The sequence below is a fragment of the Pocillopora verrucosa genome, chromosome 1 (genome assembly GCF_036669915.1).
Source record: "Pocillopora verrucosa isolate sample1 chromosome 1, ASM3666991v2, whole genome shotgun sequence".
In the NCBI taxonomy this organism is placed as follows: Eukaryota; Metazoa; Cnidaria; class Anthozoa; order Scleractinia; family Pocilloporidae; genus Pocillopora; species Pocillopora verrucosa.
This window is the reverse complement of record NC_089312.1, coordinates 1,388,030-1,439,967: the sequence shown is the minus strand read 5'-3', so window position 1 is coordinate 1,439,967 and position 51,938 is coordinate 1,388,030. Positions and strand designations below refer to the sequence as shown.

The window sequence follows — 51,938 nt, the reverse complement described above, 5'->3', positions numbered from 1 at the left end:
TTTGAATGTTCTTGGCACAACAAGTCCGTTCTCCAGCCTTCTTTACCCTTCTTGTTACTTTAGCAGAAACCTCATTATCGTCGTAAGCTCTCAGAAACGTTTAGATGAGGTAGGATAGTTCCATTGGCACATGTCCTACCAGCTCGCTGCCGGTATAAGCTTCCAAATACGTCCCAATTGCATATTCGTCATGTTGTTTGGCTACCTTGCGATCATCCTCGCGGCAGTTAAGTTTCTCTCCCAAAGTTGGAGTCCACACAGATTTATAAATATGATGACCTCGTATAACTGATGTGAATTGCACTTCAAACACAAAGTTCCATTTCAGATAGTGACAACTTGAGCGAGCCATGGCTTTGAATTCAAATTGATTCCGGTGGTTGTATTAAGTATATCCAAGCCCCTGACGTGGCATGGAATAAGCCCTTCAAGGCCAAAGTAACTGAGAAGTACGATGCGTGGATGGCTGACGGAGCTCATTCATTTACAGCTGCAGGAAACATGCAAGGTCCACCTCGTCCTGAAATCGTCAAGTGGGTTCTTGAGGCCTGGGAAACTCTAGACAGAGAGTTAATTATCCGTTCTTTCAGAAGCTGCGCGCTTACTGTGGCTCCTGACGGATCTGAAGATAATCAGATTCATTGCCTAAAGGAGGGTCAATCTTGTCATACAGGACAAGATCGCCTGGCATCCATCCAGCGAAACCCTAACAGCTTCTTGCGCGACTGACCCATTTGCTGATGTTACGCTGTCGGATGTCGAGGAGGCAGCACCAGAAAGTCCACTTATTGAGCTGAGTGACGATGACATTGAAGTTGATTGAGAATTATGATAGCAAAAGAGACTTCTGCGAAGACCGAACAATGAGTTGTTATATGCTTTAATATTTTATCATGTTTTGTTCTCATTTATTGTTTTGTTACAAAATAAACTTTTTACTTACTGAAATTGGTGAAAATGTAATAAGCGCCCAGCCTCGAATAAGCGCTCACCTCGAATATGCGCCCACCTTGAAAGTCCAAAAATTAAATAAGCGCCCTGGTCGCTTAATCGAATAAATACGGTATTCACGCTATTGTTTGTCAGCCTCGTTTTCATATATCACGTTCGAGTCGATATATCGTGGGAGCCTCTGTTCTGTTTTCTTCGCGTCTTTAGACTTAATCCGACGCCGTAGGCTACGGTGGCGACGAGGTAAACTGGAGAAAGAACAGCCAACCTCGACGAACGGAGCATTACGTGAAAATCCGGTCTTAAATCTATGATATCAGCTCAACCTTAACGCAAACCACTTGGCGGGAAGACCTCCTTTTGATGTCTTCAATGCTGAGTCTGAAGATATCGAGAGCTATATCGATATATATCCCGGAAGCGCCGAATACGAAGACTTTTGACCAGCTTGTAACGCTGTTGCGTGGTCATTACACGCCCATTCGCTTGTAATTCGCAGAAAGATACCGATTTTATTCTGCAAACCAGAAACCGAGGCAAAGCATCGTGGAGTTTGGAGGAAAACTTTACGGTGAAAGTTCTTCGTCGGGCGTAAATCAGGTTAAGCGTGACAACGTGTGGTCACGCGGTCGCTCAGTGGGTCGACGTCACCAAAGGAAACGCTGTTTTCGCTGCGGGCTAGCCAACCACACCCCAGAAAAATGCAAATACAAGAATTCTGAATGTTTAACTGCCATGTAACGGATCATAGTCTGAGTGTGGCAATGCAAAACCACCACCAAAAGAGATGGCGAGCAAACAACATCTACATCGCACGGAACAGGATTCAGAAGCTGGACTGCAGGAGAACATGGGAGATGAATTCTTAGGTCCATTTTCACTCTGGAAGAGAGTTAAAAATAAGAGCTGCGTAAGTCAGGACTTTCAGCACCTGCTATGAAGGTCTCTGTGCAGATTGAAGGCGTAGAATTCCGGATGGAGGTCGAAACGGGAGCGGCAGCTTCAATCTTATACTACACAGATTATGAGCGGTATTTCAAGTACCTTGCAGTGCGACCCAGTGGAAATATCATTCCCTTCTTATGCTGGTGCACCGCTGGACATTTCAGGACAGATTGTATGCGCCGAACAATGGCTGCAATGCCTATTTATGCTCGTTATTTTCCTGTCATATTTCTGGCACTTTTTATGTCAACATCTATTTAAGTCGACTTTTCTCGTTTGTACAAAGTTTCTCACTTGGAAGAAGCGACTTTAAGAGTTCACCAGAGCAGTTTCTTTCGCTTGAAGCGAAAGCTATTTGTATTGCAGCTGGTGTGCTTATGGACTAAGCATGAATATCTTTGTTTTTTCTCTCCCTGTTAAATTGAAATAACCGTCCATATGGATGTTGAACTAAATCCTGGACCAACTTCTTCATCTTCAAGATCCAAATAGAAGCGGCCGCATCGTGGATGCCGGAGTGGAAGAATGGTCAGGGCGTGTGAAGTAACGAAGGTTTTTAATATTCAACCTGCCATGACACCTCGTCGTCACCAATTTTCATTTCACTCAGGACGGAATGACAACAATCTTGTTCGTATTCCGCTGATATCAAATCGGCCATGCTGTAGTCCACTACTATGTTTCGGTGTTTGGAAAGCTCTCTCGCTGAAAACCAAAGTATCGTCGCTACGTGATCTTATGTTGTCTTGTAGTCTTGATCTTCTATCCGTGACTGAATCGTGGCTTACCTCAAACGATAGTATTATCATTGCCGACCTCACGAATTCACTTGAGGATTACGCTCTTCATCACTTGCCAAGATCCACTCGCAGAGGAGGTGGACTTGCTGTTATCGCACGCAAAGGGCTTCATGTTTCCCGAAATTAGGCTGTATTTTTTCTTTGTTCGAACATTTTGATTCAGCTCTCACCTCTGGTTCAAAGTTTTTCGCCTTGTGACAGTATATCGACCTCCACCGTCCAAGAAAAATGGCTTTGCAGTAGAAACGGTTTTTCTCAGAATTCTCTGCGTCATCAGAGGAGTTGACTGTTACATGCTGTCAATTCCTTCTTGGTGGTGATTTCAACTCTCACGTCGATGTCGACTCAAATGCAAACGCCAAACAATTCTGTGACCTTTTTTTTCGGCTGATATGTCATCCTCTATGCGAGCTCATCGGGACCACATCTTGGAACTGGTCACAGAGATATGAAAAAGCCGTTTGTGCTGTGAAATGCACCCTAACGTCGGTGGCAGCTGTATTGGCGCACTTTGACCCTGAGTTTCCTATGGAATTGTTGGTTGACGCCATTCCATATGGTTTGGGTGCCGTTATAATGCACGTTTATCCCAATGGAAACCATCGCTCCATTGCCTACGTGTCACAAACTCTGAACGAACACAACAAAGCATTCAGTTACAGCATCAGATTTGTTCCATAGAAGCGAAATGCAGTGGCTGATGCGTTATCACGACTGCCCTGCCCTCCGCGTTTAACGAAGAGGATGCTATATATAGAGTGGAAGAACGCCTGGTTCACTCGTCAGCCATTACGCACGAGGAGATAAGGTACGCCACACGGGTTGACCCAGTACTATCCAGCGCGTTAGAGTTTGTCAAACAAGGATGGGCACAACATGTGGAGGATCTTCGGCTACAACCCTTTTTCAACCGCCGACTTAAGTTATCAGTAGGGCAAGATTGTCTTCTGTGGGGGTCACGAGTAATCAAACCTACACGGTTTTAGGAAGACTGGTTGGAAGAGTTGCACACAGGTCACCCAGGCATTGTACGGACGAAGGAAACGGCTCGTACTTACTTATGGTGGCCGATCACAAAATTGAATAAGCTGTGTTAATCTGCGGCAGCTGTCAACAAGTTAAAAAACCATCTGTAGTGGCTCTTCTAACACCTTGGTTATGGTCAAGAAATCCTTGGTACCGAGTTCACGTTGATTACGCTTACGACAACTATAGCCATTTTACGGGAACTATTCGCTAAATATGGATTGCCAGTGCATTGTACAATGGTCCTCAATTTCGAAGCGAGGAATTTGCGCATTTTATGAAATTCAATGACGTCAAACACATTCGTGTTGCTCCTTATAACGTAGCTAGTAATGGCATGGGAGAACGGATGGTTCAGTCAATCAAGAACCATATGAAGGCCTGCAAAGGTAGTAAACTATCGATTCAGCAACAAACTACCAACTACCTGTTGACTTACCGGTCAACAAGGTATCCTACCACCGGCAGAACACCTGCTGGCCTATTCCTGGGATGAGAGTTACGCATCAGTTAAACCTTTCTTCGCCCAAGTGTTTGAGAAAAGCTGATGGATTCACAAGTAAAGCAGAAAGGAACACTTGACGCCTAAACTGAGTTTTGAGAGTTCTACACAGGTGACAGATTCCTGGTTAAAGATCTTAGGGAAGAGTACGCTTAGTGGCCCGACTCCATAGCTGAGGGGAGCGGACCCAAGTATTACAGGTTTCTACTAGTCATGTTGACATAAGGCAGTCGACCACGTGATGTTTTACCCCAGTTTTGCTAGAAGGTAGGTTTCAACTCGGTTTACAGGTTCAAGTCATGACGCTTTTATAGTTCTATGTGCCACGCAGATAATGAAGGGTTTTGAGGAGTCAAAGAGGGGTAAAGGGAGGGGGTGGACGAACTTTGGCCTTATCCGTTCTTGTATTGGGGAAGAGGGATTCCAGGAGCTAAATCTGATGTGTGACTGAGAAAGGAGTAGAGTTTTAAGTCTAAACAACATTCGAACAATGTTACTGAACAATTTTTTTGCAAATTACGTCTGTCGAGACGGAATTAGCATCAAACTTGTCCCCAGAGTCCTCCCCGTCTAGAGAATACCCTGGAAACTGCAGCGGATGCACTCAAAACTGTACTTCTTAATATCAAATTACTTTCGAATGTTTGAGTGTTTAGCTCCCCTTCGTTAATTAAAAATTGCGTCCATCTGAACAAATTTTGCATTAAAAAGGATTGATAACAGTGAGAACTGAATATCTATTAAAATTTTGAACCGAGATTCGTTATATATGTTTGGATTTGGATCCTATCATCATGAACTTCGTCGTTCTACACGCATGGTTGGGTCTATGTTAGTTGCCTAAAAATGTTTGTCTTGAAGATGTTAGATGTTATTTACTTATAGCTGAGTCAAATTTATGTTGTTGTTGAAGACGCCCGGTGGTAACTCTGCTATTTAATTGTGATGTAAGAACCAACGTAAAGGATATACGTTTATCATCATTACGTGGAGTACTGGTGTGAAAAGAAATACAGAGTGCGAGGCCCGTTCTACTGAAAGGAAACACTTGCAAGTGCCTCCCTCTAAATACTGGCCACGCCTATGCAAACTAAAGGACTGAACTTAAAAACTTAGAGAACAACAATAAGCTAAATGTTTAAAGCAAAAGTTCACATTCTATCATGTACAATTAAATATACAAGTTAAGCTTATTATGAGGTTTCTTTAAGTCTCTCCAATGCATCCGCCATAACGTGAGGATAATTATGTTTTATTTACCTCATGGTTGAAGACGCTTATTGAATATTCACTCATAATCGACAAATACCGAGACTCTGAGCACATCACGATAGCCGGTTAGGATAAACGTAACGTCTATATTTTGTCATGAAATGGCTATGTTCATCCTCACATGCGCCTTCTATTAAATCGATTATGCCACTGTCAGTGCACCATGATGAAGGGTTGTACAAAGTTGTCATGAGAGTGAAGAGATTGAATAATGTAGAAGGATACATTCTTTTTAATCTGTAGTCTATTCTGGGCTATTAAGACCCAGATTTCCAGATTAAAACAGTGTTTATAATGATATATGCCTTAAGTTAAACATGAAACAGAAACCCAGCCAATAGTGTTGTTTATAAATGAAGATGTTCACGTCACCATAACTATTTTGATTCTTGCCTCTTGTTTGTGTTCAGTTGTAGCAGTTCCGCAGGTTCTTACCTGTCTTGCTAATTTGACGCAGTCGACCACGTGATGTTTTGCTTCCGGTTTTGCTAGAAGCTAGGTTTGAACTCGGCTTACAGGTTCAAGCCATGACGGTTTTATAGTTGCGTGCACCAGGCAGATAGTGAAAGGTTATGAAGGGTCAAAGAGGGGTAATGGGAGGGGGGTGGACGAACTTTGGACTTACCTACTTTTGATTACCTTTTTGTAGATAACGCACTTAAATTTTATGCGGCATCGAAAAATGAAGCTTTTAAGACTTAGTTGTTGACATCACCATTACTTTGCACTCGAATGGATTCAATACTTCTTTTGATGAGGTGATGGGATTAAAAACCTTCTCTTCGAATGCTGAGTTTTTTGAATTAATAAAGTTTGAATAATTTCTAATATAAACCTGTTATGGCCTACTTACAGGTGAGTCAACTTGGTATTCATGGCGAAGACTCCTGGTGGCAGCTCTTTGATTTGGTTATCATACAAGTACCTTCGAGAAGGATATACCCTTAATCTGATGTCTATTTTGAGTTAGTTTTAACCTATTTTTCCAGATTCAGTTAGTGTACGGGCTCAGTTTAATACGGGCCTGAAAAAAATTCAGGACCGTACGGGATTTGAACCCATGACCTCTGCGATACCGGTGCAGCGCTCTACCAATTGAGCTAACAAGCCAACTGGGAGCTGGTCAATGAATTGGGTCCAAATAAACATCCAAGTGAATGAAGAAGGCCTGAATTTTTTCAGGTCCTATTTACAACTACTCGTAAAGCACTCCACCACGTGATGTTGTTAACCCGTTCTGCATGCGGCTAGGTTTATACCCACTTTGCAAGTTGAAGTCATAATACTTTGTGATAGCTTTACAGTTTTTAAATTAAATTCAAATGCGCTGCGGAGATATTGAAAGGTCACAAAGAGAAAAAGATAGGTAGTGGAGAAGCGGGGATGAGGTATAATTTATCAATTTTTGAACTTGGAAGAGAGGATTCTTGGAGATAAGCTGATACGCGACTAAGTAAAGAATAGTGCTTTAAGTCTAAACATTATTCGAATAGAGATGTGAAGTCCCTTGTAGAACGAAAATGTAGTAAAACATCTCAATTTTTGAAAAACCCAAAATGTTTGCAAAATACGCCTATCGAAGGAAATTAACTTCAAACTTATTTCCAGAGTCCTCTCCTTTTATAGAAGACCCCTCAAACTGGAGCAAAGGCTCTCATAACTATACCTCTTAAATTCAAATTTGTTTTCGAAGCTTGCGCTCTGAGCTCTCCAGCGTTTATTCTCTCTAACCATGTTTTAGGTGGAGTGGAATTGATAAGAATGGGAATGGGATTTAAATTGTAAAATTTGGAACGGGGAAGTGGTAAATATGCGACCTAGGATATAGGATTTGGATCACTTTAAAGTTGATATCTTATAAGCTAATTCGGTAATTTTCAACTGAGTTGATAACGCGAATTGGCCACCGTTAAGAGTTTCAAATCTGACGTCTCGAGCGTTAGCCCTTCGTCAGAGCGAATGACCACAGTTTCTTTCTTTCGAAACATACCCCCTCCATAGATCCTCCATCGATATTCTTTACTTGTGATGGGTCTGTATAAGTCTGTAATGTTCCTACAAATATTGCTGATGCACAAGCTTCGACATTCGGAGAATTTGAACATGTGAACAATCCGTGCACATGTCTATTACTACGTGTTTGTGGGTCCTTGTACTGTAATCGGTTTGTATTTTACACTATTATCGACAATTTTATTCGTCGTGACACGATCACGCAATAGTTAATGCCGTAAAACAACCACTCTTCACTTACAGCCATTGCAGGTTTAGCAATTCAGCAAATAAATTACCAGGCAACTTTTTGATCTTGTTTCGGTCCAAAAATCTGTAATTGTTAATAAAACTGCGTCATACGATTACATAAGAATGCATAACGTGTTTAAATATCTATAGTGCGCGAGGGAATTTAAGTGGACGTAACCTAACCCCTCTCAAGAAAGGTATGCCGACTACTGAACTTGTTTGGCTGAGCACATCACGATAGCCGGTTAGGATAAACGAAGCTTTTGTCTGGAAAAAGCTATGCTCATCCTTCCCTTGCTCGTTTTTCTTAAATGGACTATGCCACTGTCAGTGAACCATGTTAAAGGGTTTTACAAACTGGTCGTGAGAGTAAAGTTTTGCTCCTACAGCTGTTGCGTCTTGACCAAGGACTTAAATAAGTCAACTGGCTTTAAAAACCACCAACGAACATCTGTTATTCACCATGCATTGAACTTGAAGAAACTTTGCCGATATTTGATAAATGAGGCAAATGTATCGATAATCGATGCAATCGTAAAGGTTCTAATTTATTACTCACAGGTGAGTCAACTCTGAGTTGTTATTGAAGACTTCGAAATTAGTTAGCCAATCAGAGTAAACTTGTGTTGAAAATGGTAGCCCACATGTAACCGTACCCTCCCCTCCCCCAAAGGTGAACCGGGAGATAGGAAACGTCAACAAAAACCTGACACTAATTTGTGTTCTGTGACGTCACTCTTTTGCAAGAAATGACTGACCATACGTGATATTGAGTTAGCGGGAAGTAGTGTTGTTGACTGAGTTCAACGGCTAGTTACCAAGCCGCTTTCTGAACTACGAGTGTCTAACCATAAGACAGGTCAATATGCACACAATATTATAATATCTATGTGTCAGAAATGAAATCACTGATCGGTTACTTACAACACTAGTGATTAAGGATACTCTGAGCATATTACGATGGCAGATCAAAACAAACGTAACCTATCCAATATTTTATACGACTGAAAGTGATTCATTAGATTCATTAGTTTGGTCCATTTATTTGCCACTGTGCCACTGTGCCAGTTTGATTTTCGCCACCCATAAGTTTTTTTATTCGTTATCTCTTGGAGATGACGATGAGTCTTATGTTAACTATCGATTGACTGAAATGAGTCTTGTGACACTTCAAATAGTTTATATATAGGGAAAAATTTTTTACTTAGAGCGACTGCAGCTTGACTAATTGGGAAAATAAGTCGCCTGGCAAATTCTTCAACCTGTTGCCGTTTAACCACCTGTGAGTTTTGGAAACTTTGCATCACCAATACGTGAAAATGTAGAAATCCTATTCGCGTTCGACCGCAGTACTGGTGCAGACCGATAGAACATCATTAGCAAGGGAATAGGAAACGAGATTTACAAAACGAGGACCACCAACATATGCTAGGAAGTGATCATTGATTAAACTGTACAAATACAAACCTTCCTACCCTCTTTCATTCTCCTCATGGTCGACTACACCCACTCAGCTTGAGGAGCGCCTTGATCATATTAAGTAAACACTTACATTTCACTCTTATCACATCGAAATAAAATTAGAACAATAGGATATATAATCGTGAAAGCTAAGACCAACAACCTAACTTGGTGGTTTTGTTTGAAAATTGCAGTGTTTTGTCATTTATTAAACTAAAAGATGGTCCAAAGGGACGAGGTTACTTCTTGTAGTCCAACACTGCAAATCCACAAACCCTTTTCCACTGCCTTTATGGTTGGCTACTCACACTAAGAGTTAGGTATTTAATAATTCTTAACACATCAAGCACCAATAGAACAAAAGCATTAAGATTGGTTACTTACAGTTCGACCAATTGGGAGTTGTTATGAAAGACTTGAGGTGGTAGCTCCTCTATTTGGTTGTTGTCTAAGTCCCTAAAATGGGGATATGTCCTGGATTTAGGTCGAACAGTTGCTGACATCACCATTTGCAAGCACTCGTATGGTTTCAATAGAACCTGTTTTGAGGTTCCTACCAATATCGCTGATGTACGAGTGTCGATATTCGGAGAGTTTGAACATGTAAACAATCTGTGCACATGTCTATTACTACGTGTTGGTGGGTCCTTGTATAATAATCGCTTTGGGTTATACACTATTATCGTCATTATTATTCTGCGTCACACGATTACATAAGAACGCATGGCGTGTTTAAATACTTATAATATATATTTTATTTTGAATCTAGCGAATTACTGGATGTGTTTACTATCTCTTACGGCGCCGTAAAATAACCTCAGCATAACTTATAAGAGCGACGTTGAGTTCCAAATAGGAGCTTAAATAACTTGCCGTCGGGGTTTCCTTTTTCGGACCACGCAAATGTTAATGATTTCACGATGTTATTCTGCAGAGGACGGCTAAGAAATGTACACAGTTTTAAAACGCACGTTTTGAGCTATTGTTCTGCTCATTTGATCTTTTTTTTTGCCACGTCTTCGTTGCCATCGCAGTCGTGGTTTGCTAAAGGTTCCTTTTAAAGCGGTGAAACCTTCATCAGTCGCTAACAAATATATATTGTGGTACTCTAGAAAATGAACAAAAAAGGTAAGGTTCCTCTCTCAACACGATTGTGGCTGGACTCATTAGTCGTGTACGATAGTATTTGAGTATTTTAGAATTAACAAGAATTTGGAGAAGGATATGATAGTAAAAATATGTAGGTCGACCATGAACTGATAGGATATGATCATTTGTGAAACTAAAAGGATTGCTTTATGAGGGTAGGTTCCTCTTTTCTGTTTAACTCCGTCCACCTATGAACTGTCCCACTCTCTTTCACCCTCCCATGGCTGACTACACCCACTAAGCTACAGCACCTTCTTGATCACGTTTAGTTAATTATGAGATTAAACTCTTAGCACATCATAGGCTATTATCAGAAGAGACAGGTTACGTACAGTGAGATCAACCCAGTGTTGTTATTGAAGACTCCAGGTGGCAGCTCCTTTATCTGGTTGTTACCCAATTCCCTAAGAAAACATATTCCTTGATTTCAGTTGAAAGTGTTACTTTTTAGAAATTGTTGCTGTTACAGGTTTTTTAATTTTAAAAAAAATTCTGTCAGATTAACAGTTTATTTGTGTCGTGCTTGGATTACACACACGCTTTTGCTATAACCTTGCTATGTTTGTGACATCAACACTCTTAGTATAAGGCGCTTTTAAAACTCATCGATTAATAAACAAGTAGCTGAAAATATTACGTAAAACTATTTAATCCAACAATTCTTATCCTGTTAAGTTGATAATAAATATATTTTTTTTTAAAATAAACTAGTGAACAGCACTACGAACATTTGTTGTAAGACTTCTTTATTCTTCGACGCGTTTCGTTTAACTGTCGTAGACCTCTTAGGGAGTTTTACGGGTTATAACGCTAAACGCTTGTATTTATATAAGTCATACTATGGCTGTTACGGGGGCCAATGACCATATAGCCTCGGCTGGACTCACCGAACAAAATCAGACGAAGTTGTCGAAAAATTCTAAAATTTTTTAGGCAAGGTGAGAAAAATATTTTGGGGCTAACAGTTTGACGAAGCGGGTCGGATATAAACAAGTTTTAAAACTACTGTTCGCAGAGTGCTACTCACTAGTTTAGTTTCTAAAATATATTTTCAAAAACTTTTTGTAAATTTTAAAAAATGAAGTTGGGTTTGAACTTGATAGCTCGGCAGGTAAACAGATGGATATATCACCACGTAACTTCTCAAACTTATTGTCCTATTGTAAATTAGCAGGTAAATTTTGTTCTCCTGCAATATAGTGAGACATTAAAATTTAGCTATTAGAATATCTGGTAAAATTTAGGACCATGATTTGGCGATTAAAGATGAATTTTTTCCTTTTAAACAGTTTGTGAATGTAACAGGATTGATAACTTTGGAAATGATATTGAAACCAGGATTTTTTCAATTGCGAGCTGGACATTGGATTTGTATCGCACCAATATGTACTTCGATGTTTTATTCGTGCGCTGGGATCTCTATTAATCGTTTAAAAATGTGTGGTGGAACATGCATTGGATGTTATTTACAACACTGCCCGTAAAGACGTTTTTGCGGACGGTTACTGGTTTGATAATAAATTTTTGAATGTCTACTTCAAGAGAGTCAGCTTCGCGTTTGAGTTTAACTACCATATGGTTGACAACAATCACTGAACTTAAATAATGTATGCCCATATTTCTGACCACATTTGCGTAAACATAAGCAGAACCAAATCGATAAATTAAGGGTTTTGTATTAGTCACTTTAAAATGGGTGTCATTGAACATGCAATTGAGTTTATTTATGAAGCTGCCTGTAATAAGGTTTTTGCTGAAGATAATTGGATCGGAAAAGGGAGACGAAGATCACTGCGTGAAAACAGGTATTTGGAGCTATATAATATACTTAATTAGAAATGACTGAACATATGTGTGATTCAAGGGGGTGCACTTCATGCTTGAGTTAGCGGGAAGTGGTGTTGTTGACTGGGTTCAAGAGCTAGTTACCAAGGCGCTCTCTGAACTACGAATGTCTAAGCATAAGACTGGTCAATATGCACACAATATAATAATATCCATGTATCAGAAAGGAACTCACGAATCGGTTACTTACCAAATTTAACACTATAGTAATTCACGAAACTCTGAGCACGTTACTATGGCGTGTCAAAATAAACGTAACCTGTTCAATCTTTTTATGAAACTGAAAATGATTTATTAGAGAGGAACGCGGAGATTGCTCCATTTATTTGCCAATGTGCTGCTATGCAAATTTGATTCACGCAACCCGTACACTTCAGCCATCGCAACTTAGCTAATTGGGAAAATATTAAGTTGCCTGGCAGATTCTTCAATTCGTTGCCGTTTAACCACCTGTAACTTTTGGAAACTTTGCATCACCAGTACCTGGAAATATGGATTGCCAGTGCTGTTACGTACCTTTTTCGGTCGGAGTACTGTTTATTTGTGCTGTGCTCGGGTCAAACAAACGCTTTTACTATAATCTTTAATGTGATTGAACAAATTGATATATGTATACCAACACTTAAAGTATGGCACGATCTCAGTCTTCAAGGATTTAACTTGAAAAAAAAACAATAAGCCAGCGTGGAAATGTTTAAAGCAAAATATCACATCATGTATCATGTACAATTAAATATACAAGTTAGGTTTATGTTGAGGTTATGTTTTTTTTAATGACCTATGCCACTGTCAGTGCACCATGTTGAAGGGTTGAACGCTTGAACGTTTAATTTAAAGTTAATGTTTGATCCAAGTAGTAATTTCGGACATAATCGTAGACTGCAGAAAGACGTGGAGAGAGTGATTTAACCTGAGAATGTTGTAAACAAAGATGCCTCGTAGATTTAGCCTCGCACGAGTTGGACAGCTTAAGTCATCGTTTTTCAGTACTGTTTTCGTTTTCCATCTCCATCTGTTCGTAAGTATTTACGCTGTGGCTAGTCAGCCTCGCTTCATGTTTCACGTTCAAGTCGATATATCGTGGGAAAATAAGCCTCTGTCTAGCTTTCTTCGTGTCTTTAAGACTTAATTCGACGCTATACACTACAGTGGCGAAGAGGTAAACTGGAGTACGAACAGCCAACATCGACGAACGAGAAAATCCGGTTTTAAATCTACGATATCAGTTCAACATAACGTAAACCACATAGTGGGAAGACCTCCTTTTGATGTCTTCAATGCTGAGTCTGAAGATATCGAGTTCTATCTCGAACGGTTGCAAGAATATTTCACCGCCTACGATATTAGGAACGACACGGACAGTCCCGCTAAACGAAGAGCAATACTCTTAACATCTCTTGGAAGTGGTGCTTATCGAGTCTTAAAGGATTTGTTGTTACTGGACAAATACAAAGACTTTTGACCAGCTTGCAACGCTGCTGAGTGGTTATTACTTGCCCATTGGCTTGTAAGTCATAGAGAGAGACCGATTTTATTCTGCAAATCAGAAACCGGGGCAAAGCATCGTGGAGTTTGTGAGCGGGTTAAAAAGTCTCACGGGAAAATGTGAATTCACCAACTTGCTTTTAAATGATATTCTACGCGATCGTTTCATCTGCGGGCTACGCGCGGAGCAGATTAAGCGGAAAATGATTATCGGCCAACTTCATTTTTCAAGAAGCAGGGGACGCTGCAATCGACCAAAAAATAGCGTAGAAGGATGTACGACACTTTGGAGGAAATCCTCATGGTGAAAGTTCTGCGTCGGGCGTAAATCAGGTTAAGCGTGACAACGTGTGTTCACGCGGCCGCTCAGTGGGTCGACGTCACCAAAGGAAACGCTGTTTTCGCTGTGGGTTAGCCAACCACACCCCAGAAAAATGCAATTACAAGGATTTTGAGTTTTTTTTTTTTTTTTTTTTTTAACTGCCATTTAACGGGTCATAGTCAGATAGTCAGAGTGTCGCAATGCAAAACCACCACCAAAAGAGATGGCGTGCAAACAACATGTACATCACACGGAATAGGATTCAGAAGCTGGACTGCAGGAGAACATAGGAGATGAATTTTTCGGGTCCATTTTCACCCTGGAAGAGAGTTAGAAATTAGAGCTGCGTTAGTCAGGACTTGCAGCACCTGCTATGAAGGTCCCTGTGCAGATTGAAGAATTCCAGATGGAAGTCGACATGGGAGCGGTAGCATCAATCTTAAACTACACAGATTATGAGCGGTATTTCAAGTACCTTGCAGTGCGGCCAATAGAAATATCATTCCATGCTTATACTGGTACACTGCTGGACATTGCAGGACAGATTGTATGCGCCGAACAATGGCTGCAGTGCGTATTTATGCTCGTTATTTTCCTGTCTTATTTCCGACGCTTTTTATGTCTGCATTTATTTTAGTCGACTTTCCTCGTCTTTACAAAGTTTTTGACTTGAAAGTCGCGACTTTAAGAGTTCACCAGAGCAGTTTCTTTCGCTTGAAGCGAAAGCTGTTTGTATTGCGGCTTGTGTGCTTATGGACTAATATCTTTGTTTTTCTCTCCCTGTTAAATTGACATCAACGTCCATTTGGATGTTGAACTAAATCCTGGACTAACTTCTTCATCTTCAAGATCCAAATGGAAACGGCCCTATCGTGGATGCTGGAGTGAAACGGTCATGGCACGTGAAGCAACGAAGGTTTTTAATATTCAACCCGCCATGACACCTCGTCGTCACCAATTTGCATTTCACTCAGGACGGAGCGACAACAATCTTGTTCGTATTCCGCTGATATCAAATCAGCCATGCTGTAGTTCACCTCTACGTTTCGGTGTTTGGAATGCTCGCTTACTGAAAACCAAAGTATCGTCGCTATGAGATCTTATGTTATCTCGTCGACTTCACCTTCTATCTGTGACTGAATCGTGGCTTAATCATCATTAATAAATCATCATCACTGCAGGTTAAACATGGAGCAGTGGCCTAGGTAGTAGTACTTTTTAATAATGGATGTTGTTAAAGTGTTGTGATAAGTGCATTTCATTGAAATAATACAGTTTGAATAATTCCGAATATAAACCTTTTATGGCTTACTTACAGGTGAATCAACTTGGTATTCATGGCGAAGGCTCCTGGTGGCAGCTCTTTGATTTGGTTATCATACAAGTACCTTCGAAAAGGATATACCCTTGATCTAATGTCTATTTTGACTTAGTTGAACCCATTTTTTAGATTTAGTCAATGTTAAAAAAAATAATCTTCACTGCAGGTTAAACATGGAGCAGTAATCTAGGTGGTAGTACTTTTTAATTATGGATGTTGTTAAAGTGTTGTGATAAATGCATTTTATTGAAATAATACAGTTTGAATAATTTCTAATATAAACCTGTTATGGCTTACTTACAGGCGAGTCAACTTGGTATTCATGGCGAAGACTCCTGGTGGCAGCTCTTTGATTTGGTTACCAAACAAGTACCTTCGAAAAGGATATACCCTTAATCTAATGTCTATTTTTAGTCCGTTTAGCTCATTTTTCCAGATTTAGTCATCACCGCAGGTTAAACATGGAGTAGTAACCTAAGTAGTAGTACTTTTTAATAATGGATGATGTTAAAGTGTTGTAATATTAGCATTTTATTGAAATAATACAGTTTGAATAATTTCTAATATAAACCTGTTATGGCTTACTTACAAGCGTGTCAACTTGGTATTCATGGCGAAGACTCCTGGTGGCAGCTCTTTGATTTGGTTTCCAGACAGGTACCTTCGAAAAGGATATACCCTTAATCTAATGTCTATTTTTAGTCAGTTTAACCCATTTTTCCAGATTTAGTCATCACCGCAGGTTAAACTTGGAGTAGTAACCTAAGTAGTAGTACTTTTTAATAATGGATGTTGTTAAAGTGTTGTAATAAATGCATTTCATCGAAATAATACAGTTTGAATAATTTCTAATATAAACTTGGTATTCATGGCGAAGACTCCTGGTGACAGCTCTTTGATTTGGTTACCACGGAAGTACCTTCGAGAAGGATATACCCTAAATTCAATGTCTATTTTGAGTTAGTTTTAACCCATTTTTCCAGATTTAGTCGGTGTTAAAAAAAAATCATCACCGCAGGTTAAACATGGAGTAGTAACCTAAGTAGTAGTACTTTTTAATTATGGATGTTGTTAAAGTGTTGTGATAAATGCATTTTATTGAAATAATACAGTTTGAATAATTTCTAATATAAACCTGTTATGGCTTACTTACAGGCGAGTCAACTTGGTATTCGTGGCGAAGACTCCTGGTGGCAGCTCTTTGATTTGGTTACCAAACAAGTACCTTCGAAAAGGATATACCCTTAATCTAATGTCTATTTTGAGTTAGTTTTTAAGGGATTTAGTCATCACCGCAGGTTAAACATGGAGCAGTGACCCGGGCAGTAGTACTTTTTAATAATGGATGTTGTTTAGCAACGTGATGGTTCACATCGCCATAACTACTTTGATTCTTGCTGCTTGTTTGTTTGAAGTTCGAAATCTCCTTCCGGTCCCTACTGGTATCTTTCTGTTAACGTAAAGCACTCCGCCACGTAATGTTGTTAACCCGTTTTGCATGCGGCTAGGTTTATACCCACTTTGCAAGTTGAAGTCATAATACTTTGTGATGGCTTTACAGTTTAATGCGCTACGGAGATTGTGTTGGCTGTTTGCAAAGACGCGTTGTAATAGTTTAAAATATACTTGTAACCAACATTTTCAAGTGTGTTTATTACAGGCGAGCCAGCTCGGTGTTATAAGTGAAGACTCCAGGTGGTAGTGCTCCTATGTGATTGCCATCCAAGTCCCTACGACAAGAATACATTTTTTTTGGGTCTTAATAACCCAGATTTTCAGATTCAAACAGTGTTTGAAATGATAAATGGCTTAAGTTAAACATGAAACAGAAACCCAGCCAATAGTGTTGTTTATAAATGAAGATCTTCACGTCACCATAACTATTTTGATTCTTGCCTCTCCTTTTTTTTTTTTGTCAGTCGTACCAGTCCCACAGGTTCCCACCAGTCATGCTAACGTAAGGCAGTCGACCACGTGATGTTTTACCCCAGTTTTGCCAGAAGCTAGATTTTAACTCGGTTTACAGGTTCACGTCATGACGGTTTTATAGTTTTATGTGCCACGCAGATAGTGAAGGGTTATCAGGGGTGAAAGGGGGAAAGGAGAACGGGATGGACGAACTTTGACCTTATCCGTTCTTGTTCTCCAGGGGTTAAATCTGATGTGCGACGGAGAAAAGAGTAGAATTTATATCTGAACATCATTTAAACAATGTCACTAAACAATTTGTTCGCAAATTACGTCAGTCGAGACGGAATTAGGAACAAACTTGTCCCCAGAGTCCTCTCCTTCAAGAGAATACCTTGAAAACTGCAGCGGATGCTCTCAGAACTAGACCTCTTAATATCAAATTTCTCTCGAATGTCTGAGTTTTTAGCTCTCCTACGTTAAGCACAAACTACGTGCATCTGCATAACTTCTGCATTTAAAAGAACTGATAACAGTTGGAACTGAATATTTATTAAAATTTTGAACCGAGATGTGTTAAATATGTTTGGATTTGGATCCTACCATTATGAACTTCGGTGTTCTACACGCATGTTTGGGTCTGTGTTGGTTCCTTAAAAATATTTGTCTTAGAGATATTAGATGTTATTTACTTACAGCCGAGTCAAATTAATGTTGTTGTTGAAGACGCGTAGTGGTAACTCTGCTATGTGATTGTCATGTAAGAACCTACATAAAGGATATATAGTTGAACCTCTAATAAGCAGCACCGTATAAAGCTGTCCCCCTGTATTAAGCGGTCTTTTGTTAAATTTCCGAATTTGTTTTCCATCAATCACTGTAATATTCGCCCCTACTAAGCGGTCGCGGTCACTCTTTACTGAGTCTTAGTGTGTATTGTCATTCACCTGTATTGAACAGTCACTTAAGGGAAACCCCTCAAATAAAACTTAGAAAAATAGTTAATATATGAGGATGACTGTTCACTTCCAGCCACTGCCGCTTGACCAATTGGGAAAATACGTCGCCTGGCAAATTCTTCGACTTGTTACCGTGTAACCATTTGTAAGTTTTGAAGACTTTGCATCACCAATACGTGAGAATGAATAATTCCTATTCGTTTTCGATCGTAAAACTGAATAGAAAATAGGATTTTCAAAACGAGGACCAAAGACATATGCTAGGAAATGATCATTGATTTAACTGTCCAAATACAAACCGTTCTACTCTCTTTCATTTTCTTCATGGATGACTACACCCATTAAACTCGAGGAGCGTCTTGATCATATTAAGTAAACACTGACATTACACTCTTATCACATCGAAGGTTAATATCAAAAATGAGCGTGGATATCTGTTACTTACAGTTCGATCAACTCAGTGTTATTATTAAAGACTCTTGGTGGTAGTTCCATTATCCGGTTGTTATTCAAGGCCCTAAGATTAGATATTCCATAATTTTATTTAAAATTATATTACCTCTTGTGTGCTGCTGCTGTTGAATACTTTTTTCGTTCGGAATCCAATTTATTCGTGCCGTGCCCGAATCAAATGAACGCGTTTAATGTTATTTTGAATGTGATTGAACAAATTGATATATATCAACACTTTAAGTATCGTACAATCTCAGTCCTCAACAATTGAACTTAAAAAACAACAGTAAGCTTACTTGGAAATTTTTGAAGTAAAAGTTCACATTCTATCATGTACAAGTAAAAATACAAGTTAGGCTTATGTTGAGGTTTCTTCAAGTCTGCTCAATGCCCTAACGTGAGGATCACTTCACCATGCTACTTTACAAGCGACCCTAATTATATTTTATTTACCTTGTGGTTGAAGACGCTCTTTGAATGTTCGCTTATAATCAACAAATAGCGGGACTGAGCACATCACGATAGCCGGTTAGGATAAACGTAACCTTTGTCTTTCGTCTGGAAATAGCTATGTTCATCCTTGCTTTGCAACTTAATTAAATGATCTATTCCACTGTCAGTGCACCTTGTTGAAGGGTTGTACAAAGTGATCATGAGAATGAAGTTTTGCGCCCAAAGCAGCTTCGGCTTGACCAATGACTTTAATAAGTCAACTGGCTTTTAAAGCCACCAAAGACCGTCTGTTACTCACCATGAATTGAGCTTGAAGAAACCTTGCCGATGTCTAATAAATGAGGCGAATGTATGGATAATCGATGCAATCTAAGGATTTTAATTTATTACTCACAGGTGAGTCAATTCGGCGTTGTAAGTGAAGACTCCAGGTGGAAGTGCTCCTATTTGGTTGCCATCCAACTCCCTACGAGAAGTATATATTGTTTTTTATCTATTCTGGGCTATTACGACCCAGATTTCCAGGTTGAAATAGTGTTTAAAATGATATTTTGATATATGATAATAACTTGATATATGATGATTGCCACTTTTAAGTCTATATATATTCATATATTCGTAGGGAGTTAAAGGTCCCTCGTGTGTTGCTCTTGATTACTTTTCTGTAGTTTACCTATCTAAGTTTTGTGTGGCATCGGTAAATGTAAGATTTAAGGTTAAGTTGTTATCACCACCATTACTTTGCACTCGAATAGTTACAGTATGTCTTTTTATGAGGTTCATTTTAAAGCTTTATCCTTGTAGTTTAAATTCCTTTAATTCTCCATCTTGGCCCGCCATTCTTTTTCAAAATTCAAAACCGTTATTTGAAGTTAGAAGGTGTTTTTCTTTCGTTCAGTAAAGTGTTAGAGAAAGTGTTTAGATAAAATAACATTGGACAGACGATCCTTGATACTAAAATTATACTAGGCAAAAATATGACCTGAAATAATTAGATTTAGATCCCCGATTTTTGACTCTTTCCGTAGTATGGGTGCAAATATGTAAGCTGTTTGCAAATGAACGTGTAATAAACAAGTAGTCAAAATTTTCAAATGTGATTCTATAAATGTGTTTATTACAGGCGAGTCAACTCGATGTTGCAGGTGAAGACTCCAGCTGGTAGTGCTCCTATTTGGTTGCCATCCAAGTACTTGCGAGAAGAATACATTGATTTTTATCTTCAGTGAAGTCTATTCTGGGCTACTAAGACCCAGAATTCCAGGTTCAAACAGTTAATAGTGTGTTTTTTTTAAATGAAAATGTTCACATCACCATAACTGTTTTGATTCTTGCCTCTTGTTTGTGTTCAGTCGTACCAGTCCTACAGGTTCCTACCTTTCTTGCCAACCTAAGGCAGTCGACCATGTGATGTTTTACCCCAGTTTTGCCAGGATATAGGTTTCAACTCGGTTTACAGTTTCACGTCATGACGGTTTTATAGTTTTGTGTGCCACGCAGATAGTGAAGGGTTATCAGGGGTCAAAGAGGGGTAAGGGGAACGGTATGGAAGAACTTAAGACTTGTCTATTTTTGAACCTCGGAAGAGGGATTCCAGGAGCTAAATCTGTTATGCGACTGAGAAAAGAGTAGACTTAAGTCTGATTACTTTTGTGTAGTTAGCACATTTAGATTTTGTGTGGCATCGAAAAATGTAGGTTTTAAGACTCAGCTGTTGACACCATTACTTTGCACTGGAATGGTTTTAATAAGTCTTTTGAGGAGGTGATGGGATTGAAAACCTTCTCTACAAATGGTAGGGTTTTGTGCTCTCTAACGTTACTTTAATTGCGTCTCTTTGAACATTCAGTTTTTTGAGCTGCTTACAAGTGAGTGTTGTGATAAATGCAATACATTGAAATAATACAGTTTAAATAATTTCGAATATAAACCTGTTATGGCTTACTTACAGGCGAGTCAACTTGGTATTCATGGCGAAGACTCCTGGTGGCAGCTCTTTGATTTGGTTACCAAACAAGTACCTTCAAAAAGGATATACCCTGAATCTAATGTCTATTTTGAATTAGTTTAACCCATTTTCCAGATTTGGTCAGTGTTAAAAAAAATAATTATCACTGCAGGTTAAGCATGGAGCAGTGACTCGGGCAGTAGCACTTTTTAATAAAGGATTTTGTGATCGTTCACATAACTATAACTTTTTTTATTCCTGCCGCTCGTTTGTGTTCAGTTCGACATCTCCTATCGGTTTCTATTTGTGTCATGCTGCTAACGTAAAGCATTCCACCACGTGATGTTGTTAACCTGTTTTGCATGCGGCTAAGTTTATACCCACTTTGCATGTTGAAGTCATAATATTTTGTGACTGCTTTATAGTTTAATGCGCTACGGAGAAAAAGGTAGGTAGTGGAGGAGCGGGGATGAGGTATAATTTATCAATCTTTGTACCGAGGAGAGAGGATTCTTAGAGATAAGCTGATGAGCGACTGAGTTAAGAGTAGTGCATAAAGTATAAATATTATTCGAATAGAGAAGTGAAGTCCCTTGATTGAACAAAAATGTAGTAAAACGTCTCAATTTTTGAAAGACCCAAAATGTTCGCAAAATACGTCTATCGAAAAGAGTTCTTTCTTTTTGAGAAGACCGCTCAAACTTGAGAAAAAGCTCTCTCTCTCTGTCCAAATACGATCAGTATTATGTTAATCAGCGATTAATTGAAAGGGGGGCTTGTGACACTTGAAATAGTTTATATGTAAGGAAGACTTTTCACTTACAGCCACCGCAGCTTGACTAATTGGGAAAATAAGTCGCCTGGCAAATTCTTCAACTTGTTGCCGTTTAACCACCTGTAAGTTTTGGAAACTTAGCATCACCAATACATGAAAATGTATAAATCCTATTCACGTTCGATTGCAGTACTGATGTGAAAAGAAATGCAGAGTACGAGACCTGTTCTTTTGAGAGGAAACGCGTGAAAGTACCTCCCTCTACATACTGGCCACGCTTATACAAACTGATAAAACATCGTTAGTAAGGGAATATAAAAAAGGATTTACGAAACGAGGACCACCGACATATGCCAGGAAATAATCATTGATTAAACTGTCCAAATACAAACAGTCCTACTCTCTTTCGGTTCTCTTCATGGTTGACTACACCCACTCAGCTTGAGGACTGTCTTGATCATATTAAGTAAACACTGACATTACACTCGTATCCTATCGAAGGTTAATATCAAAAATAGGCGTTGAAATCACTAAGCTTGAGAAGGGTCTTGATTATATTAAGTAAACACTTACACATTACACACTCTTAGCACATCGAAGGTTAAAATATAGAATAGGCGTGGATATTTGTTACTTACAGTTCGATCAACTTAGTGTTATTACTGAAGACTCCAGTTGGTAGCTCCTTTATCTGGTTATAACCCAAGGACCTAAGAAGAGATATTCCATGACTTAAGTTAAAATTATACTACCTCTTGTGTGTTGCTGCTGTTGCGTCCTTTTTCCGGTCGGAATACAGTTTATTTGTGCCGCGTCCGGGTCAAACAAACCCTTTTAATATAATCTTGAACGTGATTGAACAAATTGATTTATATCACCATAAGTAAGGTCCAGTCTCAGTCCTCAAGGACTGAACTTAGAAATAACATTTTCAACGTTTTCGTTGCTGTTTCTGCCATTTTATCATCATTTTTCTGGTAGTTTTGCGTTGGATTAATTTCGTTACTTTGGAAATTTCCGGAGAGAAATTATACATCAGTCAGTTAACATGTTTGCAGTATTAAAAAACACTGATTTCTCTGAATAGCACCGGCCTAAATCTGATGAAAGTCATTATTGCTTAACTCTCAGGGAGAAAAGATGCCGAAAAAATTACTTTTCGTGGGAAAAGTTGACCGACTGAGTTAGTAGTAAACCTAGCTCCTCTCAAGAGGGGTATACCGAATATTTGGAGATGACGATCAGTCTTATGTTAACCAGCGATTGATTGAAAGTGAGTCTTGTGACACTTGAAAAAGTTTGTAAGTGAGGAAGAATTTTCACTAACAGCCACAGCAGCTTGACTAATTGGGAAAATAAGTCGCCTGGCAAATTCATCAACTTGTTGCCGTTTAACAAACTGTAAGTTTTGGAAACTTTGTATCAACAATACGTGGAAATTTATATATCCTGTTCACGTTCAGCCGTAATACTAATGTGAAAAGAAATGCAGAGTGCGAGACCCGTTCTTCTGAAAGGAAACGCTTGCAGGTGTCTCTCTCTTCATACTGGCCACGCACATTCAAACTGATAAAACAAAGTTAGCAAGGGAATAGAAAATAGGATTTACAAAACGAGGGCCACTGACATATGCTAGGAAATGATCATTGATTAAACTGTTCAAATACAAACCTTCCTACCCTATTTCATTCTCTTCATGATTGACTACACCCACTAAGCTTGAGGACTGTCATGATCGTATCAAGTAAACACTGACACTACACTCTTAGCACATCGAAGGTTAATATTAAGAATGGGTGTGGATAATTGTTACTTACAGGCCCCTCAACTCAGTGTTATAATGGAAGACTCCAGATGGTAGCTCTTTTATCGCGTTGTTACTTAGGGCCCTAAGAGGAAATATTCCATGATTTTAGTTAGAATCATATTGGCTCCTGTGTGTTGCTGCCTGAGGTTTTCTTTTCGGTCGGAATACAGTTTGTTTGTGCTGTGCCCAGGTCAAGCAAACGCTTTCACTCTAATCTTGAATGTGAATGAACAAGTTGATATATATCAACACTTTAAGTATGGAACAATCTTACTCATCAATGATTGAACTTAAGAAACAACAGTAAGCTAAGGTGGAAATAGTTAAGCAAAAGTTAACGTGATTTTATCATGTACAAGTAAATTTACAAGTTAGGCTTATGTTGAGGTTTCTTCAAGTCTCTCCAACGCATTCGCCGTGACGTGGGGATCACCTTACAATGCTACTTTGCAAGCAAACCTGGTCATATTTTGTCTACTTTGTGGTTGAAGACGCTCACAGAATATTCGGATAAAACACACGCTTATGGAAGTTGTAAAAATTCTTTATTCTTCGGCGCGTTTCGTCTTACTGTCATAGACTTCTTCGGGGAGTTTTGCAAATTAATGCTAGACACTTGTATTAAGAAGCCATACTATGGCTATAACGGGGCCCAATGACCATACGGCTTGGCAGGACTTACGAACAGAAACAGGCGAAGTTTTGGAATATGTAAAGAATAATTTAGCGGCGAGGCGAGAAAAATATCTGTGGGCTAACTGATAAACGAAACGTGTCGGAAAATAAACAGGTTTTACCACTGTTCGTAGAGAGCTGCTCAGTAGCTTAGTTTTCAAAAATTTTGTTTTTAAAAACTTTTTGAATTTTAAAAAAAATAGTTAATTAAATTTTTTTTTTTTTAAATTGGGTTTAAACTTAATGATAACTTGAGAGTAACTTGATAGTAACCTCTCAAACTTATTGTCTTGTTGAAAATTAGCTAGTAAATTTTGTTCCTCTGCAATGTACTGGGACATTAAAAGTAAGCTATTCGGATATCTGGTAAGGTTTAGGACCATGATTTGGCGAAAGAGATGAATTTTGACGTGGGGATCACCTCACAATGCTACTTTAGAAGCGAACCTGGTCATATTTCGTCTACCTTGTGGTTCAAGACGCTTGCTGAATATTCGGATAAAACACACGCTTATGCAAGTTGTAAAACTTCTGTGCAAGTTTGATTCACGCCACCCGTAAGTTTTTTGTTCATTATCTACTGGAGATGACGATTAGTCTTATGTTAACCAGCGATTGATTGAAAGTGAGTCTTGTGACACTTGAAAAAGTTTGTCAGTGAGGAAGAATTTTCACTTACAGCCACCGCAGCTTGACTAATTGGGAAAATAATTCGCCTGGCAAATTCATCAACTTGTTGCCGTTCAACGACCTGTAAGTTTTGGAAACTTTGTATCAACAATGCGTGGAAATTTATACATCCTGTTCGCGTTCAGCCGTAATACTAATGTGGAAAGAAATGCAGAATGCGAGACCCGTTCTTCTGAAAGGAAACGCTTGCAGGTGCCTCCCTCTACATACTGGCCACGCCCATCCGAACTGATAAAACAAAGTTAGCAAGGGAATAGAAAATAGGATTTACAAAACGAGGGCCACTGACATATGCTAGGAAATGATCATTGATTAAACTGTCCAAATACAAACCTTCCTACCCTATTTCATTCTCTTCATGGTTGACTACACCCACTAAGCTTGAGGACTGTCATGATCGTATCAAGTAAACACTGACACTACACTCTTAGCACATGGAAGGTTAATATTAAGAATGGGCGTGGATAATTGTTACTTACAGGTGGATCAACTCAGTGTTATAATGGAAGACTCCATATGGTAGCTCTTTTATCGCGTTGTTACTTAGGTTTCTAAGAGGAGATATTCCATGATTTTAGTTAGAATCATATTACCTCCTGTGTGTTGCTGCCTGAGCAAACAAACCGTTCTACCCTCTTTCATTCTCTTCCAGGTTGACCACACCCCCTGAGCTTGAGGAGCGTCTTGATAATATTAAGTTAACACTGACATTACACTCTTGGCACATCGAAGGTTAACATAATAAAAATGGGCGTGGATATTTGTTACTTACAATGCCATCAATTTAGTGTTATTATTGAAGACTCCAGGTGGAAGCTCCTTTATCTGGTTGTTATCCAAGGACCTAAGAGAAGATATTCCACGACTTCAGTTCAAATTATACTCATATAGTCAGGTGGTTAAGCGGCAACAACTTGAAGAATTTGCAAGGCGACTTATTTTTCCAATTAGTCATACTGCTGTGGCTGTAAGTGAAAAGTCTTCCTTACATTTAAACTATTTCAAGTGTCACAAGACGTACTTTTAATCAATCGCTTGTTAACATTGAAATTGAGTCTTGTGACACTTGAAATAATTTGTATCGGAGGACGAGTTTTCTCGAATAAGCGCCCACCTCGAATAAGCGCCCACCCTGAAGGTAGAAAAAGTTTATAAGCACCCAGCCTCGAATAAGCACCCACCCCCAAAAAGTACTTTTTAAGCGCCCAACCTCGAATAAGCACCCACCCCCAAAAAGTAGTTTTTAAGCGCCCAACCTCGAAAAAAGCGCCCACCCCCGAAAGAAAAAAAATAAAGTGCATAAGAGGAATACGGGTATTGATTATTACGGTATTTCATTAATGGCTTACCATCTCTAGTTTCATTGTCTGAAAATTTTATGACAACGTTGGGATTTTTCTCAAAGTTTCAACTGAAATGTCCATGTGGGCGCAAAGTTCTTTCAGCCGCAAAATGTCCCGCTCAAACTTCGTGGCAATAGCCCAGCTTGTTGTCCGCGCTTTGAATGTTCTTGGCACAACAAGTCCGTTCTCCAGCCTTCTTGACCCTGTTACTTTAGCAGAAACCTCATTATCGTCGTAAGCTCTCAGAAATGTATAGATGAGGTAAGATAGTTCCATTGGCACATATCCTACAAGCTCGCTGCCGGTATAAGCTTCCAAATACGTCCCAATTGGATATTCGTCATGTTGTTTGACTTCCTTTCATCATCCTCGCGGCAGTTAAGTTTCTCTCCCAAAGTTGGAGTCCACACAGATTTATAAATATGATGACCTCGTATAACTGATGTGAATTGCACTTCAAACACAAAGTTCCATTTCAGATAGTGAAAACTTGAGCGAGTCATGGCTTTGAATTCACATTGAATGCTCTGGCACTAAAAGCGAGCTGTTCAGTTAGTTAAGCTACAGCGGAAGCCACACGTGTTTCCTGTTACGTACCGGGAGCTCTTTGACTATCGTTCATTGGGCAAGTTCTCATTTACTCGTCGGATGTTGGCTTGGGACTCTTAAATGCCACATCACAGACAGCGTCAAGCAAGAACTCGCACAGGCAAAGATCGACCCTGTCATAGTACCCGGTGGTTGTACTCAGCATATCCAAGCCCCTGACGTGGCATGGAATAAGCCCTTCAAGGCCAAAGTAACTGAGAAGTACGATGCGTGGATGGCTGACGGAGCTCATTCATTTACAGCTGCAGGAAACATGCGTGGCCCACCTCGTCCTGAAATCGTCAAGTGGGCTCTTGAGGCCTGGGAAACTCTAGACAGAGAGTGAATTATCCGTTCTTACAGAAGCTGCGCGCTTACTGTGGCTCCTGACGGATCTGAAGATGATCAGATTCATTGCCTAAAGGAGGGTCAACCTTGTCGTACAGGACAAGATCGCCTGGCATCCATCCAGCCCTAACAGCTTCTTGCGCGACTGACTCATTTGCTGATGTTACGCTGTCGGATGTCGAGGAGGCAGCACCAGAAAGTTCACTTATTGAGCTGAGTGACGATGACGTTGAAGTTGATTGAGAATTATCATAGCAAAAGAGACTTCTGCGAAGACCGAACAATGAGTTGCTAGTCCTGGGCATAAACCGAACAATGAACAGTTACAATTTATATGCTTTAACATTTTATCATGTTTTGTTCTCATTTATTGTTTTGTTACAAAATCAACTTTTTACTTACTGAAAATGGTGAAAATGTAATAAGCGCCTAGCCTCGAATAAGCGCTCACCTCGAATATGCGCCCACCTTGAAAGTCAAAAAATTAAATAAGCGCCCTGGTCGCTTAATCGAATAAATACGGTATTCACGCTATCGTTTGTCAGCCTCGTTTTCATATATCACGTTCGAGTCGATATATCGTGGGAGCCTCCGTCCTGTTTCCTTCGCGTCCATAGACTTAATCCGACGCCGTAGGCTACGGTGGCGACGAGGTAAACTGGAGAAAGAACAGCCAACCTCGACGAACGGAGCATTACGTGAAAGTCCGGTCTTAAATCTATGATATCAGCTCAACCTTAACGGCGGGAAGACCTCTTTTTGATGTCTTCAATGCTGAGTCTGAAGATATCGAGAGCTATATCGAACGGCTGCAAGAATATTTCATCGCCTTCGATATTAAGAACGACACGAACAGTCCCGCTAAACGAAGAGCAATACTCTTAACATTTACTGGAAGTGGTGCTTATCGAGTCTTAAAGGATTTGTCATTCCCGGAAGCGCCGAATACGAAGACTTTTGACTAGCTTGTAACGCTGTTGCGTGGTCATTACACGCCCATTCGCTTGTGAGTCGCAGAAAGATACCGATTTTATTCTGCAAACCAGAAACCGAGGCAAAGCATCGTGGAGTTTGGAGGAAATCCTTACGGTGAAAGTTCTTCGTCGGGCGTAAATCAGGTTAAGCGTGACAACGTGTGGTCACGCGGTCGCTCAGTGGGTCGACGTCACCAAAGGAAACGCTGTTTTCGCTGCGGGCTAGCCAACCACACCCCAGAAAAATGCAAATACAAGAATTCTGAATGTTTAACTGCCATGTAACGGATCATAGTCTGAGTGTGGCAATGCAAAACCACCACCAAAAGAGATGGCGAGCAAACAACATCTACATCACACGGAACAGGATTCAGAAGCTGGACTGCAGGAGAACATGGGAGATGAATTCTTAGGTCCATTTTCACTCTGGAAGAGAGTTAGAAATAAGAGCTGCGTAAGTCAGGACTTTCAGCACCTGCTATGATGGTCTCTGTGCAGATTGAAGGCGTAGAATTCCGGATTGAGGTCGAAACGGGAGCGGCAGCTTCAATCTTATACTACACAGATTATGAGCGGTATTTCAAGTACCTTGCAGTGCGACCCAGTAGAAATATCATTCCCTTCTTATGCTGGTGCACCGCTGGACATTTCAGGACAGATTGTATGCGCCGAACAATGGCTGCAATGCCTATTTATGCTCGTTATTTTCCTGTCATATTTCTAGCACTTTTTATGTCAACATCTATTTTAGTCGACTTTTTTCGTTTTTACAAAGTTTCTCACTTGGAAGAAGCGACTTTAAGAGTTCACCAGAGCAGTTTCTTTCGCTTGAAGTGAAAGCTATTTGTATTGCGGCTGGTGTGCTTATGGACTAAGCATGAATATATTTGTTTTTTCTCTCCCTGTTAAATTGAAATAACCGTCCATATGGATGTTGAGCTAAATCCTGGACCAACTTCTTCATCTTCAAGATCCAAATAGAAGCGGCCCTATCGTGGATGCCGGAGTGGAAGAATGGTCAGGGCGTGTGAAGTAACGAAGGTTTTTAATATTCAACCCGCCATGACACCTCGTCGTCACCAATTTTCATTTCACTCAGGACGGAATGACAACAATCTTGTTCGTATTCCGCTGATATCAAATCGGCCATGCTGTAGTCCACTACTATGTTTCAGTGTTTGGAATACTCTCTCACCGAAAACCAAAGTATCGTCGCTACGTGATCTTATGTTGTCTTGTAGTCTTGATCTTCTATCCGTGACTGAATCGTGGCTTACCTCAAACGATAGTATTACCATTGCCGACCTCACGAATTCACTTGAGGATTACGCTCTTCATCACTTGCCAAGATCCACTCGCAGAGGAGGTGGACTTGCTGTTATCGCACGCAAAGGGCTTCATGTTTCCCGAAATTAGGCTGCATTTTTTCTTTGTTCGAACATTTTGATTCAGCTATCACCTCTGGTTCAAAGTTTTTCGCCTTGTGACAGTATATCGACCTTCACCGTCCAAGAAAAATGGCTTTACAGTAGAAAGGTTTTTCTCAGAATTCTCTGCGTTATCAGAGGAGTTGACTGTTACATTCTGTCAATTCCTTCTTTGTGGTGATTTCAACTTTCACGTCGATGTCGACTCAAATGCAAACGCCAAACAATTCTGTGACCTTTTTTTTCGGCTGATATGTCATCCTCTATGAGAGCTCATCGGGACCACATCTTGGAACTGGTCACAGAGATGTGAAAAAGCCGTTTGTGCTATGAAATACACCCTGACGTCGGCGGCAGCTGTATTGGCGCACTTTGACCCTGAGTTTCCTATGGAATTGTCGGTTGACGCCATTCCGTTTATCCCAATGGAAACCGTCGCTCCATTGCCTGCGTGTCACAAACTCTGAACGAACACAACAAAGCATTCAGTTACAGCATCAGATTTGTTCCATAGAAGCGAAATGCAGTGGCTGATGCGTTATCACGACTGCCCTGCCCTCCGCGTTTAACGAAGAGGATGCTATATATAGAGTGGAAGAACGTCTGGTTCACTCGTTAGCCATTACGCACAAGGAGATAAGGTACGCCACACGGGTTGACCCAGTACTATCCAGCGCGTTAGAGTTTGTCAAACAAGGATGGGCACAACATGTGGAGGATCTTCGGCTACAACCCTTTTTCAACCGCCGACTTAAGTTATCAGTAGAGCAAGATTGTCTTCTGTTGGGGCCACGAGTAATCAAACCTACACGGTTTTAGGAAGACTGGTTGGAAGAGTTGCACACAGGTCACCCAGGCATTGTACGGACGAAGGAAACGGCTCTTACGTACTTATGGTGGCCGAACATTGATCACAAAATTGAATAAGCTGTGTTAATCTGCGGCAGCTGTCAACAAGTTAGAAAACCATCTGTAGTGGCTCTTCTAACACCTTGGTTATGGCCGAGTAATCCTTGGTACCGAGTTCACGTTGATTACGCTTACGACAACTATAGCCATTTTACGGGAACTATTCGCTAAATATGGATTGCCAGTGCATTGCACAATGGTCCTCAATTTCGAAGCGAGGAATTTGCGCATTTTATGAAATTCAAGGGCGTCAAACACATTCGTGTTGCTCCTTATAACGTAGTTAGTAATGGCATGGGAGAACGGATGGTTCAGTCATTCAAGAACCATATGAAGGCCTGCAAAGGTAGTAAACTATCGATTCAGCAACATACTACCAACTACCTGTTGATTTACCGGTCAACAAGGTATCCTACCACCGGCGAAACATCTGCTGGCCTATTCCTGGGATGAGAGTTACGCATCCGTTAAAATTTTCTTCGCCCAAGTGTTTGGGAAAAGCTGATGGATTCACAAATAAAGCAGAAAGCAACACTTGACGCCTAAACTGAGTTTTGAGAGTTCTATACAGGTGACAGAGTCCTGGTTAAAGATCTTAGGGAAGAGTACGCTTAGTGGCCCGACTCCATAGCTGAGCGGAGCGGACCCAAGTATTACAGGTTTCCACCAGTCATGTTGACATAAGGCAGTCGACCACTTGATGTTTTACCCCAGTTTTGCTAGAAGGTAGGTTTCAACTCGGTTTACAGGTTCAAGTCATGAAGCTTTTATAGTTCTATGTGCCACTCAGATAATGAAGGGATTTGATGAGGTGATGGGATTGAAACCTTATCTACGAATGGCTGAATTTTGTGAAATAATACAGTTTGAATAACTTCGAATATAAACCTGTTATGGCTACTTACAGGCGAGTCAACTTGGTATTATCATGCAAGTACCTTCGAAAAGGATATACCCTCAATCTGATGTCCATTTTGAATTTAACCCATTTTTCCAGATTTAGTCAATGTTAAAAAAAATAATCATCACTGCTGGTTAAACATGGAGCAGTGACCCAGGCAGTAGTACTTTTGAGTAGTTTAGCAATGTGATCGTACACATCACCATAATTAATTTGATTCTTGCCGCTCGTTTGTGTTCAGTTCTACATCTCCTACCGGTTCCTACTTGTATCATGCCGCTAACGTAACGCACTCCAACACGTAATGTTGTTAACCCGTTTTGCATGCAGCTAGGTTTATACCCACTTTGTAAGTTGAAGTCATAATATTTTTTGTGACGACTTTATAGTTTAATGTGCTCGGAGATATTTAAAGGTCATAAAAAGAAAAAGATAGGTGGTGGAGTAGCGGGGTTGAGATATAACTCATCAATTTTTGAACCGGGGAAAGAGGATTCTGGGAGATAAGCTGATACGCGACTGGGTGAAGAGTAGTGCTTAAAGTCTAAACATTATTCGAATACAGATGTGAAGTCCCTTGATTGAACAAAAGTGTAGTAAAACGTTTCAATTTTTGAAAGACCCAAAATATTTGCAAAATACGTCTTGAACATGTAAATATCCGTGCACCTGTCTATTAATTATATATTAAGTGTCATTGTTCCTTCTGCAATGTTCTGGGACCATAAAAATCAAGCTATTCACATATCTGGTAAAATTCAGGACCATGATTTGGCAATGAAAGATAATTTTTTCCTTTTAAACAATTTGTGAATGTAACAGGATTGATAACTTTGGAAATGAGATTGAAACCAGGATTTGTTCAATTGTGAGCTGGGATATTGGATTTGTATCCCACCAGTTTGTACATCGATGTTTTATTCCATTGATGGGATCTGTATTAATCGTTTAAAAATGTGTCGTGGAACATGCATTAGATGTTATTTACAACACTGCCCGTAAAGACGTTTTTGCTGACCGTTACTAATATGATAATAGATATTTGAATACCTAATTCAAGAGACTTAGCTTCACGTTTGAGTTTAACTACCATATGGCTGACAACAATCACTGAACTTGAATAAATGCCTGCCCACACTTAGTGGATCAAGATATTCTGACCACACTTGCGTAAAAATAGAAGCAGAACCAAATCGATAAATCAAGGGTTCTGTATTAGTCGCTTTAAAATGGGTGTCGTCGAACATGTTTATTTATGAAGCTGCCTGTAATAAGGTTTTTGCTGAAGATAACTAGATCGGAAAAGGGAGACGAAGATCACTGCGTGAAATCAGGGATTTGGAGCTACAGAATGTACTTAATTAGAAATAACTGAACATATATTTAATTTAAGGGAGTGCGCTTCATGCTTGAGTAAGCGGGAAGTAGTGTTGTTGACTGATTCAAGGGCTAGTTACCAAGGCGCTTTCTGAACTACGAGTGTCTAAGCATAAGACAGGTCAATATGGACGTTTGGAGCTACAGGATTGGATTTGGAGCTACAGAATGTACTTAATTAGAAATAACTGAACATATATCTAATTTAAGGGAGTGCGCTTCATGCTTGAGTAAGCGGGAAGTAGTGTTGTTGACTGATTCAAGGGCTAGTTACCAAGGCGCTTTCTGAACTACGAGTGTCTAAGCATAAGACAGGTCAATATGGACGTAATATGATAATATTTATGTATCAGAAATGAACTCACTAGTCGGTTACTTATTACAAAATTTAACATTAGAGATTAACGAAACTCTGAGCATATAACGATGGTTGGTCAAAATAAAGGTAACCTGTTCAATCTTTTAGGAAACTGAAAATAATTTACTAGTGAGGGCCGGGAAGGTTGCTCCATTCATTTGCCACTGTGCAAGTTTGATTCACGCCACCCGTAAGTTTTTTTTATTCATTATCTTCTCGAGATCAGTCTTGTGATTACCAGCGATTGATAGAAAGTGAGTCTTGTGACCCTTGAAATGGTTTATATATGAGGAAAACGTTTCACTTCCAGCTTAACTAATTGGGAAAATACATCGCCTGTCAAATTCTTCAATTTGTTACCGTGTAACCCCTTGTAAGTTTTGGAAACTTTGCATCACCAATATGTGAGAATGTATAAATCCTGTTCGTGTTCGACCGAAATAGTGGTGTAAAAAAAAAAAAACAGAGTGCGAGGACCGTGCTACTGAAAGGAAACGCTTGCTAGTGCCTCCATCTAAATTCCTGCCACGCCCATGCAAACTGATAAAACAAAGCTAGCAAGGGGATAGAAAACAGGATTTACAAAACGAGGATCACCGACATATGCTAGGAAATGATCATTGATTAAACTGTCCAAATACAAACCGTCCTACCCTCTTTCAATCTCTTCATGGTTGACCAAACCCATTATGCTTGAGGAGCGTCTTGATCTTATTAAGTGAACACTGACATTTCACTCTTAGCACATCGAAGGTTGATATTAAAAATGGGCGTGGATATCTGTTACTTACAATGCCATCAACTCAGTGTTATTTTTGAAGACTCCAGGTGGTAGCTCCTTTATCTGGTTGTTACCCAAGTCCCTATGAAAAGATATTCCATGACTTGAGTTAAAGTTATATTACCTCTTGTGCATTGCTGCTATTGCGTACTTTTTTCAGTCGGGGTGCAGTTTATTTGAGCTGTGTCCGGGTCAAACAAACGCTTTTATTGTAATCTTGAATGTGATTAACAAATCGATATATATCAACACTTTAAGTATGGCACAATCTCAGTCCTCAAGGATTGAACTTAAAAAAATAACAGTAAGCTTACGTGAAAATGTTTTAAGCAAAAGTTCATATTATATCATGTAAAAGTAAATATACAAATTAGGCTTATGTTGAGGTTTCTTCAAGTCTCCCCAATGCATTCGCCATAACATTGAGATCACTTCACGATACTAATTTACAAGCGAACCTATTTATATTTTATTTATCTTGTGGTTAAAGACCGTTATTGAGTATTCGCTCTTAATCAGCAAATAAGGAGACTCTGAGCACATCACAATAGCCGGTTAGGATAAACGGAATTCAATCTTTTATGAAGTTGGAAATCATATATTAGAGAGGGGAGTTTGCTCCATTCATTTGCCATTGTGCTACTGTGCAAGTGTGATTCACACCACCCGTAAGTTTTTATTATTTATTATCTCCTGGAGATGACGATCAGTCTTATGTTAACCAGCGATTTATTGAAGGTGAGTCTATATATATCGTTTATATATAGGGAAAAATTTTTACATACAGCCACTGCAACTTCACCAATTGGGAAAATAAATCGCCAAACAAATTCATAAACTTGTTATCGTGTAACCACCTGTAAGTTTTTGGAAACTTTGCATCACCAAGACGTGAAAATATATAAATCCTACTCGCGTTCGACAGCAGCACTGGACAGGTATAAAAGAAATGTAGAGTGCGAGGCCCGTTTTTCTGAAAGGAAACGCTTGAAAGTACCTCCCTTGACATATTAGCGAAGCCCATGCAAACTGATAAAACATCGTTAGCAAGGGAATAGAAAATTGAGAAAACTTCAAGTCGATCGTGTTTTGTGTTGTTCTAGCCCCCTTCGGATACTGGCCATACAGGAAATCTCCCACATGCAATTAAAACAAATAACCTCAGAAAAATAGAATATATAATCGTAAAAGCCGAGACCAACAACCTAACTTGGTGGTTTTGTTTGAAAATTTCAGTGTTTTGTCATTTATGAAACTAAAAGATGGTCCAAAGAGGCGAGGTTTCTTCTAGTAGTCCGACACTGCAAATCTACAAACCATTCCACCCTTTTCCACTTCCTTCATGGTTGGCTACACACATTAAGGGTTATGAATTTGATAATTCTTAGCACATCAGGCGCCAAGAGCAACAAAAGCGTTAAGATTGGTTACTTACAGAACGACCCACTGCGAGTTGTTATGAAAGACTTTAGGTGATAGCTCCTCTATTTGGTTGTTGTTTAAGTTCCCCCCACACATATCACCTACAAAAAGCCATGAAGAAAAAGAAGAAGAGTTGAAACGCTTACAATTTCGCTGTAGAAAAGGGCAAGTGCCGTGGAACTGACTGTAAGTGTTTTCCCCAACATTCAATGCAAGTGGCTGCGCCTATGACTCCAACTGCGATTGTACATCGGCAGGGATGTGGGCACCCTAGAATAAAGCAAGATGATATAAATGTACTAACTGAAAGTTAATGAGGCTCTTTGGTGGTGCTCTCTTAAAGTGTGCATTAGAGTACTCCGAAATGATGGCTGCGCTCTAGTTATCTCGTAAACGCTTCATACCATTCCAGTGTAAGACAAAACAAATTAGTCATTAGGTCGATACAGGAGTCTATGGGCTCCTGGTCGATAAAACTTTTGTGTCAGTCTTTCAGCTGAAAAATCAGTTAGGAAAGCGTTAAGAGTTGCACATTTTACTTGCGATTAGGCAAACTTTGCAAATGAGTAGTATATTTTCCTCTACGCCTGACTGACTTGAGAATCAATTGTTTGTAACTTAAAAGTTTAGTTTTATCAGCTGAGTTGACAATGAAAATTTGCAACCGTAAAGAGCTTCTAAAGCTGAAGTTTAGAGGGTTACCCCTTCGTCAAGGCGAAATGTTTCGCTCTGCGAAGAACAAAACTAAATCATCTTGTAATACTCCCCATCGACGAGGCGCCACAGTCTCTTTAAAAAACTTACCCCCCTTGATTCGGTTGCGACAAAACTCACTTTCAATGACAAAACTGATTTTTTTCTTGTCAAAAGCATCCTGTCTGTTCACTTCACAGCTGTACTCGTCATTGTTTTCTTCAGTAATGGTCAGCTGATATTTTACACTTGTACTGTTCTGTATCACTCTTCCGTTCTTTCTCCAAACTATAAATGGTGCTGGTGCACCCTGCGCTGGACACCAAAGAGATGAAGTTTGGTTGAAAAGAACAAATTGAGTTCCGGCCACCTTGTCTAGGTTGGGTTCAACTGGAAGAAAACAAATAAATTAAATTACCAAATGAGTTGGAGTACTCGTAATTGCCATCTATTTCCTTCCGTGTTGCGACCACCTATTAACATTTTAGAATTGTTTCAGTTAGTAATTTCAGATGACAATACCTGTAAAGTTAAGTGTTTTGTTGGTGTACGAGCCCCGAAACCAGCCAAAATCATCTTCGAAATGATCTGATTTTCTGATCCACAAGTTCTGTCCACTGGATCGCACAATAACAGAAATGTTCCATCCACAAAATTCACCAAGAAGATTGGCTGACTTGTTGTATCCATCACGAACCTCAAGGCACTGATCATAAATGCAGGTTGTTGGATATAAACTCTGCATGGTGAAATTCAGTTCCACGTAATGTCCTATTGGCGCTTGTAAGAGTATACTTGTGTTAAACCGTGGGACAACTCTCTGAAGGCGTACTTCCAGTATTAACAAAACTGCAAGTAAAATAAAGAAAAAAAGAAAGGACAAAGGGGAGGCTCCTCGCCTAGGTTTTGAGATATTTCAATTTCAACAAAGCTATTTAGAGGTAGTATCTCAAATGGAAGCGGCTTTCATATAGCCACAACGGAAAGCCAAACTCGATACGACGTTTTGATCGAAAGCCATGGCATATGTGCCAAATAAGATGGAGATTTGTTGTCTATGAAACTAGTAAGAAAAAGATACGCGTAAGATTCACATTCGAATTTTCTCTCGATGTCTCAGTTTGGCGTAAAGATTTCATTGATGAGGTATTTTAATCGCCCTTTTTGATAGATTACTTCCTTATCGAACGCAAGTGACGAAACCATGCGAGCACGCATTTAAAACAGAACCACGGAGCTCGTCGGATGACTCATTCTGATCGTTTTGGATGTACACTTTACTTGAAACTTGAACGAAGAGAATAACTAACATGTATTTTCTTGTGTTGAAGATTTTTCCTGCTTCAATTGAATTTTGTAATTACGTCACGGCTCACCGTAAAGGCGTGCACGGTCGTCTCCTCTCGGGGAACATAGAGATCGAATTCGCGAGAGAAGCTGAAATCAACTGAGGCTCTGAGCTGTCTCGTAATTTACCCAGGAGCTATAATTCGATTTTCGTAATCCCCGCAGCGGTTCTCCGCCGTGTGTCTCTCTCGCTGGACACCATAGAGATGAAAAGGGTCGAGATATTTGAGCAACGTAAAAACTAACGATTTGCGATACGCTCGAATAGGCCCGTATAAGACTTCTGGTCTCTTAACTTGATTCTAGTAAACAAAGACGACGGTGCTTACATAAAGCAATAATGAAACCGCTGAAGGTCCTTCTGGACACCATCTTCTTGTTTTCAGCTGATGGGCTGAGGGGAAGTTTGAGAAGATTGAGTTGAGTTTTAGAATTTGATTAAATAACGTATAATGATGGATAATATATTTTCATCTAGCTTAACCGTCTTGTATGTGGACGGAATCTCATTGAAGACCTCTATTGCCGAAGCTGTTTACCTCACAGAGCAGTTAAAAAAGGACAAGATACAGCGATATCATAATTAGCAAGAAAAATATTATCTTTTTAAAGCACTGGTGTGGAGGGTTCCAATGGGGTTGACCGTTAGTCGTAAAATGCCAATAGTTAAGCCGTTGGGCGCAAAAATTGACAAACTTTAACTGTTGGTTTTATAAAAATAAACTATGAAAATTATTCTGATGACCACAATGGAAAGATATTAACCGTCAGCTGTCAATTTGTCTAACTTTTAACCAAAGCCATCACTCCATTGAGACCCTCAATTTATATTACCATTTTAAATTGTCTCTTTGTCGGAAAAGAGGGCATGTAAAGAAATTATTGTAAAATTCACTTCTCTCCTACCTTTACAGTTACATTTTCTTCAGTGAAATATTTTCCAGAAGTTTCTTTTATTCTTTCTTGTATTTTCGTTCAGTGCGCGCCAGAAGAACGTGTCGCGGTGAACAATTCACTGGATAAAAAACATGAATGTGTTATTGTTATCATTATCCTAGCGGAGAAAGTTTAAATAAGAATTGAAAGGAATAAGGGAAAACTCAGTGATCAATTTTCAAATCTCCTATTCTCCCCTATGAAGCTCTGGCGCAGTATTTGACGACAGGGCAGAAAAAAAAATGCTCATTAAAAAAATTCCTTTCCGACTTGTTTGAATATTGAGGAATAATATGATAAAGCTGGGAGAAAGATCTTAAGAATGGATAATAAGAATCATTCTGTCCCGTAGGATTTAAAGATCTGCCCTTAACACAGTTAACTTTGTGTCATAATATACTGATGTTTCATTGTTATCTTTCCTTGTATAGACATTTTAAACATCAAAGAGAATAAATACCTCACAAATATTTTCTCTGATCCCTTTCTTCGATTCAGATCGAACGGTCTTTAAACAGCAATGAATTCAAATACAGAGCGCCATCTGCATACAGCTTTACCAGATCATTTTCTAAAGATGAATATTCTTATGAACGCGCTGTCCATTCGTTTCAAGTCACCATGGATGACATTTACAAACATCTGTGCAATACCGTCAGCAATTGTGCCTTTTAACCAGTTTTGCATTTTTATATAATATAATCGACATGGCGTGAGTCATCACCAGCTTTTAAAAAATCAAATGTTTAGTTTAGAAGACAAAAAGAACAACGTTTTAGCTAAAATATTCTAAAATTTAACATGCCCTAGGCGCTCAAATACTTTTATTCCCTGCCCTCCCCTCGGGAAGGATAGTTTTCAATAAGTGGTTTTGTAAGAGATCACAGAATGCGCCTTAAGGCGACAGTGGTGCCGAAACCGGGTATCTACGAATTCCTCACCCCCCCCCCCCCCGAAATCGCATAACAATTGGAAGATATGAAAATATTTATCTGTAGTATTATTCTATCTTTTTTATCGGACGGCTGTAAGATAACGGAATCAGGAAGCTTCCTAAACACGTTTTCAAAGATTTGACTAATTTGGAAGAGCTCTGAGTAAAATAAAAATGAATTATATATTAAAGTTCACACGGCAACCAGGTAGACAATCATATAAAAGGACCTCTTGTTGCAGCGTTTAGATCACCACTAAAGAAGGCACTAGACAGGAATGTCGAAACGTTAGGTCTATGAATTGTAACTTCAGAAACCAGAGTAACATCAAACCATGTCAGAAAAGAATTATGTTTACAATTAAAATGCAAAACAATGAAATATTGACTCTTTCAATATCAATGTTCTCCTCCTTTAAATGTAAAAGTATTCAAAAAGAGATCCCGCATGCAAGTTGCAGCGGAGTTGCGTTTGTACAAAACGCGCGCGAGCAAAACTATTTGATGGATTATAATTGGATGTACACTTATTTCATTAAAGCACATGATGAGCTTATTTCAAGTCGCTTAAAAAATTATAATTGAGAGCGATTTTATAATATTAACATTAAGTAGGGCAACGTAAGCGGACTCAAAATCCGCTGATCGCGAATTCCATCGACTTGCTGTGCTGATGTAGTCCCACTGCCTAAGGAGAAACTAGCCACTGTTATTACCAAACATGTAAGACCAATATCGGTAACCCTGGCTCTGTCAAAGCTGGCCGAGCAAGTATCTACGAAGGCCTAGCTACCCTGAGAAGATCGATCCGAGCCAATTCGGCGTTACCTCAAAATCTTCTACGATGCATGCTCTCATCATTCCAAAGGTAGTAGAAGTACAATCCGAAGCGCTGTAAAAGCATCAGAGTAGTGGTCTGCTTACAAAAATCTTCAGTTGAACTCAGATAAGTGCAAAGAACTGATTATTGACTTCAGAGAACCAACACCAGTTCGGCGTTGTAACCGTCAACTCCAAGGAACTTGAACTTGTTGCCCAAACCACATATCAGGGATAACCACGTCTAAAATCTTTAAATGAAATTGTCATGTCTCTGATGTAATCAAAGGGGCCAATAAGCTCACATATTTCTTGATATTGCTAAAGGTGCGACTAAATGTTTCGGCTCATGATATTATGAGTATGTATCCTATCTGCATTAGGCCGGTGTTAGAGTATTGTGCACCCTTGTATTCCCGTGCATTACTGCTTATTTAAGCAAATACCTAGAGCGTGTTCAGATAATGAAGAACCATGTTCGTATTTATATTGACATATACTTTACGCCCTTCTCCTAGCTGCTGTCCATAAAATGACAAAATCACTTTTAAGTTAAAACTCAAACTTCCTTTCCAAGTTAATCCTATTTAACTGCTAATCACCTCAGTGTCGGTGGCTAGTGGCTTGCAGCCGACACTGAAGTGAATAGTTGTTTTAGTATATACTAAGAGACGGGGGGAAATGAATAGCTTTTATCAGCGGAATAGATCCTCAAAGAACTAGTTCTCCAAAACAACCTATTTTTTCCATGTGCTCACCTTCTATTGACATAATCTATGTTAGTTTAGGGGTTCTAGTTTCCCCAGCGCGTCTTATTAAAAGATATTTGATGAACTAACCAAGTAAAGCTAGCTTCCCACGTATTTTTCGCCTTTTTCTTATTTTTATCATCATTTATTACGAGAAACAACATGAAGTCAACAGCTAAAATACAATGCACTGAGACTGTTCATTAAGTCTGGGGGAAGGGGGAGGGAGGAATTTGATCAACTTAGGCAACTCCAGTAAATTCTTTCTAAACAATGGGATCAGTGTTTGACTGGCCAACCCAGGACTTCTCACCAGTTTTGGTGATTTGCGTTTGGTGAAGCACACAAAAACACTTCATGTATCACCGCCGGATACAGGTTTTTGATAGTGTTAATTTTTTTTTTTTAAATTACATCAAATTTAGTGTTATGCTAACCTCATATAGATGCAAACTAACTTAAAGGAGTTAATCGTAATTCGTGAGTGAGACAGAAACGTTATCTAAACATTAAGACAAAGAAAAAGTTTAAAAATGATATTGCAAAGTTGTCAAGCTTCTTCGCTGTATTAGCTACGTGTTTACTTTTTTCTGATGATTTTTTTTTCATTCTCTTCGACTAAAATAATAATTATACAAGACATATTGAATGTTTTATTATCAGTTATTAAATATATGTAGCATTAAATCAATGATGATATGTAAACAGAGGCTACATATGTTGTTGATAAAGATGGTATATTTTTCTTGCAAGGTAGTCCTGCTCTCCCCTGAGGTCTGTTCACGATATATATCCGACACTAAGAGATGCAAAGCAATGAAAGGTTTGCTAAGATTTGTGAGTATATGTAGTTACCATATCGACTGTTCTTTCTTATTTTAAACTCTATCATCTATTATCATTTTCTCGTAAGAAAGTACATATTTTTTCTTTGACTGTTATATGGAGAACAATCGTTGGAATCAGAAGGTCAGTGATATCAAAGCAAGATCACATTTTTTTAATGAAATTATCGACTTTGCAAGATATTTTTTCATGTCTGATGTGATCGGGAAAAGTTGGAGGGTAATCTTGTTTTAAATATACCTAATGCGTTTAACCAAACTATTACGACTACTGGTGGAAATCTTCATTTACAGTTAATCCTTTGTTAATAATAATACATATTGATATTTTTGTTGAGCATTCACTGACTACAGTAAGGGAAATCTAGCTTCCTGAGCCATCAGTTGTTATTAACAGGGCACCTCCCCCTCGCGATTTAAACGATCGTACCGTGTGCAGGTGTCTAGAATCAACAGTCCTATAGGCTCAACGTATCATCCTAATGATATCAAGTTATCTTTACCTATAACGATGAAATAAGTTAAAAGGATTACTAATTATTAATTATTTATTAAAGATTAAAAAGACATTTAGGGTTAAACTGGTGTTTATTTGATATCCTTCTATCGACCAATGATTATAACTTTGTATCATATTCCAGATCATTCTCTTCAACAACGTCTTCATCTCCTTCGTGGCTTCCTTCTAAATTAAAGTTGAAAGGAAAAGAACGTTTAAGAAAAACCACAATAATGCTAATCGAATAAGCTGGAAAACTAATAGTAAAATGGACAGTTATTATTTATTTTGTTGTTTGTTTGACCAGATAGAAAAAGTTGTGCATGACCTTGTTCTTGAGGAGGTATTTGCTGCATTTCTAGCATTTCAGCTCCTTGCTGATCTAAATACACATAGAAATAAGTGAGCAAATAAGCTTCCTAACACAAGAACAAAAGCAAAACGATCTTTTAACGACATTTTATGAGATACATTCTCGAATGAATCCAATGATCTGGATAATTATAAAAACATTGTAATCAACAATGACGTGATTACATACCCTCCTTGTGAAGCTGTTGGTCAGTTCCAATTTGATTGTCTCCATGCTACTCTTGTGCATCTTGATAAATGGATAAATACAAGAGTGTAAGACTCATCTTTCCCCAAAACACGAATCTACAGCTAGCCACTCTACTTAGAAGACAGGAACTTTCGAGACACGTGTTGGACACAAGGGTAATTAAATACGAAAAAGAGTAATCTTAGCCATACAAGCGCTGAGTGATTCTATTTCAGCGTACGGTTACTTAAAAAACTTATTCAAAATACTACTAAAGCTACTTTTTAGTGCATCAAAGTTCTTTGCGCTTTTTTATGCCCAAAAACAGTCGGATGTCTTAAAAGAAGAGAACTTTAATTGATATCTACTTGGTTTGGTACAATGAACGAGCAAATTATAGGTTAAACACCTGGATTTGGGTGTGGCAGTCCAAGAATCTGCATTTCCATCGCTTCTCCTTCATGTTGATCTGGGAAACAAAGATAAAAAACGAATTGAAGGACAACATCAAGAAAATAAAAATGGAAATGAAAATGATTCCTGAGGAAAATACGGTGACACAAAGAGCTCAGTAGAATACTCATACCTTCTTTTTGCCCGTTATCGTCAATCTCTCGTGGATCTTGTTGTTCTTATCAAACAAGGCATGAGTAAATCAACGGATTAATACTACTGCAATATGATATCCATCTCAAACGTGGCGTTAGTCACAGAAAGAAGTTTTACTATTAAGAACAACGTTTCCGACTTTAGTCTATGAACTACGTAATAGAAAGAATGGAAAAATGGGCGTAACTACCCTCTTGATATTCACTGCAGTGAAAAGTACTCCGTATGAAGCTTCTCAGCATTGCTATTTTGCTTCCCAGATACTCTTGCGCCTGGAGAGGAGAGAAAATTGTCAATAACGACGTCCATCAACTGACCATTTTCCCTTATCAATTATTACAGAGTGACAAGTGTCAATGATCTCGATCGATTGCTTGCTTGACGTCTTTATAATCATCACACTCTTGGTAGTGTAAAGCAACCGGGATGATTCAGGCCAGTACTTGGACGAAGTATAAGCTAACTTTCCCAGGCAGTTTAAAACTACTCGTTTAAACAGCTGAATGGAAACAGTCACTGTTAGAGTGTCTAGCTTAAGAAGACCCCTGTCAGTGCGTTGAAGAACCCACCGTGTTAAGCGCCAGACCACTGGGTCTTGCCTCAAATAATTTAGATTTAAGAGATGATGAAGAAATGTTATTCTTTACCTTTGGTGTTGCTAACGTGTACAGAATCGGGTTTATCGCTGAATTGATGGGCAGAGCAAACACGGCAATCCAAGCAGCTAAGTCTCTCGGTGGCTCGAAATTCTTCTCCAAAAGCGACCTCAAACCAAACACGATGATTGGCATCCAGCAAAGACAGTCAGTGAAGATGATGAAGAACACTCTCTTGGCCAGACCGGTCTCCCTCCTTGTGTTGGCTGATTGGTTTTTAACTCGCACTCTGCTTATGAATATAGCGAGGTATGCAACTGTGATGAATATGACGAGGAAGAAATTGAGGCCAACAAATACAGAAACAGAGTACTCCCAGCCTTCCGTTTTGTGACGAGAGAGCTGTAAGGGAAGGCAGACAACACTTTTTCCGTAATAGTTGTGATATGTTTTAACATCTTCGAAGTATCTCAAGCCAAACATCGGAAAGAAAGCCAGGAGGAAGCCGACGAGCCATATGATAGCGCAAAGGATGTGGGTCATCTTCCGCGAAAGTGCTCCACCTCTGAACGGGAACACAATGTTCTTGAGTCGGTCTGCAGATATCAAAGCCATCAGCAGCAAGGAGGCCTCACTGGATAGCAAAGAGGTGGCACCAGTTATCTGGCAAGCCAAACTGGACCGCCACTCGAAGTCATGTAAATAATACTCTCCTCTCCACAACAGATCTTTGACACCCAGTGTGATTAGGTATGCTCCCATTAAACCATCGGAGACTGCCAAGTGTAATAACATGATTGATTGTACCATATTTGTATCCTTAAAGACTGAACGCCATGTGATGACAAACACAGACCCAGCCAGGGAAAGGGAGCCGATTGCCCATATGCTCTTCCTTGGGGTTGGGCTCTTGAACATGCTCTCACAGTTTGCGAAGTCGTCATTCTTAATAAAAGCACAGTCAGCGTCCTCTTTGTGCACACGACAACACATCAGGTTTGTGTCTAAACTCCTGCAACCGTAAAATTTGATGCTATTCAGTTCATAAGGATAGAGTAAAAGATAAAACCAAAAGCTTATACCCTAAGGGCACAAAGGTAACACGAGATCAGTCAATCAGAATTCATTTCCTTATATGGGGTTTTTGTACCTGAATCTTCACTGAATATGTTCGAAAATTTTTCTTGCGATATTGTAAAGCAATGTAGTGCGCAATAGCAGTCTTTGTGAGGCGTATTACCTCAAAAAATGGGGTTGTTATAAAAGTCGTCAATAGGGTAAGAATACCGACCATAGATATTTAGTAAAGTACAAAAACCACGAACTCATTTGCCTGAAGCTCTGTGCTAGTAAACATTTGAATTAAAGGAACCTCAGACGCTTTCTATTTATATAGCTCTGCTAATAAACCGTAAATGTATCAAATACATCACACTAAAATCTTACACTCGTAATATATTCTTCAACTCTTCAAAAAATCCGTAGGGAATCTCCCTCATGCTGTTATAATGCAAATATCTGAAAATTAGATATTTAAAGACAAGAATATAAGGATGAAATCAGTGAATAGAAGAGCATTTCCGGAATGTTACTTCAAACTTAGCGTATCGATTTGTGCTTATTTTAACTCGTGGATACGTGATAGCGTAGAAACGAGTTGTTGTGGGCACTTTGGGATATGGAAATTGACGTGGACTCCTCGTAATTAGTCGGCTTCGAATTCGAGATCTATCCTTCCGAAAAGTCCGAAGTCCCAGCGCCATTGCATTAGCATCAATCGTTGCGAAGTTTATTGTTTTGACACGGCTGTTTCGACATTTACTAAACTGAAATGGACTTCGAATGTTTCAGATTAGTGCTAAGATCAATCTCAAGACCAAGTACGAAGGGTTTTCGAATCGTCCATGCACTGAACATAACGAGGAGCAGCGAGAATCACGAAGAGTTTGTGAGTGACAGAGCAAGCTGCGGACAAGGAAATTCCAGGGAAACACGTACTCATGTGATGACAAAAATGTTAATTTATAGCATTATTTCTTTCGTTTCAGGGTTATTTTTTTGGACGTTTCGGCAGCTACGCCAATTTCGGTCTTTTTGTTATGGTCGTTTCGTTTTGATGTTTTTCTATGCAGACGTGACTGTTTTGATGGTAAGAATGAAATAACTTTTTATGATCGGTTGCCGAGCAGATGACCATACTCTGGCTGGTGTTGTTTTGATCACTTGACGATCTTTATCGCTCAAAACACACGACGACTTTCTATTTCAAGGAATGCTTTTCCAGTTAATTTCTATCGCATCCGTGTAAATAAATACAAGCATATGCGTGTACTGAAGAACAAAAGAGAGATTCAAAACTACAATAAATTGCGATTAATCGGCCTCTTCTGCTTCAAATGGGCTTTTTGGTGTAACATGGGTGTGTCTCCCAGAAGTTACAAGCACTTTACGCACGTGGGAATGCTGCAATCACGGTATGAATAGTGAAAAGTAGAATGGTTATCGTCAACCTGGAGTGATTATGTGCGATATTTTGCTTCATCACTCTTTGCCATTTCTGCCACATAGTAATTCAGAGAGGGGGACGGGGAGGGTGGGGGGGGGGAAGGAGGGTTAAAATTCCTAGAGATAGGCGAACAAGGTCAGACAATGTGCCGCTGGATAGGGCCACATTTTCACGACTGCATTAACTTTTATGACGTTGAATTTTCAGCTATTTTCAATAGAGTTACTAGAATGGGGTTACACATTTTTGAGATTTCAGGCGTAAGAAAATTTTGGCAAGTACGGATTCATTAGGAGGAAGATTCATGGTAAAAAAGTTGTTACCATATTTTAATATTTAATAAACGGCTCCCAATCCATTCCGGTCTTGCCCAAAAGCGGATAAAGATGGGGTCTATAATTGACCACAACATAGGCTGAAATACGACAGAGGTTCTGAGAAGCCAGCTGCACATACCCAATGAAAAATGACCCATGTACTTCCCCTCCGGGAGGTTTCCATCACATACGCAAGTGCTATAATTTCTATACTTGCAATGGTTCTACTTTCTATCTTTTTTTTAACACCTTAGTTTACTGATAGTAACTTTACAAGCACATATCTCTTTAATTCTTTTTCCACGAGTTGGCCACACACGCCCTTGATTATCTTCTCGACTGAACCTTTGATGACAGTCAGTGTCTTTCATAATTTGATTCTCATTTTATCATTGATAAAAATTAAACACTCACAGAATTTTCAACTGCCTGATTTCGTTGAAGTTATCGATGGAAACGTTCCTCAATTCGTTGTCAAAGAGTTCTCTTACAAAAAAAAGGTAAAAAACAAACAATTAGCAGAACAGCTATGATATAATTTTTGTGCATTGGTGTGTGGATCTCAAAGTGATAAGTGCGATTATTAGAAGATGCTGAGATACCACTTTGATCAAATTATGCACAAAATGAATTTCACGTTCTACTTACAGAATCAGAAGATGCTTTAAGCCTTTGAAAATTCCTTGTGGTAAAGATATGAGTTTGTTTCCCGACAGATAGCTAATGAAGAGAGAAGGAAAATAAAATTTATGGCGAACTTCGGGAATTAAAGAACGGGACATCGATAACGTTTTTCATAAGTGGGAGGACAACCTACAAACACTCGCGTGTCCTATGAACTTCGTAATAAACCTTGCTCACCGTGGAGTCTCTATGGCTCAGTGGTAGAGCATCTGAACGCGGATTCCTCATGGGGACTCGCAGTTTTTTTTCTTAATCCCACGCTCGTGACAAAACGAAAAAAACATCTTTCTCTATTTTCAAACGTAATCACATAAAATGTTTTTCCGTTTTTGGACTTTTCGAGAGGAGCACGAACTTTATTAACAAGTTGTTACTGAAAATTCATCTACATTATATCTAACCCGGCCTATAGGTTCTCCAGTAATCTCCACAGACCCTCCGGATGCATTTATTTAAGGAATTCCGGAAAGACATAGGTAATTTATAACACAGGGCCTTAAGTTTTCTTAAATATGAAAACTTGATTGGGTAAGTGTTTTCTGCAGAGACCCATAGAAAACTCAGATCATTACATAAACTACTTACAGCCCTTGTAGCTTTGCCAGTCCGCGAAATTGTTTTGGATCGAGCTCTTTTAACTTATTTTTCTCCATTTTTCTGTTAAATTGTAAAACAGAAAACTGTTAGTGACCAACTTTCTTCTTAATTTGAAATTTGAATCGGTGCCAACGTATCTAGTGTGCCTTTTGATTACGATTTCTCCACCTCAAGCCAAAGTAACCGCAACAAAGGAAATAAAAATTGATGAAGGCAGTCAGAACTAAAAAACAATACAGACAAACACATGCCTTTAAGTTTTAATGGTGGTGCATGACCAAGTCGCGCTTGGTTTTAGCTTTGAATCCAATTGGTTGAAAAGGCGGCGGATGCTTTTAGATTAATGATGAGGGTGATAAAAGCAAAACGAGAGCAATCCTCGATTAATTTTGTTAGTAAATTGGATCCATCCTAGACCTCACATAGCTCTAAAATCGTCCAGTCCGAAAGCAATTTAAACATGGTCACAATTCTTTCACGTACTTTAACATTCATACCATTCATTCTGTAACATTCAGGATCTTTTACAATTTTCTTTTACTGTTTTATTTCCCAAATTGATAAATCGATAAATCGACTGACTTCTAATTAATATTTCAAGATTTGTACTGTACTCACAATGCCTTAAGCTTGATATATTAGAAATATCTAATGTTCATTCTTACAATACACGTTCTTCTGCCTCTAATAACTTCTATAGCAAACCTTCTAGGCTATCCGTTCAAGCGAATTTCTTCTCTCGAATAGGAGTAAAAGTGTGAAATGCAATACCTCAAGCATTAAGAAATCTTTCCAAAAATGCGTTTAAAAGAAAACTCAAACAAATCTTATTCAACATATTAGGTTCACAAGACTCTTATATAGATTTATCTGAGATTTTACAAAATGTAAAATCCTGGTAATACTTCTCCTGATCTGTCCTGATTATTTTTATAAACAGTAGTTGTACCTTTAATGTTAAACGTTTAAATGAAGTCAACGTAACGGTTTTTCTTGTTGTTATTCAATACTGTCTTTTTCCCTTCTACTTTATTAGTTGATTTCTGTTTTTAATATATTTTTGTAATTCGGCTATTAAGGCATGGCCCTCCGAGATTGGCCTTTGCTAGTTGCGGGCATGCCCTTTTCTGTAAATTTAATTGGAAATTAATAAAGTGTGTGTGTCTTTAAGCTTGGTAGGGTTAACAAATATCGTTGATGGTAATTCTCCAATTTTGGTTTTTGGATAAAAACCTGCAAGTACGAAACAGTAAGCCAGACATTGACGAACAATAGGTTTCAACGTACGGAAACACTTATCATTTGCAATTAACGGCAAAACAAAATGGTTCCCGTAACTTATGATTGCAACTGGTAAAATTGGCGTTGCAATACAAACGATAGAGAGATTTGCCTTTTGCATTCATTCAAAGAGATACGTTTTGGTGAACATGTTTAATTAGATCAAGTCGAAAGACATAATTTGATAACATTACTGTAATGAAAACTCAAGTTCAAGTTCAAAACATCTATTTCTTGCGTTTGTTGAATTTAAGACAGAAATTGAGCACTTTTCGTAAGTCGAACATGATTAGGATGAGGACTGATTTCCTCGTCGTTGCTGGTTTTGTTTTTAATTTTCTTGTTGTTGACTTACAGGTTTGGGAGATTTGTTAGGTTACTAAAGACGTCTAGTGGCAGATTTTCAACCTCATTATTAGACAGATCCCTGAAAGGTTCAAGGGTAAACACAAATAAGTATTTTCAGAAATTCAGAAAAATAACACCAGCCGGAATGTAATTCGCATGGAGGGAGACAGTATGAGGAAACAGCCAGAGAGCTCTCGCGCTACATTTCACTAAACGCCAACCTATTTTCATACTTTACGCACTAAGCTACTCTCGTTATATTTAGACTTCAGGTTCTTTACTCGCGCATCCATACACAAATAACCCATGGTGAATGTAAAATGTTTAAAACCACCACCGCGGAGGACCACGTACTGGTCAGTTCAGAACTCGAGGGAGAGAGGGAGGGAGAGGGAGAGAGAGAAAGATGTGAGAGAAAGTCTATTAAAATATTTAGGTTTGCGGCATCCTAAGGCTGAATTATATGAAATTTACAAAAAGTTAAAGTCACATGCAATTTATAAAATAACAACTTCGTGTAATATGAAATGATTATAACGCGTAAAAGTTCTACTAACTGGACATGAATGGAACAAATGTGTTCGTGTAACGACTAGTGCGAAATTTTGGAAACATAAAAATGCGTTAGCTGTGCTAAAATTGTATCTCCGAATGTCCTTGGGCGGTAGCAGATGATAGAGTTTATGCGCAGTATTAGATACGGCTGAGTATCTAATATAAATTTATCTTTATAACACTGTTTTTTGCGCCTGTATTCTAAAGTTCTTATGTTATAAAATGCTCGATTGTAATAATGTGGAAGGCCAGAAGAAATAATGGGTGGACGCGTTTCTGATCACGCTTAAGGTCTTCGCTTAAATAAGCAGGTAGTACATGGGGATACAAGGGCTCACAATACTCTAACACCAACCCAATGGAGGTAAGGTATATAAAAGCACATGATATCATGAGCCGGAACATTCTCACGCTTCAGCAAGATCAAGAAATGTGTGAGTTTATTGGCCCGTAACAATTTTATTGAAGGTTATTAGACGTGGTTACCCCTGATATGTGGTTTGGACAACAAGTTCAAGTTCCTTGGAGTTGACGGTTATGGCGTCGAAATGGTGTTGGTTCTCTTGAAGTCAATAATCAATTATTTGCACTCATCTGAGTTCATCTGGAGATGATGATTGGCTCGGATCGATCTTCTCAGGGTAGCTAGGCCTACGTAGATACTTACTTAGCTAGCTCTGACAGAGACAGGGTTACCAAGATTGGTCTTATATGCTTAGTAATGACAGTGGCTGGTTTCTCTTTAGGCAGTGGGACTACGTCAGCACAGCAAGTCGATGAAATTCCGACGCTCTCACCTTCCGGTTACGCTGCCTTCCATAATGTTAATACAATACAATCGCTCTCAATTGCAATTTTTTTAAGCGACTTAAAATAGGTCCATCATGTGCTTTTATGAAATCAGTGTACATTCAGTTATGACCCATCAAATGTCTTTGCTCGCGCGCGTTTTGTATAAACGCAACCCCGCTACCACTTGCGGGGATTTCTTTTCGACTACTTCTCCCATTCAAAGGAGGAGTACATTGATATTGAAAGAGTCAATTTTTTTTGTAAACATAATTATTTGTTATCATACTCACAGCTCTTTCAAATTAGTCAAATCTTTGAAAACGTGTTTAGGAAGCTTCCTGATTGCGTTGTCTTGCAGCCATCTGATGAAAAGAATAGTACGGTAATGATAGGTAAATGTTTTCACATCTTCTAATTATGATGAGTTTTCGAAACTAATTTCAAAAACACAATACTGGTAATCATCCTGACTTACTGACTTTTTGTTAAAGTTGATTTCTGATAGTTTCGATAAGTCTGGCTCTTATTATTTTATTTAAGTTACTGGAACATCCTTGCTGTGCATTATTTTGCTTATTCATCAAACAAATATGTAATAACTATGGTATAAAATTATGATCTCCTACAGCAACATTTTTGCATTTTTTTCTTTCTTTCTCAGTAACTGTAATTTTTCTTCAATCTGCAGGTTTCCGATTTGTCGCACAAATAATTTTCAATATTACTATTTTTCTTTCCTTTACTCACAGGCGTGTCAATTTTCTTAAACCATCAAACAAACCCTCTGGTAACTCTGTTAGGTCGTTTTCGTTGAGTTGTCTGTATGAGGAGGAGAGTTAAAAAAGTGTTACAATTACTTCAGTTCAAATTT

At 39.1% G+C, this 51,938-nt stretch overlaps 1 protein-coding gene across 1 annotated transcript; it reads right to left on the bottom strand.

Moving 5' to 3' along the window:
• Nucleotides 1-16,977: 16,977 nt before the first annotated feature.
• LOC131800057 (uncharacterized) lies at nucleotides 16,978-51,407 on the bottom strand. The gene is made up of 24 exons (XM_066174751.1): nucleotides 51,358-51,407; nucleotides 49,728-49,799; nucleotides 48,080-48,151; nucleotides 47,459-47,530; nucleotides 47,225-47,296; nucleotides 45,434-45,505; nucleotides 44,039-44,999; nucleotides 43,582-43,663; nucleotides 43,369-43,413; nucleotides 43,192-43,251; nucleotides 42,570-42,623; nucleotides 36,635-36,961; nucleotides 36,224-36,502; nucleotides 35,624-35,689; nucleotides 35,433-35,520; nucleotides 34,008-34,079; nucleotides 27,301-27,567; nucleotides 22,458-22,529; nucleotides 21,868-21,939; nucleotides 21,046-21,117; nucleotides 19,491-19,562; nucleotides 18,636-18,707; nucleotides 17,928-17,999; nucleotides 16,978-17,053 (listed from the first exon to the last, which is right to left on the bottom strand). Exons 3-24 carry the CDS (start codon nucleotides 48,145-48,147, stop codon nucleotides 16,978-16,980), a joined length of 3,093 nt encoding a protein of 1,030 aa, XP_066030848.1. The 5' UTR covers nucleotides 48,148-48,151; nucleotides 49,728-49,799; nucleotides 51,358-51,407.
• Between the last annotated feature and the right edge of the window lie 531 nt (nucleotides 51,408-51,938).

Bases quoted from the DNA above. Each gene is read 5' to 3' on its own strand.
- LOC131800057 (XM_066174751.1), bottom strand. From the start codon at position 48,147: ATGGAGAAAAATAAGTTAAAAGAGCTCGATCCAAAACAATTTCGCGGA. The intron at 47,531-48,079 runs GTAAGTAGTTTA...TCTCTTCATTAG, and splicing joins CTGGCAAAGCTACAAGGGCT to CTATCTGTCGGGAAACAAAC. The intron at 27,568-34,007 runs GTAAGTAACAGA...GTTTATGCCCAG, and splicing joins AACACTGAGTTGATGGCATT to GACTAGCAACTCATTGTTCG.